The sequence below is a fragment of the Sapajus apella genome, unplaced genomic scaffold (assembly GCF_009761245.1).
Source record: "Sapajus apella isolate SASKATOON/1434 unplaced genomic scaffold, GSC_monkey_1.0 scaffold128, whole genome shotgun sequence".
In the NCBI taxonomy this organism is placed as follows: domain Eukaryota; kingdom Metazoa; phylum Chordata; class Mammalia; order Primates; family Cebidae; genus Sapajus; species Sapajus apella.
In genome coordinates this window covers 1895077-1959431 of record NW_022437068.1, presented here as the reverse complement: position 1 = coordinate 1959431, position 64355 = coordinate 1895077, and the positions used below count along the sequence as shown (strand labels likewise).

The window sequence follows — 64355 nt, the reverse complement described above, 5'->3', positions numbered from 1 at the left end:
GTTTGGGTGGTTGAGAGTCTTCATGATACTCATCTGTCTCTCTGGAGAGCAAGGCCAATCTTCCTAGAGATGATTTGGAGGACAAGCTGGGTCCCAGTTAACCTGTGCTGGGCCAGTTCCCTGGCAAATGGCGTCTGTGATCTGATAATTATGTATTTTCTTGTGAAGTGAGGTGGAAGCTGATCCCTGCTTTATGGTACCTCCTCACTACGCTGCCACAAAGGGGGATGAAGAAGCCAAAACTGCCCAGCCTGCACCCACGGCCGCACAGCTTTTGAGGCCTGGCCTGGGTTGATGCTGGAGGACGCGCTCTCTGTTCATGGGTTTTGTTCTGCTGCCTGAAGCCCTTTTCCTATGGTCTCTTAACCCTGCCCCGCTGGCTGAGCCTGGAGCCCCGGCTTCTAGAGTGGAGATATCAAGCTCTAGCGCAGATCACAGGCCGGAAACAGTTCTGGCCTTGTCTGGTGCCAGTGGATGCCAGGCCTGAGGAAGGTACCTCCTCTCAGAAGGCTGGCACTTCTAGAGGGGATGGATAGAAGCAAGGTGGGGAGGACAGACTCTCAGGGCTCCTTTGGGAGCTCAAGTGGTACCCTCTCTCTGGGGTTGCAAACTGGCATTGGGTAGATGGAGATTCAGTATTGACACCTGGTGGACCCTCACGCTCAATGTATATTTTAAGGACAGCAGCACCCTGGGTAGACAAGGGGGTCCACAACACTTTGACCCTCTCCCCAGCTGGCTCCTTGCTTCCTGGTTCTTCTCTGTTCAGGTAAAGGGGAGTCTTATCTGACTTTCTCTGACTCTGGCCCTGCTTGGGCAGCTGAAAATGACAAGCAGGAAATCCTGGCTTGTTTTGAGCCTTCTTTGGTTTTGCTGGGAAGATGGAAACTTTGGCAGATGGGGAGGGATAGGTGGGAACCCCAGGAGGAAGGGACGCTGCTCTGATGGTGGAGCACTTCCTATTTGTCTTGAGTTTGAGTGGTCCAGGAGTGGCTCTTCCTACGTTGGTAGTGGCATCTTCTGGACACTTTTCACTTAGGGATTTTCTATCACTTGCTCTAGTGAAGGACACTTTCTGGGCTCAGTGTTAGTCACTTTGTAATAAGCCTTTTCGCTCATAGGGGAAACAAAATTGTGGTGAATGGTATTCTGCACTGATGAGTTTTTCTTGTGGTCTGCAGGGTTCCCTCAGTAGAAAAGCAGGGACCCGACCGTCATGGAATAGAGAATAGTGCCGAGGCGCTACACGTCCACGGCCAGTCAATGGTACCGTGGGCCCAGGAAGAGTTCTGTGGCCATGTATGGGTACAGGCCACAAAAGGTTTTCAGCATCTACGTCTCCCTGAATATTGTCCTAAAGGCAAGGTCCATGATTTTTATATTGCCTTCCTCATTGACTAGGATGTTTTTTGGCTTTAGGTCTGGATGTGTGATGTTTCTTTAAGTGGCAGTACTGCAGGGCTGACAGAGTCTGCCTGAAGTTGGTCGGGGCCTTCCCCCTTCCTCCATGTGGCCGTGGTGGCATATCTGGTAGTATAGCTGGGTTGATGATGTTCTTGGGTCTCAGCATCATATAAGTTGTTTCTGCCTTGTCAATTACCTGGTAAAGCTGAATAATATTTGGGTGGTTGAGAGTCTTCGTGAAACTCATCTGTCTCTCTGGAGAGCAAGGCCAGTCTTTTTAGAAATGATATGGAGGACAATCTGGGTCCCAGTCAACCTATGCTGGGCCAGTTCCCTGGTGAATGGTGTCTATGACCTGATCATTTGGTACTTTTTTGTGAAGTGGCATGAGGCTGATCCCTGATTTATGGTACCTCCTAACTACGCTGCCACCAAGGGAGATGAACAAACCAAAGTTGCCTGTCCTGCACCTAGAGCCGCACAGCTCCTGAGGCCTGGCGGGGGGTGACACTAGAGGGGGCTTTCCTTGTTCATGGATTTTGTTTTGGTGCCTGAAGCCCCTTTTTTATGGTCTTTTGACCCAGCCCAGCTGGCTGCGCCTGAAGCCCTGGCTTCTAGAGAAGAGATGTCAGGCTCTACCACAAGTCACGGTCCAGAAGCAATCCTGGCCTTTACTGGTGCTAGTGAACGCCAGGCCCGGGAAAGCACCTCTTTTCAGAGGACTGGCACTTCTAGAGAGGGTGGATCACAGCAAGGTGGGGAAGACAGACTTTGAAGGGCAATTCGGGAGCTCAGGCAGGCCCACGGGGACCCTTACTTTGGGGTTGCAAACTGGCATTGGGTGGAGGGTGACTCACTATTGAAACCTGGTAGACCCTCATCCCCAAAGTGGATTTTAAGGACATCAGCAACCTGGGTAGACAAGGGGGTCCACAACACTTTGACCCTTTCCCGAGTCTGCTTCTTGCTTCCTGGTCATTCTCTTTTGGGGGGAAGGGAATCTTATCTGACTTTCTCTGTCTTTTGGGTCTGCTTTGCGCCTCTGATATTGACAAGTAGGAAATAGTGGCTTGCTGTGAGCCCCCGTTGGTTTTGCTGGGAAGGGAGAGATTTCTGCAGATGGGGAAGGACAGGTGGGAACCCCAGGAGGAAGGGACAGTGCTTGGATGATGGAGCGCTTCCTCTTCTCTTATTTCTTGTGTTCTCAAATGAGATATTTGCCATGAGATAGCTGGTTTTTTCCAATGTTGACACTGAGATGTTCTGGCCTAGAATCCCATGGCACCATGAGCTGGGTTGTTAGGGGTTTGGGTGGTCCAGGAGGGGCTCTTCATAGGTTGTTAGTCGCATCTTTTAGACACATTTCACTTATGGATTTTCCATCAGTGTTTCCAGTCACGGACACTCTGTGGGGTGTAGTGTTCGTCACTTTTCAGTAAGTCTTTCCGTTCGTAGGGAAAAACACTGTGGTGAATGTTATACTGCAGGAATAATTTCTCCTTGAGGTCTGCAGGGTTCCTTGAGGAGAAAGGCAGAAACCCGGCATTGTGTAATAGAGAATAGCGCTGAGGCGCCATAGGTCCATGGCAAGACAATGGTTCCCCGGGCCCAGGAAGAGTTTTGTGGCCACAAGGGGTATATGCCACAAAAGGTTTTCAGCATCTGTTCCTCCCTGAATAGTGTGGGAAAGCCAGTCATGATTTTTATATTGCCTTCCTCATTGAGTAGGATGTTTCGCGGCTTTCGATCTGGATGTGTGATGTTTCTTTAAGTGGCAGGACTGCAGGGCTGACAGGACTGACCTGAACGTGATCCAGGCCTCCTCCCCTCCTCGATGTGGTCGGGGGTTGGATCAGCTTGTGCAGCTCTCCTCCTCCAGCGTGCTTCCTCACCACGTAGATGGTTTCTGCCTTGTCAATCACCTGGTAGAGCTGAATGATATTTGGTTGATGGAGAATCTTTATGATACTCATCTACCTGTCTGGAGAGCAAGGCCAGCCTTTTTAGAGATGATTTGGAAGACAACCTGGGTCTCAATTAGCCTATGCTGGGCCAGATCCCTAGTGGATGGTGTCTGTGATCTTATAGCTCTGTATTTCTTTGTCAAGTGAGGTGGGGGCTGATCCATGCTCCATGGTACCTCCTAACTTGCTACTTACAAGTCCTAGATCTGCAAACTATGCATGATGCACAGCACCACTGTTGCTAACTAGGCTAAGGTCACTAACTGTTGCTGACAATACCTTGGTTGCCAAACTTCGTGGGCCTGGAGGCCCTTCCCTTTCTGGTTATAACAGAGGCATCCCTGACCTACTGCCTACTCCACAGGGAAGAAGCAGAAAAGTGAACATATGGGCAGGCTCATGGTGTCTCCTGGTGGGACGAGCTGGGGCTCCGTGGCTATAGGCACAGACAGGGCAGACCCTGGGGCAGGGCCAGGTGCCAGGGGTGGGTCTGAAACAGGACTCCCATGGGCAAAGGCCCTGCCCAGCTTGGTCTCCCTAGGCTCAGCCTGACCCCTGTGGGCTCCTGTGGCCACCTCCCTCCAGGCAATGCTGCCCCCACACTGTTGGGTGCCCTCAGCAGGTTCTGCGGCACCCAGTGGCATTCAGCACCTCGAAATAACTCAGGGGGTCCTCTCCGCTGTGTCCCCAGTGGCCTCAAAGCACTGGGCCCAGCATAGGGTCACTCCCCTGAGCCCCCCAACCTTCCCATGGGTGTTTTGGAGCCCTGGGTTTTGGAGCTTGTCCTTCCTAAGTGCTGCCTACCCAGACACAGCCGCCCCAAGACCACAGCTTCCCGAGTGTGGCCATGTCCCCTGCGGGCCACCAATCAAGGGCACATGCAACAGGTGCCCCAAGGCACAATGGCCTGGCCTTCCCGGGGCTGACCCTCAGGGTGGGGAGGGGGCACTAACTGGGCAAGAGAGACTAGTCTATCAGTGCAGAAAACTCCCAGTAGGGATGGGAACTAGGAAGGAAACCAGGAAAAGTGACGGTAGAAATGGGAGTGACCCTATTGCAGATGGGGTGCTCAGACAGGGCATTTTGACATGCTCCCTAACAGACAGAAATCATCTTTTTTTGGGGGGGGGGGACGGAGTTTCATTCTTGTTACCCAGGTTGGAGTGCAATGGCGCGATCTCGGCTCACCGCAACCTCCGCCTCCTGGGTTCAGGCAATTCTCCTGCCTCAGCCTCCTGAGTAGCTGGGATTACAGGCACGCACCACCATGCCCAGCTAATGTTTTGTATTTTTAGTAGAGACGGGGTTTCACCATGTTGACCAGGATGGTCTCGATCTCTTGACCTCGTGATCCACCCACCTCGGCCTCCCAAAGTGCTGGGATTACAGGCTTGAGTCACCGCGCCCGGCCGCAGAAATCATCTTTTAAAAATCCTGCACATAGCTTAGGCTCACCAGACAAACTAACTCCGAGTACTTGGAAATGAATTAAAATCTTGCAGTGGGTTGGAAAAGAAGACGGTTTTGGCTGGGCATAGGCGCTCACATCTGTAAATCCTGCACTTTGGGAAGCCAAGGCAGGAGGATTGCTTGAGCCCAGGGGTTCCAGACCGTCTGGTCAATATAACAAAACCCTATCGCTATAAAATATAAACTTCCAGAAAGAATTTACCAGACATGAAATTCCGTCCTTATCTGTTCTAGGCCCCAGGATATCACTATGACCAATGAAAACGATCTGTGGCACTCAGCAGGTGCATGTCACCATGGGCAGGTTCTGTCCCCCTGTCAGCAGGACAGGAACATCTCCCCTATCCAAAGGCACCTCCTGAAGATCCACGGTTCTCTGGAATCATGCTGAGCACCCACAGGTGTGCAGCTAAGGCCGCAGACAGTCAACATGGAGCACACTCGAAAGCATTTGACTTTTTTTCAGGAGACACTCTTAGGAGTTTAACCCACTTCCCAGCTCATAGCACATGAGGAGAGGCAGACATTTTGACCTCAGTGAGACGTGACAAATGACAGTAGTAGGACCCCACAGCAACCAGTTACTTTTGTAGAGAGGAAAAGTATGGTCCTTGCCTTCGGGGGAAGACCCCTAGATCCAGGCGAGTTGATTTACAAGTGAGAATCAGCAGCACGGTGCATCAGCCAATAGCTCTGAATAAGCCCTTTACCATGTAGGTAGGTAAACCCCAGAACATACAGATGCTCCTTACAGAATGCAAGTGGGAAGAGCACATGGCCGAAAGAGCATGAGCTTAGGAAACAGACTAGGCTTGAATTCCACCGAGCTTTTGGCTGTGGACTCATGGAAACGTGGCATAGCCTCGCTGAGCCTTAGTTTCCTCCTGCATGGAATAGGGAGAGCAATGTACCTGCCTCATTAAGTTGGCGTGAGGATCTAGAACAGTGCCCACATGGATCGTCCCAGTCGAAATGGGCTGACCTGCACCTAGAGGAAGTGGCAGCTCTGGAGTCCTTTGAACTGAAAATGCGGAGCACCCCTGGCCACTTGCAGCTCTGCTCGGCTGTATGGCATCCTCCCTCCTAAAAAGACCTGGGGAGACGAGTGAGACCCTGGCCTCTGGCTGCCTCGAAGATGACTACAATGTGACTTCATCCTTTCATCCTGCAGGGCCAGGCTTCCGGTTAGAGGCTGCTCTGCAGGCGTCGGTAACTTAGCTGTTGCACAGCTCGACGAAGCCGTGAGGATCGAGTGGGAAGGTGCCTGTCAAGCCTGACTCAGGAGCAGCATCTCATAGATTCTGGCTGTCACTCTTATTAGCTGTTATCTATGGGAAGCACCTGGCTAGTAGCCTGGCACATCAGAGGCACTCCGTAAATGGCGGCTTTTCTTATCGGTGTAATCACTGGCCATGTATTACACAATGCTGCTTTCCTTAGCATCCGCCAGCTAAGGTGGGAGAGATGGTCAGGGTCTCCGATTCTGACAGCAATGTGGACACTTCCCACGTACCTTCATGGCGGGATTCATGGACTTGATTCGTTGTATCCTTTCCTGGCCTAGTCTATGAAAACTAGAGAGATGGCTGAAAACATCTGACCCCTTTCTGCACATGAGGAAAAGCCCAGGTATGTTCCCGAGCTGTGTTTCCATCTAGAACCTGAGATGGAGTCTCAGGCCAGAATCTTCAAAAAGATATGGTGAACACGGGCCTCTCTACCTCGGCCTCTCCCTCCTCCCCCTCCACACAGCCCAATCCTCAGCTCCTAGAGTCAGTGGTACCACTCCCAGTCCCAAGCGCTCCAGGAGTGCAGGAGTGTGAGGGGCTCCTCAGCCAAGCTGCAGGCTGTGGGTGGTTTTGCTCCCAAAGGCCCCCCTCCTCTGCATGTATAGTTCTTGCTGTGGTTCAGTGGGTCTCCTTTTTTTCTTTTTTCCATTTTTTTTTTTTTTTTTTTGAGACAGAGTTTCACTCTTGTTACCCAGGCTGGAGTGCAATGGCGCGATCTCGGCTCACCGCAACCTCCGCCTCCTGGGTTCAGGCAATTCTCCTGCCTCAGCCTCCCGAGCAGCTGGGACTACAGGCACGTGCCACCATGCCCAGCTAATTTTTTGTATTTTTAGTAGAGACGGGGTTTCACCATGTTGACCAGGATGGTCTCGATCTCTTGACCTCGTGATCCACCCGCCTCGGCCTCCCAAAGTGCTGGGATTACAGGCTTGAGCCACCGCGCCCGGCCCTTTCCATTTTTTTTTTTTTAAAGCATTTTGCAAAGCTGAATTTATTCAGTTGAAAGCTTGTCCTTTTTTTCTGCAACTATGCCTATATTATTGCTCTTTATAACAACTTTTTGAGATGTAGTTCACATCCTGTACAATTCACCCATTTAAAATGTACAGTTGCTGGGCGCAGTGGCCCACGGAGGTGGGCGGACCACTTGAGGTCAGGAGTTCGAGACCAGCCTGGGCAACATGGTGAAATCTCATCTCTACTAAAAATACAAAAATTAGCCGGGTATGGTGATGGGCACCTGTAATCCCAGCTACTCGGGAGACTGAGGCAGGAGTATCGCTTGAACCCAGGAGGCGGAGTTTGCAGTGAGCCGAGATCACAACATTGCAATGCAGCCTGGGTGACAAAAGTGAAATTCCATCTCAAAAAAAAAAAAAAATGTGTACATTTAAGTGGCTTTCAACATATAGTCATTGAGTTGTGCAATCAACATTACCATCTAATTCTAGAACATTTCCATCACCCCAAAGTAAACCCCATTAGTAGTCTATCGCAATTCCTCCCTCTCTTCAGCCCTGGCAACAACTAACATACTTTCTGACTCTCTGGATTTGCCTATTCTGGACAATTGATGTAAATGGAGTCATACGATATGTGCCCTCTTGTGTCTGGTTCCTCCGTGCTGTGGCATGTACTGGTACTTCATTGTTTTTCATTGAATAATACTTCATTGAATGATAGCTGACATTTTATTTATCTGTTCATCAGTTGATGGACATTTGGGTTGCCTCTACTTTTTGGCTATGATGAGTAAAGCTGCTGTGATTATTCGCGCACAAGTTTTTGTGTGGACATATGTTTTCATTTCTCTTGAGCATATACCTGAAAGTGGAATTGCTGGGTCATATAGTATCCCTATGTTTAACATTGTGAGGAGCTGCCACTCTTTTCCAAAGTGACTGCACCATTTCACATTTGCACTAGTGCTGTACGGGGAGTCCCATTTCTCCGTCCTGCTTAGTGTAAAGTGGTATCTCACTGCAGTTCCAGTTTGCATTTTCCTGATGGCTTAATGATGTGGATCATCATTTCATGTGCTTATTGGTCATAGAGAAATGTGTTTGGCTTCTTTACCCATTTTTCAATGGGGTTGCTTTTATAGGTTTGTTGTTGTTGCTGTTGTTGTGGCAGAGTCTTGTTCGGTCACCCAGGCTGCAGTGCAGAGGCATCATGATGGCTCACTGCAGTCTTGAACTCCTGGGCTTACGTGATCGTTCCAGCTCAGCCTCTCGAGTAACTGGGGCTACAGGCATGCACCACCAGGCCCAGCTAATAATTTTAGTTTTTGTAGAGACAGGGTCTTACTATGTTGCCTAGGCTGGTCTTGAACTCCTGGGCTCAAGCAAATCTTTCCGCCTCAGACTCTCAAAGTGTTGGAATTATAGGTGTGAACCATAGTGCTCAGCCAATTTTCACAATAGTCTTAAATACAAAAGCTAAGTAAAACAAATCAAGACCAGCTTTAAAAACTAGGCAGTCTGGGAGGTAGGGGCTGCAGTGAGCTGTGAGATGGCGCCTTTGCATTCCAGCCTAGGTGACAGAGGGAGACTGTGTCTCAAAAAAACACAAAAACAGAAAAACTAGGCAGTAGCGACTGGGCCCAGGAGCTCATGTCTGTATTCCCAGCTACTCAGGAGGCTGAGGCAGGAGGATCGTTTGAGCCCAGGAGTTTGAGACCAGCCTGAGCAACACAGTAAGACCCCATCTCTGAAAAATGAACAAACAAAAACTAGGCAGTTTAGCCTAATGGTTAGAAGCATAGAGTTTGGGGTCAACTCTCCAAAATTCACCTTCCACATATGCAAAATTGAGACAATAATAGGGGTACATTATAGAATTGTGGTAGGCTTAGTGAACCCCATGGCATGTTAGCTGTTACAGTCTCATTACTATTTACTGTCTAAATTCGGTGAGGAAATTATTAGGAAGCCGCTGTCTTGTTCTCTCTTGACCACTAAGAGGCGCACTTCGGAACAGAAGAAACGCGGCCGGAAATAGCCCCAAGGCGGAGAGGCTTCAACTTCTGGCGGAAGTAATTCCTCCCTCCACCAGGTCTTAGCTCAGAAATAATTCCAAAATTCTACGTAGTCCCAAGGACAAGTAGGATACGTTTTTCAGTTATATTCGTAGATATTAATGTCTATTAAAACAGTTATACTCAGAATTTTTTGCGGCATTTTTGACGTGTCTTTTTCTTTGAAAGAGCCGGATCCGGAAGTGCTCGCCTTTTCCCTGCCAGGACCTAGGGGGTTACTTCCCATCAGCCTTTGCGCCAACGTCCCTTCTCTCTTCCTCGGCGCTGCCTACGGAGGTAGCAGCGATCTGCTCCTCGGTGAGTCTTAAAATCCGTGGCCATCCGCATTCCTGCTGCGTTCATCTGGCCCTCTCGCCCAGTGGTGCGGAGGTCTCCCCTTCGGCGCGATAGTGTCTGTGGGTATTGTTTTTGTCGGCTTACTGGGGCATGTACAGGCACAGAGTGAAGGAGCTCGGGGTGATGGGGCTTTGCGTCCCCAGGACCTCCTGCCCTCAGCCCGTAGTCACAGCTGCGGGCTACCTGTTTGTTCCTTGGCGGTGGAGGGTGCTAGTTGAGGTCAGACTGCGGAGTCTCCTGGGGGCCGCGGGACGAACGGGGTGGCTCAGCTTAACAGTCTTCAGCTGAGTTCCGCGGATCCCAGCGCTCACGTGTATTCGTTGCCATGGTCCGCTTTTTCCCCGGCAGTCTTGCCTTAGGGCTGCTGCGGCGGGACCGCCAAGGAAAAACCAGGTGTAGGTCGGCTGGTTCCATTGCTGGCCCAGATTCTCCCAGTAGTGTCTCTGGGAAGATGAAGCTGCAGCTGCCCCCAGTTTGTCTTCGAGAATATCATGGGCCAGAAGGCAAAGTCGTTTTGCATACGTGGTTCATCGAGTACCCACCCTGTGCCAGTTGATGGCTGCGAAGAGAACAGAAACGGTGGTGTTGTAGGAAATAATGACTCGGAAGACCACACTGAGGAAGGTGTGAGTTGTTACTGGAAGATCTCCATATTCGAGGCGGCTTAGAGGGACATGATGGTTTTGTGTGTGTTGTGGGTGTGGTAGTGCAGCAGCTCCCTAGGCAATCAGAAGGTTCTCTTCATTGAACGTTTACTGTGTGACAGGCACTGCAGGCATTCAGCGAGCAGTGTCATCTCCATTTTACAGGTGAGGAAGCTGACACTCCGGTTCAAGCAGATAATCAAGGCTAGTGCTACCGGAAGGACCATCTGGGGGTTCGGACACTGGTGGGGTGGGATTTGCCGCCCCTTGCAAATTGAGTGTGTCTTGGGGTCAGTTGTGGTTTGCTCAGCTGTTGGCATTATTTGGGCTCAGAGGGTGGGGTGACTCCTGACCTCCTGGGATCGCGTCTGGAGAGTGCCTAGTATTCTGCCAGCTTCGGAAAGGGAGGGAAAGCAAGCCTGGCAGAGGCACCCATTCCATTCCCAGCTTGCTCCGTAGCTGGCGATTGGAAGATACTCTGCAACAGGGTTCAGTCCCAGGGCGGGAAAGCCTCCTTCCAGGATTCTTCTTCACCTGAGGCTGCTTCTTTTCCAAAAGGCATCATGGCCGCCCTTAGACCCCTTGTGAAACCCAAGATCGTCAAAAAGAGAACCAAGAAGTTCATCCGGCACCAGTCAGACCGATATGTCAAAATTAAGGTATGTGGTCCTGAGATGGAAATGGGTGTGGGTGAAGAAAGTTAATGACAGGCTGTCAGTTTCTGACAGCACCTAGTCAGGCTTACCTTTGGCCCACGAACTGGTTTGTGGAAGAGCTTTCTTCCAGAAAATAAGTCTCCCCCAATGTGCCATAGTGCTGGTACTTGAGTCTCTTGATGTGTTAAGTGAAATGTAAACGAAAAGGGACACTCGGCAGTTTTGATGTGTTTAGAGGGCTCTGCATTTGTGTCATGTATTTTGGGTTACCTTATGACAGCAGGATCCCTATTTCATGTAGACAAGAACACTCAGGTGCTGAGAGTAGTGTCCACCTGTGCTCATCATCTCGGTATCCACACAGCCCCTTGACATCCCATTGGTGACTCCATTGCTTGGGAGTGGGAATGGTGGGGGTGCCTGCATTCCTAGTTGCTAAAGCCACCCACCAAAAAAGTATATAAGGAAATAATGAAGTCCTGTTACCAAAGGCAGTTACTGTGTGGCATACTTCCTTTTCATTTGGTCCTTTTTTTCCCCTCCCTGAAAGGAAGAATTAGCACTCTGCACAGACACTAACCCACCTGTGTGTTATTTCCTTTAGCGTAACTGGCGGAAACCCAGAGGTATTGACAACAGGGTTCGTAGAAGGTTCAAGGGCCAGATCTTGATGCCTAACATTGGTTATGGGAGCAACAAGAAAACAAAGCACATGCTGCCCAGTGGCTTCCGGAAGTTTCTGGTCCACAACGTCAAGGAGCTGGAAGTGCTGCTGATGTGCAACAAGTGAGTTGGGTCCCACCTCTTGTTTTCAGGGATCAGAAGTTTGCATCTGTGTGAGCATTTCTGGCAGGAACTTTAGAAAACTCTTGGGGTGCATTCTGGGGAGTTGTACGTTCTCTGAGGGAATCTGAAGTTGTTCCTTGCAGGATTTTTAGAGGATGCTTGTTGGGGAGTTCAGAATGTTTCCTTTGCTGGAGAGGGAGGAGACTTGGTCTGCTAAGTGTATAGACCCAAGCCCAGTAAGAGACTGCTCTATGAACACTGCAGTAAACACTGCAGTAACAACCACTTTCCACTACTACACTATCCTTTGGCTGTTTCCAGAACATTGCCTTCTTTATGAGGGTGTCCACCAAGAGTTGAGCTCTGAAATGTTTGAAGAGAGAATTCTGAGCCAAATATGAGTTGGCCATGGCCCGTGACACAGCCCTCAGGCGCCCCTAAGAATGTGTGCCCAAGGTGGATTGGGAACTGCTTGCTTTTACATGTTATAAGGAGACATGAGAGATCAAATAAATTTAAGGCATCTGTTGGTTTGGTCCAGAAAGGCGGCACTTCCAGGTTTTAGATAGATTTTATGTTTCTGATTGGGAATTAGTTAATCACTAGAAAGGAATATCTTGTCTATGATAAGAGGTTATGGAAACCAAGAGTGTCCTGTTCAAGGAGGGAGTGTATTCAGATGGTTGCTGGGGGCTTTGAATTTTATTTTTGGTTTACAAGGAAGGTAGGGAGAAGATCAAACATGGACCTCAGACATTAAGGGGCCCTTAAGTGTTTGCCGTATGGTAAGGGATCTCTTTAGGGGTGGGAGGGCTGTAGAACCAAGTTTGGATTAGGTGGAGAACAGGAAGAAAAATGGCAGGCAGAGAGTGCTTACACAAAGGTGTAGAGGTGAAAGAGCTCATGGAGGGTTTACAGGGCATTGGTTCTGGTGGGTTTATTGGTTTTGCTGCTTTTTAAGATGGAGTCTAGCTCTCTTGCCTGGGCTGGAGTACAGTGTCTTGATTTCAGCTCACTGCAACCTCCACCACCCAGTTTCAAGTGATTCTCCTGCCTCAGCCTCCCAAGTAGCTGGGATCACAGTCACGTACCACCACCACACCTGGCTCATTTTTGTGGTTTTAGTAGAGATGGGGTTTCACCATGTTGGCCAGGCTGGTTTTGCACTCCTGATCTCAAGTGATCTGCCCACCTCGGCCTCCCAGAGTGTTGGGATTACAGGCATGAGCTACTGCACCTGGCCTGGTTTGATTTTAGGGATGGACAGGCTCTATGTTGCCCTGACTGCAGTGTAGTTGCTATTCACAGCTGTGATCATAGCACACTGCAGCTCCAAACTCAAGGTGGGCTCAAGTCGTCTTCCCATCTCAGCCTTCCTGGTAGCCAGGATCACTGGCACGCTGTACCACACCCAGCTAGTTCTAGGTGTTTTAAGTAAGTTAGACACTTGGTGAGCTCTATGTATAAGAGATTCAGTGATCTGCTTAGACCAAAAACAACTAGGGCAGTGGAATGAAAAATTCTCATGGGAAGTGACAGTTTGTGTTCACTTATTGGTAAATGGAAGCCAAAAAGCTGAATTTTCCTAAGCTAGAAAGAACGTGGAGTATGTGTGAACAACTAGGATGTTTGTGTTTGTTTGCAAAGATGTTTTATCGACAGTGGTTGTAGATACAGGTAATAAAAATGAACAAGAGCAGTATTCTGACGTGATTACCTTCCAAGGTTGGAAATGTAACCAGGTGTTGAAATGCTGAAAATTTCTGTTCGAAAAGATGGATGTAGGAATTAACAGTGGACACGGAAACCACAGTTGGCTGTATGAGTTGAGCTATAACAGGCAATACCTGTTGTCTGGCCAACGTGATTACTCAGTTGCAGCGCACATGGTAGCTGCTTGCCATTCTCTGTAAGCACAGCTTGGCAGTCTAACAGCCGTAGAAGTACTCTCTGACCTTTAATCTCTTACGTTCCATTTCTGGGCATTTGTACTTAAGGAATGGAAAAGCAGGGAAACTAAAGCTAGTCACTGTAGCAACAGTCCACTGGAAACAACTGAAAATGTAATTAGTGACTTGTAAAGTGCTGGATGGAATGTTGTGTGTCCGTTCAAGATGACTGCAGTGTTACAGTGTGGAAAGTGCCGAAGCCAGGGGGACACATTTCAAGTGGCAGGTGCACTCTGATTGTGATGATCAAGTATGTGGGGGGACAAGGACAGGAGCGGTTTTTGAACAGTAAAGACAGGTGAGAACTGTAATATAACCTAAGTCTTGAAAACTTAGAAACATTTTAAAATATAGTTGCTTTGAATTTGAGTGGACTCCTATATAAAACAAGGAATTGTCTGGATTTGCTGTCTTGCTGTTCAGGTGGGCTTCTTGAAAAGAGCCATGTGTCCATTGCCTCATTTAATCATTCTTAAGTCCTGCTGCTTTCTTTGCTGAAAATGCTTCAGGGGTGGAATGGCTCTTAAATCTACTATAGGTGGCTTCCTTACTGAAATGTGCTCTTTAGGCTAATTGGTTATTAAATAGGGTACAGTGTAGCTGCCTTTTAAAAAGTTGTAAGGAGGCCGGGTGTGGTGGCTCATGCCTGTAACCCCAGCATTTTGGGAGGCCGAGGCAGGTGGATCACGACGTCAGGATCAGCCTGGCCAAGATAGTGAAACCCTGTCTACTAAAAATTCAAAAATTAGCCAGGTGTGGTGGTGGGCACCTGTAATCCCAGCTGCTCGGGAGGCTGGGGTTGCAGTGAGCTGAGATGGCACCACTGCACTCCAGCCTGGGCAACAGAGTGAGACTGTCTCAAAAAAAAAAAAAAAAAAAGTTTTCAGGAATGAGTTAGAACCAGATCTGGCACACCAAGTCCTCAGGTATTAGGTATGACTATGACAGGGTGACTTTAAGCATTGCTGTTTCTCAGCTTGCTTTGTATCCTCAACAGTCAAACCGGGTGCTCTTGGCTCCAGACTCTGGGTTCTGGTCTTGACCACTTTGCAGAGAGTTCTGAAACTTAATGGGCAAGGTCAAACACCCTACAACTGAGGAGAACCTTTGAACCTGGAGCAGGGCCTGGGTTCACCCCAGATCCTTGTCCATTCTTTGCTGTGGGCCTTGGTTTCCTTACCTGTAAAATGGAGGTAATGCCTGGATTCCAAGGCTGTTATGACGATTAGATGAGGGGATAATAAATGAAAGCATTCTTGTCACCACCAGGGAACTGTAGAATCAGGGGAGTCAGGATTTGAGGGCATGTAGGTGTCATTCCACAGCCACTTACCAAGCAGCCTTCCCTTGGCTTGGTGCTAGGACTCATTGCCTCCGCAATGGAGTTTTCCAATTGTGTTCAGGGCTGTCTTGCTTCTTACCCACTTGATTCTCTTACAGATCTTACTGTGCTGAGATCGCTCACAATGTTTCCTCCAAGAACCGCAAAGCCATTGTGGAAAGAGCTGCCCAGCTGGCCATCAGAGTCACCAACCCCAATGCCAGGCTGCGCAGTGAAGAAAATGAGTAGACAGCTTATGTGCACATTTTGTGTTTAAATAAAACTGGCATCTTCCTTAATTTTAAGTCTTCAGCTTCTTGACTAAGCTTGTCACATCGTTCTTTTACTTGTTAAGCCCTTTGGAATCTCCCATTTGGAGGGGATTTGTAAAGGACACTCGGTCCTTGAACAGGGGAACATGGTCTCAGGTGCACAGACTAGCCTTACTCATCTCCAGTTGAGGCTGGGGATGAGGGGCATGGACTTGGCTCTCACACTAGGTAGGTTCTGACACACTTGAAGAAACTTACAGCTCCCAAGCCACAAGCAGTCATTCCTAGCCTCACTTTGTAAAGTTAGGTGACAGTTAACTCCATGTGATTTGTGAGAATTGAGAAAATCTGCATGGAAAAATCCAGATGAATTTCTTACACATATTGTTATGGGATACCTAAATTGCATCCTATAACTAACTTCTCTCCAAAAATAGGATGATGTACAAATTGCTCTTCCAGGTAAATCCACCAGCGTTACTGGAAAAGCACTTTCAGTCTCTCATGACCTCCCTACCAGCTGCTGCTTCAGGTATAATGTTACACCAGTTTCCCAAAGCAGGAAGCTAACTGGTGACAGTCGGGCCTCTTGTGATGCATGGCCCTGATTTTTTTTTTTTTTTTTTTTTTTTTTTTTTTTTTTTTTTGGTTAAAGAGATGGGGTTTTGTTCTTGCCCAGGCTGGGAATGCAATGGCGCACTCACTGCAGCCTTGACCTCCTTGGGCTCAGGTTATCCTTCCACCTCAGCCTCCCAAGTGGCTGGGACTATAGATGTACACCTCCCCACCTGGCTAGTTTTTAAAATTTTCATAGAGAGTCTAGCCATATTGCCTAGGCCGTCTCAAACTCCTAAGCTGAAGCAAACCTGCTTTGGCCCCCCAAAGTACTGGGATTACAGGCATCTTAACATGGTAGTATATAGGTCATGAGGGATATGGAATGTGGTACTTACTAGGTAAGAGACAGAAATGCTTACCAGATGCTTTTCTGTAACCATCTTGGTCAACTTAGCAGAAATGCTGTGCTGGTTATAATAAAGCTTTTCTAGGTCTAGCCTCATTCTAGTAAACAGGCATCTTAGATTGTCTCCCATACAAAACCTAGTCATAACGCTGGGCGCGGTTATGAGCTCACACCTATAATCCTAGCACTTTGGGAGGCTGAGGCGGACAGATCACCTGAGGTCGGGAGTTGGAGACCAGGCAGGCTAACATGGTGAAACCGTCTCTACCACAAATATGTATGTAAAATTAGCCACAAGTGGCGTGTACCTGTAATCCCAGCTACTTGGGAGGCTGAGGCAGATCAATCGGATGAACCCGGGAGGTGGAGGTTGCAGTGAGCCAAGATTACACCATTGTATTCCAGCCTGGGCGACAGCAAGACTCAAAAAAAAAAGTCAAATAGTTACGATGTAAATTGGTCATTTTGGGGATTTATTTTTTGAGACTGTCATGCTGTCACCCAGGCTAGAGTGCAGTGGCGGTGTCTTGGCTCACTGCAAATTCCGCCTCCTGAGTTCAGGCGTTTTGATCACCCCCTCCCCCCCGCCACCCTTAGCCTCCTTAATAGCTAGGACTACAGGTGTGCCACCATACCCAGCTAATTTTTATGTTTTTAGTAGGGTCAGGGGTTTGCCATGTTGGCCAGGCTGGTCTCAAACTCCTGACTTCAGGCGATCTTGCCTGCCTCAGCCTCCCAAAGTGCTGGGATTACAGGCATGAGCCATTTCACCCAGCCTAATTTTGGGGATTTATTACAAATTGACAAGTACATTCAAGATACTGGTCTAACAATTGGAGACAAGTTGCGTAGAGAAAAGAAGTTAACTTAGGATCTAATCTTTATTAACCTGGGATATCACGGAAAATACTTTGGCCTGCCACTTGTATTTCTTTGTCCTCAATACTAACACTAGACACATTTGAAACCTTCCTCAGAAACAAACCAACTGGTTTGCCTGGGTGGTGCTGGCATGTGAAATTAGAAATGAAACATGAGGTCCAGACCTGTCCAGTTCCCCACCCAACCCATTCATCCTTCCTGGGAAAAAGAAACCCGTACCATCCAAATTTCAGATTCATCACTGCCACTTAGAAATGAACCATTTTGAATTTTAAAATGTAACTCAAGTTTTCCAAGACGCCCAGCCTGAGCACTAACTTAGAGGCATTGCTGAGTGCAGTGAAGAAACTGGAGTGGTGTCTGTTGCCTCCTTACCATTCACAGCTGACAAGCACAGCCTGTTTCTAAATACTACTAGTTTGTGAGGTAGACACACCCTCTGAAGGAACCAGACAGACTATGGAGGGGTAGAGTGTGAAGTCACTGGAAAACTTACCCTATTTCTTTGGATGACTGTCCTGAGTTAAGGATGGGGCCCAATTGTTGGCAGCCTTGCAGCTCGGGCTCAGGGCCTTGGAGCTGGGTCCCTGGAGAAGGCACTGTAAGCCCTGACAGCGGCAGGGCCTCCAGTGAGGTGGTGGAAGGGCAAAAGTAGAGGCCTGTGGTAGTGGATTGGGGAGGCCTGATGGTTGGGTGGGCTCCTTTCTCTTGAGGGAGGGCCCACCTGGGTGCTGGGGAGACTAGCTGAGCTCCATTGAGTCTGTGCTGGGGGCTGAAGCGGAATCCTTCTGGATGCTTTCAAAGAGGGCATCAAGTTCAGGGTTGGATCTGATTTGGGAAGAGAAGTCAGCCATGATGGGGCTTTTCCCCACCTCAGGGATGGTCAGCAGGGCGGCCACTGCCCTCATTGCAGAGCGCTTCAGTTCATCTTGCTTTTCAAACTCCTGTTTCACAGAACCAGCTTTGACCTAAAGTAGGAAACAGCAGAAGCAGCCATCCTTTATTGCGCCTGGCTGGCACCACTGCCTCCTCCTCCTCTCTGCCCCATAATCCCTAAGGTAAATTCCTGCTGCAAGGTCTCCTAAGGCTATTTCCTAACTCCACCTCTGGGCTTTTACACACTGACTCGTTTCCCACAGAGGTTGTCTGTCATTCAAATCAGCTTGAGTACAGCCTGAGGGGTCTCTGAGCAGCCAATCCAACATGCCCACTTTTTGTTAATTGACAGTGGCAAGTACTATGTTCCCATACTTAACCTCCTCCCACAGATTGCAGGGATCCAGCCTATACTTAAAGTGCTTAAAGCCAGCTCTTAGCACCTTATTAGACTGAATGAATGAATCACTGCGGTGGTCTTGTAGCAGCCTCTTCCCCCACTCAAGCCCCTGCCTGGAAATCGTTCTATAGATGCAGCTGGAGAGTAAGCACCTCAGACTACCTCCTGCAGTTTCTGTTGACTTCCCCACCATCTCCCATTTAGGCAAAGGAGCTCAGTAATTCCTCCACTGCTATGGACTAAAGTTCAAATTCCTTCTTATGCTGGGCTCTACCGAAAGAATCCAACGTAGTGAGTAACACCTTGACATTGCAGTTGCACAGTCCTGCTTTCAAATGGCTCTGCCCCCAAGAGCTGTCAGTCCAGGTAGCTACATCTTTGAGCCTCATTTCCCCATCTAGAAATAAAAGCTGCCTGTAATCTCAGCACTTTGGGAGGCCAAGATGGGCATATCACGAAGTCAAGAGATCAAGACCATCCTGGCCAACATGGTGAAACCCCATCTCTAGTAACATTAGCTGGGTGTGGTGGCATGCACCTGTAGTCTCAGCTACTCTCAGGAGGCTTGAATCTCCTTGATGTAGGAGAATCACTTGAACCTGGGAGGCAGAGATTGCAGTGAGCTGAGATCGCGCCACTGCACTACGGCCCGGCGACAGCAAGACTCTGTCTCAAAAAAAAAAAAAAAGTTGCCCAGATAATTAAATGACACAAGTCTACACTCCCTTCTTTGAGACCCCTAGAGCCAGATGTGCTTTGGAATCCAGGACATCTGGGGTTTTAGAAAGGTAATACTATGCAGATAACATTCTCAGCGGGATCTGGTACAATTCCCTGTAATCAAATACATAAATACTCCACTACATGTATGAAAAATGTATGAGTATTGTGAGGTACAGGTATCCCTCAGTATCCATGGAAGATTGGTTCCAAGATCCCAGGGGATGCCAAAATCCTCAGATGCTCAAGTCTCATATAAAAGTGGTACATTGGCATAGAACCTAGATGCATCTTCCTGTATACTCTAAATCATCTCTAGATTCCTTTTGATACCTAATGCAATATAAATGCTGTGTAAGCAGCTGTTATACTTTTTTTTTTTTTTTTTTTTGAGATGGGGTTTCACTATGTTGGCCAGGCTGGTCTCAACCTCAAGTGATCTACCTGCCTCAGCCTCCCAAAGTGCTGGGATTACAGTTGTAAGCCACCGTGCCCAGCCCTTTTTTTTTTTTTTTTTTCTTTTTTGAGATGGAGTCTCACTCTCGCTCGGGCTGGAGTGCAGTGGCGTAATCTTGGCTTACTGCAACCTCCGCCTCCCAGCTTCAAGCAGTTCTCCTGCCTCAGCCTCTGTAAGTGGATCGCAGGTATGCACCACCACACCCAGCTAATTTTTGTATTTTTAATTAAGAGACAGGGTTTCACCATGTTGGCCAGGTTCGTCTTGAACTCCTGACCTCAGAATATCTTCCCACCTTGGCCTCCCAAAGTGCTGGAATTACAAGTGTGAGCCACCGAGCACGGCTCCTACATTTTTTAAATTTTTATTATTACTTTTGAGACAGAGTTTTGCTCTTTTGCCCAGGCTGGAGTGTAGTGGTGCAATCTCGGCTCACTGCAACCTCCACCCCTCCAGGTTCAAGCAATTCTTTTGCCTCAGCCTCCCAAGTAGCTGGGATTACAGGCATATGCCACCACACCCAGCTAATTTTGGTATTTCTAGTAGAGACACGTTGGCCAGGCTGGTCCTGAACTCTTGACTTCAGGTGATCCACCTGTCTCGGCCTCCCAAAGTGTTACGATTACAGGCGTGAGCCTCCGCGCCTGGCCTATATTTGTATTTTTGTTTTCTGATTTTTTTTTTTTTTTTTTTTTTAATTTTTAGATGGGAGTCTTGCTCTGTCACCAGACTAGAGTGCAGTGGTATGATCTCAGCTCACTGCAACCTCTGTCTCCTGGGTTCAAGCGATTCCCCTGCCTCAGCCTCCCAAGTAGCTGGGACTACATGCGTGCGCCACCACACCCAGCTAGTTTTTTGTATTTTAAGTAGAGACCAGGTTTCACCACATTGGCCAGGACAGTCTCGATCTCCTGGACCTTTTGATCCATCCGCCTCAGCCTTCCAAAGTACTGGAATTACAGGCATGAGCCACTGCGCCCGGCCTGTTTTCTGACTCTAATCTGTGTGGAACCTGCGGATACAGAGAGCTGACTGTTTAACAAAAGAAAATTAAAGATCATAGCCTCATACCACTTCAAGTCCTGTTGACAGGTTCCTAAAGAGCTTTTGGTTGTCAGAGCTTGGCAGATTTTAGAGTCATGGGTAAGGATTGTGGGTGTGGATGTGTCCACGCTCATCCCAGTGCCCAACAGACAGCATCTTCTGCATGGCCAGATGAGTGGCTCTTGTGGGAACTCACAGCAGAGCTTCTCTTGCCACCTTGGCCTACTGCAAGAATGTTCTGGCACAGCAGTACCATGTATACCTCCCCTTTTAAGAACTGGGACTTTTCTTGGTGCAACAGAGCTCAGAGAAAACTAGATATGATTTGGCCAGAGATTGTCAAAACTGCCCTGGTCTTGCAGAAGCTTTTTTTGGATTGACTCAATAGTGAGCATATGTTAAAAATGTAAACTTACAAGGCAGGTTTCTATGAATAAACTACTAATTTTAATGTTTTATCCACAGAAGATTTCATTTTTGAAAATCACCACTCTATGGGTATGTCTCCTTTTTAAGCGCCAATCTAAAACACTGCTCTCCTTTTGATAATGATTCCCATCCTCAGAAAACCCAGATGTACTCTTTCATTCAACAGGTACTTACTAGGTACCACCTAGGTGCACGAGGCTCTGCTTCCAACACCAGCTTTCCATGGGAGCTTCCACCCCAGATCCCGCCTCCAGACCCTTCAGGCACTCTAGTCTAGCGGAAACTTTGCTCTAGATCAATCATCTAACCCAGCTTCCCAACAAAGAGGTGAGAGATTGACAATAGGGAATCTATCAGACTCAATGTTACATCTTTAGTATCTCCCGTGAGGCTCAGCACCCAGGAAGTATTTAATGAATGGAAGAAGGGACAGGTGGATCTGAATCCATCCCTGCAATTTACTAGCAGTGTAGCCTTGGCCAATAACAATCTCTCAAAGCTTCTGTTCCCCTGTGTATACAGTGATGATAAGAAGTACTTTGTAGGGCAATGATAATGATTGAAGCACTTTCACAGCATCACCTGCACTACACACGTGCTTAGTAAGTGGTAAATGAACAACTGGCTGAAGACTCAATAGGTGCTCCAGGGCCTGGGCTAGGGCTAGGTCAGAGACTTACCTTGGCAGTGCAGGTGGCCCTAAGTGGCTCAATTAGTCGGTCCACCCTCTGTAGGACAGGTGCAGGACACAGGGTGGCCAGCCGGGCAAGCATAATGAAGGTCAGCATCTGCCCAGAAGGAAGGAAACAGAATTCTTGGTGAGATGGTGCGGCAGCCAGCCCTGGGAAAGAGCAGAGGCCCACACCCGAAACCTGAAGCCCAAGTCCAGACCACCATGAAGTCCTGCCAGAGTCTCTCCCTCTCTGGGTCTGTTTCCTCGAATGGTGACACTTTCTTTGCCAATTACTCCTCAGGTTGACCTGAGGAGGATCAGATAAGAAGCACCAGGGAGGGAATGGTTCTCAAGCTCAGATGCCTACGGGTCAGGCAGATGCTGGGGATGAGTGAAGGGGGCCGCTGGGGCCTGGGACAGAGCAGGGAGCCCTTGCTGCAGCCACAGTGGCTGCTCGGCTCTAGCCGACTATGGCCAGGTGGGAAAGCAGACATGTGGCTTGGGGCCACTGGATTGTTTTCAAAAGAAATCCCAATTTTCAAGTAAAAAAAAAAAAAATCTCAATTTTTGAATGTTGGCACCTAATTTCAAAACCAAACAAAAACTTTGACACTAACTAAACACGGCTGCAGGCCTGGACTCGGCCTGTAGGAAAAAAATTGTCATCTCTTTTGAAAATGGTCAAGTCTTCACAAAGAAGCCTTGCACAGTATAAAGAATGGCTATCTGAAATCCCCACCCTACCCATCCCCACACCCTGACCCTCCTACACCCCACAGTGGAGGAGGAGGCCCAGCCCACAGCAGCGAGAAGCAGCGGTGCTGGACTCCATGAGCTATGAGTCTTGACTCCTCCACCACCCTGTGTCCTCGAACCAGACAAGACTCCCTGTCTTCCTGTGAACGGGGCGGCGTTCACTCCCTCTCCAAAGGCTCACTTGAAGATAACACAAAGCTATGGGCTCTAGAGCTGTCACACCCACCCTCTTCACCCCAGGGGGTGGCAGCAGAGTGGGCTCCAAGGCTGCACTGGTGCCTAGACCCTGTCCTGCTCTCCTGGAGGGCAGGCACGAGGATATGGCCAGAGTGGACGGAAGAGACTTGCTGGAGCCTGGGAAAAATCCCCACAAGCTGGAGTGTTGGACCAGCCAAGAACTCCTTAATCTGTGTTCTGGGGTCACTAGCGCCCCAAGATGCCTAATACCAGGCATACCTAAATGAGAGAAGCTGAGTACACCCCTCCCACCTGGAGCCTCCTGGGAGCCCTGTGGTGGAAAGTCCTGTTCAGCTCTGTGTGCCCCATCATTTCCTACTAGTTCTCACGGCCTACACTGGAAAACCCAACCCCCTTTCTCAACAAAGACCTTGGGGCTGGAACCCCAGAGAAGTTATGTAGAACTTATGTCATTTCTTTTCTCTTTCTTGGGAGGTGGCAGGAAGCAAGGGTTTAAAGCAGTAATAAAGCCAAGGAAGAGACAGGCAGACTGGAAGTGCAGGAAGAAGTTTGCAGTGGTCGGAGGCACGCCCGCTGCAGGAGGCGCAGCCTGACCACGGGCATCAGATACCTTAACAGGAACATGCACTCCACCCTAGCATGGGTCACAGTGATGCCCCAAGGTGTTCACAGCAGTATTGTCTGTAATAGTGAAAATGTGCAAATAAGCTACATGTGAGTGCAACAGAAATGGGAACTCCTGCAGCTGTGAAATGATGGTGAGGTCTGATATGTATTGAAAAGCAAAGCAAACAACTACATACAGTAAATGTAAGTTAAAAGACTGGGGAAAAAACAGCATGTGTGATGTGATCCCATTTCTAGAAAACAGACCTTGTACACTCGTCTCCGCAGCTTTGAGAGCAGGAACCCCACCTCTCGCACCGACCACGGTGTGTTGGCACCACTCAGCATCAGTTGACTAATGAACGAGGGTCTATGTGCATCATCCCAGGAAACACACTGAGTCTTACAACAGGCCTCTCTGGGTAGGGGAAGCTTTTGGGTGGTTTTGTTTGTTTTTTTAAGACGGAGTCTTGCTCTGTTGCCCAGGCTGAAGTGCAGTAGCACAATCTTGGCTCACTGCAACCTCTGCCTCCCAGGTTCAAGGAATTCCCTGCCTCAGTCTCCTCAGTATCTGGGATTACAGGCACCCGCCACCACACCCAGATAATTTTTGTATTTTTAGTGCAGATGGGGTTTCACCATCTTGGCCAAGCTGGTCTTGAACTCCTGACCTTGTGATCCACCTGCCTCAGCCTCCCAAAGTGCTGGGATGACAGGCATGAGCCACTGTGCCTGGCACTTTTGGAAACAAGTATGAATTGCTTTTGATTACTTTGTATTAGTTTTTGTTATAAAAAGTGACTCAGGCTTACAGTATATATATTTTTTAAGTTGTGGTATGGGGTCAGGCGCAGTGGCTCACGCCTGTTAATCTCAACACTTTGGGAGGCCGAGGTGGGTGGATCACCTGAGGTCAGGAGTTCAAGACCAGCCTGGCCAACATGGTGAAACCCCATCTCTACAAAAATACAAAAATTAGCCAGGCATGGTGGTGCACATCTGTAATCCCAGCTACTCAACATGCTGAGGCAGGAGAATCACTTGAACCCAGGAGGCGGAGGTTGCAGTGAACTGAGATTGCACCAATGTACTCCAGCCAGCCTAGACAATAAAGTGAGACTCCATCTCAAAATTAAAAAAATTCTAAAATAAAGTTGTAGCCTGACAGTTCCTTAAGACATTAAACACAGAATTACCAGATGATCCAAAATTTCACTTCTGGGTAAAGTGAAAAGAACTGAAGGCAAGATTCCAAAGGATACTGGAACACCTATGTTCACAGCGGCGTTACTCGTAATAGCCAGACTGGGAACACCCAAATGTCCAGCGATGGATGAATGGGTAAACAAACTGTGGTCTGTACATACAACAGAAGGAAATTCTGACACATGCTGCAACATGGATGAACCCTGAGGACATCACACTAAGTGAAACAAGTGTGTCACAAAGGCACAAATACCATATGGTTCTACTTACAAGGGCAGAATCCTAGAGTAGTCAAATTCATGGAGAATAGTGTTTAATGGGTGCAGTTTGAATCTGGGAAGGAGAAAGTTCTAAGATGGACAGTGGTGACAGCTGCACAGCAGTGTGAATGTGCTTAATGCCACTGCGCTGTGCACTTAAACATAGTGAGGATGGAGGACGGGTGCGGCGGCTAACACCTATAATCCCAGCACTTTGGAAGGCTGAGGTGGATGGATCACAAAGTCAGGAGATCGAGACCATCCTGGCTAACACAGTGAAATGCCGTCTCTACTAAAAACACAAAAAAATTAGCCAGGCATCGTGGCATGTGCCTGTAGTCCTAGCTACTCAGAAGGCTGAGGCAGAAGCAGGAGAATCGCTTGACCCCAGGAGGCGGAGGTTGCAGTGAGCCAAGATCACACCACTGCACTCCAGGCTGGGTGCCAAAGCAAGACTCTGTCTCCCAAAAAAAAAAAAAAAAAGTGAAGACGGGGTCTGTTGCAGTGGCTCATGCCTGTAATCCCAGCACTGTGGGAGGCCGAGGCAGGCAAATTACTTGAGGTCAGGAGTTCGAGACGCGCCTGGCCAACATGGTGAAACCCCATCTCTACTAAAAATACAAAAATAATTAGCCAGGCATGGTGGTGAGTGCCTTTAGTCCCATCTACTAGGGAGGCTAAGGCACGAGGATCACTTGAACCTGGGAGGCAGAGGTTGCAGTGAGCCAAGATTATGCCACTGTACTCCAGCCTGCATGATAGAGCAAGACCCTGTTTCAAAAAAAAAAAAAAGAAAAAGAAAAAATAGTGAAGATGGTAACTTGTGTTATTATTTTGCCACAATTAAAAAGTAATGATTTCTATTGTATATGTGAATAAACTTTAAAATTTCAAAAAAGATATAGAAAGATGTAAAATGAAGAAACCAAAGTATCCCAACTGCCCTGCTGACCCCAGACTCACTCCCTCAGGTAAGAAAATGGCCCTAACTTCTGGAACTAGCTCTTGCCACTCAATAGTGGGGCTTGGAGCTCTTTCAGATCACAACATGAAGAGATGCAGCTTGCTCCTCAATGTCGCTAGCATTCCACAGCTGGAGGTGCCCAGCTGATGGAGCCAGTTATCTACAGATGGACAATTAGGCAGCTGCCAGCTTTCCCAACTCCCAGAGGCTGTGAAGAACAATTTTGTACATAAAACTCAGAACCTGTGTAGGAGTCAGCTCAGAGGCTCTGTGTACGGGTCAAATGGGATGAGATGGAGTTGCTGGGTCAAAAGTTTTGTCCGGGAATTCCCCCCTGCCTTTTTTTTTTTTTTTTTTTTTTTTTTTTTGACAGTCTCACTCTGTTGCCCAGGTTGGAGTATAGTGGTGCAATCTCAGCTCACTGCAGCCTCAACCTCCTGGGCTCAAGCCATCCTCCTGCCTTGGCATCCCAAAGTGCTGGGATTATAGGTATGAGCCACTACACCTGGACATTTTTTTTTTCCAGTTGCTGCCAAACCATCCTCCAAAGAGCTTGCCCAGTGTAGACTCCCACCAAAGGTGTTTGAGGCACTGGTTCCTTTTCTTATCAGAAAACAACAATGCAGCCTTTTTCATTGGGTGCCTGGAGTAGGGAGCAAGGACAAACAAGCATGGGCCCAGTGGTGCCTGACTATCCCTTGGTACAGGGGCACATAGATCTGGCAGGGGGCTTGGTCCTACCCGAATGTCATAGTGATCCTTCAGCCCGTCTTCCACATGGTTCAGGAACTCACAGATATCCAGCTGGCCCAGGCAGCTCTCAAGCAGTGAGTACATGCACTCAAAGGCCGCCTTCCGCACATCCAGCCCATCGTCCACTGTATGTTTAAAGGGCCCCATCTCCACCTGCAGGAGGGAAGGACAACTGAAGGTTGTAGATATGGCCCCACGGTGCAACACCTCTTGCAGTTTCTGCTGCAAACCCCACATCTCTATTCCACACTGCTTGCTGGCCCAAATCATGCCTCAGACTCTCAAGTCTCCATGCCTTTACATAGCCTGCAGTATCCTTTCCCCCAGGTGATCACAGTGGCACTAAGAGTCATTATTGTTATAATTTACTGAGCAGGCACTGTGCCAAGTGCTTGACAGATGACACTTCATTCAAGCATCACAAATGCCATCAGAAGTAAATGTTACTGGCCAGGCATGGTGGCTCATGCCTAAAATCTCAGCACTTTGGGAGGCCAGGGCAGGTGGATCACAAGGTCAGAAGATCAAGATCATCCTGGCTAACACAGTGAAACCCTGTCACTAAAAATACAAAAAATTAGCCAGGCATGGTGGCGTATGCCTGTAGTCCCAGCTACTCGGGAGGCTGACGTAGAAGAATCACTTGAAGCCGGGAGGCAGAGCTTACAGTGAGCTGACATCTCGCCACTGCACTCCAGCCTGGGTGACAGAGCAAGACTCTCACAAAAAAAAAAAAAAAAAAAAAAAGTAAATGTTATTGATCTCGTTTAACAGATGAGGAAACTGAGTTGGGCAGGTTAATAACTGAGTTGAGCAGGTTAATAACTGAGTTGGACAGGTTAACTAAGGATACACTGCTTGTAAGTGGCTGAACTGGAATTTAAAACCCAGGTAGGTTGGACATGGAAACTGTACTCCCAGTAATTTGGGAGGCCGAGGCAGGAGGATCGCTTGTGCCCAGGAATTTGAGACCAGCCTGGGCAACATGGTGAAACCCCACCTCTACAAAAAAAAAAATACAAAAAATTAGCTGGGCATGTAGCCTGTAGTCCCAGCTACTAAAGAGGCTGAGGTGGGAGGTTTGCTGAGCCCAGGAGGTCGAGGCTACAGTGAGCTGTGATTGTGCCACTGCACTCCAGCCTGGGTGACATAGCAAGACCTGTCTCAAAAAACAAAACACCGCCTAGGTCTTTCTGAAGCTTTCAGCCATGAAGCCCTGTTTTAATGGCAAATGCCTTTTTACCCTTCAAAGCCCAGCTTAAAGGGCCCTTCTGGGCTGGGCGCGCAGTGGCTTACGCCTGTAGTCCCAGCACTCTAGGAAACTGAGGCAGGTGGATCACCTGAGGTCAGGAGTTCAAGACCAGCCTGGCCAACATGGTGAAACTTCATGTCTACTAATAATACAAAAATGAGCCAGGCGTGGTGGGAGATGCCTGTAATCCCAGCTACTTGGGAGGCTGAGGCATGAGAATTGCTTGAACCCGGGAGGCAGAGGCTGCAGTGAGCCGAGACTGTGTGCCACTACACTCCAGCCTGGGGATACAGCGAGAGTCTTGTCAAAAAAAAAAAAAGAAAGAAAAATGGTGGGGGTCCTCTGTAGGGAAACCTTTGCAGTCCCTGTAAACAGAGTTGCTTCAGTGTTGCCAACTCAGTGCTGCCAGATGGTTCAGACCTTTCTAGTATACTGTATGATGACTCAGCTTATTAAATCACCTTTAACCTCTGCCCCTTGAATGCTTACTTTACCAGGTAGGCTCCAAGTTAAATGCAGCTGCTCCTTGGTGTATGATGGGAATGTCACATTGTAAGTTGAAGATATGGTAAGTCAGTTTCCAGAGGCAACCCCATCGTAAGGTGAAGAGCCTGCTGAACGCTACTGCTTTTGCACCATCGTAAAGTTGAACCATTATAAGGCAGGGGCTGTCTGTAATCAGCAGAGTGGGCATCTCTCTCCTTTAGGGGCCATGATGACCTCCTTGGTGGTGGAAACCAAATCCGGTCCAACTCTGAGTCCTGGCACTTGGGCTTAGCGCAGATGCTCAATGAGCACCTGCCGAATGTCAACATTTACTGAGCACCGGCTGTGTGCCTGTGGTGGTTCTAAACACTTACAGGACCTCACTCACTGAATCGTTGCAGCAACTCTACGAAGCAGACACAATTAGCACCCTCACGTGCTCACGAGGAGAAACTGAGGCTCCGAGAGGATCAGGTTGCCCTGGCTGGGGTCACACAGCTGGGACTGGGGACAAGACTTGACCCAGGCCATGTGGCCCCAGCACCTGCCCTGATTGATGAAATAATACTGCCCTATCAGTGAGGCATGAGAAGCGGCGTCACCCCCAGCTTCCCCAGGGTCCCCGGTTCTGCTCCGCACCTCTCGGATGAGGTCCCGGCGGATCTTTGTCTCCTGGTAGAGGAGGGGCAGGATGTCATCCAGCAGGTCCCGGACTAGCGAGGGCTTGTTGTGCACGGCCGAGTTGAAGAAAGCCAGAGTTGCACGGCGCACGTTCAGGTCTGGGTCCTGCAGGCTCTCCATGAACTCTCCTGGCAGGAGGACATGAGGGGTGTGGGGACATACAGCCAAAGCACAAAGTCACCTCCCCCACCACCCCAGCCACCTGGTTACTATGCATGTGCAGAACTGGCTGAATGGGGGTAAGCTGGGTGTGGTGAGCATCTACTTTATACCAGGCACAAACAACCCTTCAAAGGCCAGATGAAAATGTGGGTTTGAGGCTGACCTGGCTTCCATGCCAGCTCTACCAACTAACTGTGGAACCTTGAACACCCCAATGTCCTCATCTGTAAAATGGTAGTCATAAGAGAACCTATGCTATAGGACTGCTTTTAGAATTAAAAATGTGGTGCCTCAGCATTATCTTGGAAAAAAAAATTTAACATGGTAACGTACTAAAAGTACACAGCAGAGTGCCTGGCACACAGAGCATGGACTCTGTGAATGTTAACTTGGTATTACCGGTGAGGGTCCTGAATATCAGAGAGGTCGAGAAATTTACACGGCGTCGCCAGCACTTCTCAGGATGCTCCTTTTTGTACAGTGCTATGATTCGTTTTTGAGACGGAGTCTCACTCTGTTGCCCAGGCTGTAGTGCAGTGGCACAACCTCGGCTCACTGCAACCTCCACCTCTCAGGTTCAAGCGATTCTCCTGCCTCAGCCTCCCAAGTACCTGGGATTACAGGTGTGCGCCACCATGCCCGGGTAATTTTTGTATTTTTAATAAAGACAGGGTTTCACCACGTTGGCCAGGCTGGTCTCAAACTCCTGACTTTAAGTGATCTATCCACCTTGGCCACCCAAAATGCTGGGATTACAGGCATGAGCCACTGTGCCCAGACTTGTACAGTGCTATGATTTGAATGTCCCCACCAAAACTCATGCTGAAACTCAGTTGCCATGGTAATTAGTATTGAGAGGTGACTAGGTCATGAGGGTGAAGCCCCAAGGCATGGATTAATGCCTGCACTACAGGAGTGGGTCAGGGATCATGGGAGGAAGCTCCTGTTAAGGAGAAGCTCAGCCCCCATCTCGTCTCTCTGTCTCCCATGTTCACTCTGCCCTTCCACAATGGGGTGGCCCTCACCAGATGCTGGTGCCATGTTCTCGGATCTCCCAGACTCCAAAACTGTGAGGAATGAATTTCTCCTCTTTATTAATTACCCAATCTGTAGTATTCTGTTATAGTAGCAGAAAAGGGACTATGATATAGAGTTTAAACTTAAAATAATTTTTTTTTTTTTTAACAGATGGAGTCTCACTATGTTGCCCAGGCTGGTCTCAAATTCCTGGACTCAAGTGATCCTCCTGCCTCAGCCTCACAAAATGCTGGGATTATAGGCATGAGCCACTATGCCTGGCCATCATAGTTTAAACATTTTAGAATTGTTAATGTTTTACATACTTAATAAAGAAATATAATCAAGGATAGGGAATCCCTGAAAATAAAACCAAAAGGCAAAAAACTGTACTTATTTGTTATTTTTTGTTCTGAGACAAAGTCTCGATTTGTTGCCTAGGCTGGAGTGCAGTGGCACAATCTTGGCTCACTGCAACCTCCGCCTCCCGGGTTTAAGCGATGCAGCCTCCCAGGTAGCTGGGATTACATGTGTGTGCCACCACGCCCAGCTAATTTTTGTATTTTTTGGTAGAGATGGGGTTTTGCCAGGCTAGTCTCGAACTCCTGACCTCAAGTGATCCTCCCACCTCAGCCTCCCAAAGTGCTGTGATTGCAGACATGAACCACCATGCCTGTCCTCAAAAACAAAACAAAAACTGTATTTAAAATGATCCACATAACCACCCAGGTTATGAAGGAGAAAACAACCCAAGCCACTTCCAGGGTATTTTGACTGGATGCCCTCTAGCGAATGACAAAAAACTAGACATGAACGTTAATTTTCACAGAGAAAAGAGTCCGCAATTCTCAGACCACTTTCTGTGTATTTCAGGATTAAGAAAATAAATGTCTTGTAGATAACGGGAGCTGAGTTTCTCGCTGTGAGAGAAAGGAGTTACAGGTATGGAAAGGGGGCTCGAGTGCAACAGGAAGCAGCTATGAACTCAAGGTTTTCAAGATAGGTGGGTAGGTAGGGAGAAGAGGGAAAGGAAGAGGCAGGGAGGGAAGGAGAGAGGGAAAACGATGTACATGAATGTGCATCTGGAAGCACATGTGTACACATGGCATTTGTGTCTCTGCGTATAGACATATATTTCCTAGTTCTGTCTGCTGAGAGGGCCTAGAAGCAATGATGCCCCAATAGCAACAGGCACATCTAGTGTGTCCAGATCTTGGATTCTAAATACCATTCTCCACTAAAAGGAATCAGGACTCCTTGGAGAAATGGCTGATTCCAGGACTTGGGCAGGGTAGGTTTGGGATGAATCTGGAGCATCTCATTATGCCAAAAGCAAGGATACACAGAGAATAATGGAGGCTGGGTGCGGGGGCGCACGCCTGGAATCCCAACACTTTGGGAGGCCAAGGTGGGTGGATCAGTTAAGCCCAGGAGTTCAAGACCAGCCCGGGCAACAGCAAAACCTTGTTTCTGTAAACAATTTTAAAAATCAGCCAGGTGAGGTGGCGCACACCTGTAGTCCCAGCTACTTGGGAGGCTCAAGTGGGAGGACTGCTTGAGCCTGGGAGGCAAGGGTTGCAGTTAGGTATGATTGTGCCACTGCCTTTCAGCCTGGGTGACAGAGTGAGACTCTGTCTCTCAAAAAAAATGACGGAAACATGTCACTAGAAAATAGAAACCAGCTTCAAGGGCTCCCAATGGCTAAATCTGAGATAATCTTGAGCATCAAAATTAAATAAAAGAGTAATAGGTTATAACCCATGGAATGAAGGGGAAGAAGCCATGAGTCTCTAATGACAAATAAATTGATGAATAAATAAATGGGAGAGAAGAAAAAGTTCTTCCTCACAGTAGAATGCAAGCTTATAACTATGGAAAGAACAATGGAACTAGAAAGTCACCATTTGGCAAATATCACAGTCATCATTGATTCAGGCAAGAAACAGCCATGATGTTAAACCTAATGGGCAAAAAAACTGATGAGAACAAGCACGTTTATATAAAACACTTATTTCATGTACTCAAAACTTCATATTCGTTCCAAAGGAAAGAAGTGACTTTAGAGTAGAGAGAAACCCTGGCAGTATCCACCTGAACTGTGTGATGAAAGTCACCATCGCCAGCCAGGGAACAAGCCGCCTTCACGTGCCCCTGGTGCGACGCACTGGGAAGGGCAGGAAGGCTCCTAGCAGAGCAGGATGCAAGCTCAGAGCCGGCGCTGCTTCTAGGCCCCTTTCAATGGTGCTGCACTGGCTCCGAGGTTCCATGTTCTCTGTGAGAACACAGCTGTGGGGAACTGGCAAGACCCAAGTTCACATCCCTACTCTGAGAGTTAGTTTCCTCATCTGTAAAATGGGCCAGTGCTACACACCATTCAGGGGGCTGTGAGGATCCACTGTGAGGAGGTATATTAAAGGGCCAAGTGTGGTGCCTGATACACAGCGAGAACTCAAAAACCAGTTCAAACGCTCTAAAGTAAACCAGAACCCCTAGGTGAAGGTCACTGGTGGTGTCAGCCAAGGGCAGCTCCATCATGGTGGAGGAAATGAGGCCGGGGGAGGGGGGTGGGCACTGCCCACTGCATTAGGGCAAGGGATGAAGTTGCTGCTGATGAAGTTGCTGCTGCTACAGCTTCTGCACATGTTCTCCAGTGCAGAATGTGGTCTGACCCCTTGGTCCCAAATAACAGGCCCCTGGCAGATGGGATTTTTCAGCAGCCCCATTTTTTTTTTTTGAGACGGAGTTTCACTCTTGTCGCCCAGAGTAGAGTGCAATCATGCAATCACAGCTGACTGCAACCTCTGCCTCTGGGGTTCAAGCGATTCTCGTGCCTAAGCCTCTCAAGTAGCTGGGATTTCAGGCACCTGCCACCACGCCCAGCTAATTTTTATATTTTTAGTAAAGATGGGTTTTCACCATGGTGGCCAGGCTGGTCCTGAACTCCTGACCTAAGGCGATCCACCTGCCTTGGCCTCCCAAAGTGCTGGATTACCAGTGTGAGCCACCCCACCTGATCCAGTACCCCCATTTTATAGCTGAGGATGAGAAGACCTGTTCACACTCACAGCCAGGGAATGGCAGGGCCAGGATTCGAACCTGAGGCTGGTGAGCTCTACTGGGCTGCCTGCCTAGATGTGGACCTAGACCCCAGTGCAGCCCAGGCTGCAGACTTCAAGCTCTGAAGGCGTGAGGGCTCTGCCTTCCTAGGAAAAACCCGGTAGTCCTGCTGAGCCCCAGAGGGAGGTCTCAGTTCCTCTCCTGCCAGTGAAGGCTCCTCAGGCCAGAAGTCCCCTCGGACAGAAGGCCATCTGGGGGGGGGGCTGCTCTTCCCTGCGCCACTTTGGGGCCCACAAAAGCTAAGGCATGTGAGAGGCTGGTGGTTTTCCATTCCCAAGAATCTGTGTGTTTATGAAGCATCTTCTTCCTCAGTAGCCCACGGGCCTCCAGGACAACTCTAGAAGATGCGGATAATAAACGTTTCTCACGCCCATTTGGCAGATGAGGAAAGCGAGGATTAGAGGTGCGATGGGGCATGCCAGGCCCACCTGTGATTCAGTGGCAGTAGAAAGGCAGGGATATGAACCCAGGCCTTTTAACTGGAGGCCAGGCCCCACTGCCCATCTTGGGCACGTCTCCCACTGCCCTTGGCTTTTGGGTAGGAAACATTAGCCCAGGCTCAAGGACTGGGTGTGGGCACTCAATAAGGCGGAGGGGCAGGAGGGAGGTGCTCACCAATGAAGCTCTTCAGCAGGGAGTCAATGGGATGGGGCTGGTCCGAGATAAGGAACTTGACCGCTGTGATGACAGTGCTCCGGGTGTGGGGCCGACCTGCAGGACAAGAAGAGGTGACTCGGTGAGGGGCAGGGGCCAATCCTGGATGCTCACATGTCAGAAGGCGCTGAGGTTCCTCCCCCTGTCTCCCTGGAAGACAGAAGTGTACCCTCTCCCCATCTCTGGGAAAGCAGATTCTACCATTTCCCTTGGCAGCCTTGAATCTCCCCTCAATTCTTCCTGAGGCAGCTCCAACAGTAAGGCTGCCCGTGCTCAGGTAACCACACCACAGGCTACAAACGGAACCAGTAACCAAGACAGGAACTGCTCCAACAGAAACCTTCCCTCAGGCCTTGGGACTGCCTGAGATTTTTCAGACATGTTATCTCAATTAGTCCTAATAATGATCCTATTAATTAATAAATATAGTGAGAAAATGCCGTTAAAATCACCAATAAAAATCATCCCTTTGTCACGTGAGGAAAGAGACTCAGAGAGGGTAAGTTCATTTCTAAGGCCACACAGCAGATCCAGAATTCCTGGCTGGGCCCCTCTTCCTGGGCCTGTGTTTTAGCTGGCAGCCAGGGGGACCTAACAGAACTAAGATCATCTCCAAGCTCGGTCATGGAGAGCTCGCTTATTAGTTCCTTTCTGAGTAGAGGGGCAGAATAAAGAGGGGGGGTACATTCCCTTAATGAAGGAAATAAATGGGCCGACACTCCACCTGCCTCTGAATCTCTCCTCAGTGACTCACCCCTCGTGCCCCACACACAACCCCCAGCACACTGCCATGAGCGGGCTAAGGTGTTTCCACCACACAGGCCTTACGTTCAGCCTCGAGGGAAAGTTTACAGTCTGGTGCTAAGGCATGAATGAATGGGAGGGTTGCTGAATTGAGAATTTTAGTTTTTTCCTCTTTCACTTGCCAGCCTGACTGGTTCCCAGGAAGATGTGGGGGGTGCTGATGAAAACGCAATAGAAAAAGATTAAGTGAACTGGAAACAAGAACAAGGCCAAGGACAACTGAAGGCAGGGAGGTGAGAAGGAGACCAGGAAGAGGACCTACAGAGCATCACCGAGGAAGTCCCAGGAACCTGCTAGAAGCAGGCCACACATCTGGCTCTAAGATTCCAAGCAACTGGTGGTAAAAAGGAAACGTGACCGGGTAGCTGATTCAACAGAGTGTGTGGGACAGAAACAAACAGGTGTTTAGGCAAAGCAGGGCTCCTCCATATCTTAAGACTCGTCTCTCAAGGCTCTTTGTGTGATGCAATAGTGTCCTCAACAGTGTTCTTCCATCCACCGTCATGGACCAGACAACTGCTTCTTATGAACTCAGCATCCAGAAGGCCTTAACTGAAATCACTAATATAACTAGTAACAACAGCAGCTCTCTATTTACTCAACATTAGTTACCGTAGGTACCACACAGCGTACCAAGCACTGTACCTGTGTTCTGTCTACCAGAACATTCACTGGTCCTATAAGGGGCCATCTGCCCAGCTCGAAGCCCATTGGCCTTTCATTCTGGGGGCTCTCACTTTCCCAGGAGTCCCATGACCCCACCTGCCTGCTTTCCACCTCCTGGAGCTAAGATACCTGGTGTGCCAAAACATGACATGACATGCCAAAACATGACAAGCCAAAACGCCTGCCTCTCCTGGTTCTTGCTCAGCCGTCTCCAAGCCCCAGGGGCATGTCAGCCTGTCCCAGTCTACACTGACATCTGCTCTTGACTCAAGCTAGCCCCAAAGAGCTGACCCTCTGCACACTGCAGTCTATGGCTACTCAGAAAACTGCTTTTGTTGACCTCTGTGTGGAGCACTAAGCTACTGTCCACATCAATGACTACGAAGTTGTGATCATGAGACTTTTTTTTTTAGTAGAGGTAGGATCTCACCGTATTGCCAAGGCTGGTCTCAAACTCCTGGGCTCTAGTGATCCACCCACTTCAGCCTCCCTAAGTGCTGGGATTACAGACATAAGCCACCATGCCCAGCCAATATCATGAAATTTTTAAGTGTATTTGTTGTAGGAACTTATCAAGAACTCTGTCCCTTCTATCCCACAGGTTCCCAAAGGAGAAAGCTATTAAGTCTCAGGTATCACTGTGTGTTCCTCTGTGGCTTCCTTGCCTCTGTCACATAGATACTGTGACTATTGTACCCAATGACTTGAAATAGCTCACTCTTCCCCAGCTGCTTAGATGCTCAGTGGCAAACTGCCCACCTCCGAGCTGGGCTGCCTTGCCCACGCCTGTGTGCCTACCTGCAGCAAGCTGCTTCCGGAAGCGGGGCAGAAAGAACGGAGGGTTCACAAGGACCAGCTTCCCAATGCACTCGGCCACCACCCCCCGGGTGCCTTCCTCAGCACTCTCGCAGCGCTGGAACAGCAGGGCCCAGATGTCCTCGGCGTAGGGCTTCAGGCTGTCAGGCTGGGCGGACCCCAGGGCCTCCCTGAGTGAGTGCAGCAGCAGGTACTGTCGTCGGGGCTCAGCCTCAATCTGCTCCAGCAGGAAGGGCAGGAAGTCAGGCAGGCTGCCAGCACCCACGCGGCCCAGTGCATAGGAGGCTGCAGCCCTCACGTCCTCACTGGGTGACCCCAAGGCTTCCAGGAGCACTGCCTTCAGCTCCCGCTGGGGGCCTGGCCCAGCCACCTGACCCACCTCGGCCAGCGACAGGAAAGCCAGGACCTTAACCCCCGTGCTGGAGTGGGGTGACCTGGCATCACAAACTAGGCGGTTGGCTGTGCTTGCCGCCTCTTGGGGACAGGCAGCTGAGAGGGCTGCCACACACCGGGCCAGTGAGTGGAATACCTGCTTGTGCAGGCCTGGCCCACCATCCACAGCCTGGTCATAAACAGGCGCAGTGAGCAGGCTGATGAGTTTGGCATAGTCCACACACGGGGGACGGGTCCCCACCAGGGCCTGCAGGAAACCTTCAGTGGCTGCCAGTACCCCAGCTGGTAATAGGGGCGAACACAGCAGCCGCAGCAGCTCTGAGAGCACAGGGCCGCTGACCTCCACCAAAGAGGCCGGCTGGGCCTGGGTCACCGTGGCAAGAAAGTCCACAGCCAGCTGGGCCACATGCATGTCACTCTCATTGACCAGGGCAGGCAGCTCAGCCAGCACGGCCTGCACAGCAGATGGTGGGAGGCTGAGGCCCTGGTTCTGGGCCAGGGCATCCAGGGCTGCCAGCGTGGCCAGCCGCAAAGCCCGCTGGTTCTTACGCAGGAATGAGGCCAGAATGGGCAGTGCCTCAGCCAGGATGGGCTTCAGGTCAAGCCGCAGTGGGGATACGGCCACCAGCGTCAGCGCCTTGACGGCGGGCAGCCGGGTGATCTCATTCCGCAGGCGGTCCAGGAGGAGCAGTAATGTGGGCTCCAGGTCATCCCCAAGCCAGTCACCCAGGTGGCCTACAAGATGGCCCATGCAGAAGATGGCCCGCTCCTTCACCTCCTGGTCCAGGTCAGTGGCACGGAGTCGTGCCAGGGTGGCCGCAGACATCTCTCCAATATATGGCTCAGGATCCAGCGTCCGAGGCCTGTCCAGCGGCCACAGGGCCCGCACCAGCTCCTGTAGCACCAGCAGGGCCTCAGCTGCAATCTTGTAGAAAGGGTCGGCCACGCAGGCTATCACAGGTGGCAGGAGGGTGGGCAGGTGTGGGTGGAAGGCCTCAGCTGGCTCAGTGCCCAGCAGCCCCTGCAGGAAGGCCAGGGCATCCATCCGGATGGTGGAGGAGCTGGAGCGGTCAGCGAGTGAGAAGACGATGCCTGCAGTGTGAGTGCAAGGGTTACGAGGCCACCAACTCTGATGCAACACGTCCCTCCCTGGAAGCAAGGCTGGGGTACCTACAGGTGCCTGAGCCGAACTGAAGCACCTAAACCTTCTGCAGAAGTTTCCAAGAAGTCAGCACTGACCAGTGGCCAGGGCTGAGGAAAACATGGCCAGGGAACTCACTGGAACCAGGCTTGTTCTCACTGCTGGTAGTGGGAGGCCAACGGAGACTCTTGATCAGGGACTGAGCCTGGGACTGGGTCCCAGACTCTCTCAGGAATTGGGGGCTCAACTCAGGGGTGGGGTCTGGGTTCTGGAAGTGGCCCAGAACAGGAGATACCTGGTTGCAGTCGGTCCAGCCTACCTGATACCAGCACTGGCATGTGTTCGGCCAGACTGCCGGGGAGGACGCTCGCCAGCTCAGTGAGGAGGCTAAAGCAGCCCTGGCGTGCTCTGATGCTCCGATCTTTAAGCTGCCGCTGCAGAGCCTTGACCACAAGGGGCACCTGTGGGCAGGAGGGGCGGTCAAGGTCAGGGACCACCCAGGAAACCTCCCCACTTGCCCACTACCAGGAGGCTTTGCCACATCCCCGGGGAGGATGTTGGCATTGAGACTGCATCTCCCAAGCACTCGTCCCTCACTCTGTGACAGGCGTTTGTGACCACACAGACCCTTGAGGGGTAGGCAAATTTCCTACATCCATTTACAGGTACACAGAGACCAAGCAACTTGCTCAAGGTCACCCAGGCAGACTGGCTGTCACTATGCTCCAGAAGCTTGGCTGGTTCCCACCCCCCCACCCCGGGGACCCCTTCCCTTCCACGGCTGGATATTCTCCCCAGGTGAGTTTCCAAGTCCAGAGACACTAACTGAGCGGCTGGGTGGACGAATCGGGGGTAGGGGTAGGGGTGGAGGTAAAGGCGCACCCACCTGTCCACGTAGCATGTGGAGGTTGCTACTAGTCTGGGTGGGTTCCTCCATGGCCTCCAGCCATCCCTTTGGGGGCCGTGTTTGCCGCAGCAGCACGATATAAGCAGTGAAGATGTCAGCCTTGACGTTCTCCTCGCGTTCTTTGAAGCGGCGGATGAGCACAGGCGCCAGGGTGCAGTGGAAATCGGGCAGCAGGTCAGGCCTCGAGCCGATCAAGGCCGTGATGCACTTGGCCGCTGCCCGGCGCACCTTCCAGCTCATATCATCATCATCGCTGTACTCGTCCTCACTTTCTGAAGCAGGAACAAGACACGTGTAGAGCCCTCATCTCCCAGGACAGGTCTGTGGCTCGGGGAGAAGGGATGGGGAGGACAGGGAGCTGGGCACTGTGCTTTACCCTTTGATGATCAGCATTTATATATACCCTATGGGGAACATTCCCTACCTTTTAATGGACATCTACTGTGTGCTAGGGATGGGGCTAAGCACGTCAAACCCATAATTTCATTTTAGCTTCTTGACCCCCTTTTGAGACAGGGATTATTTCCCCATTATAGAGATGAGGAAATGGGTTTAGAGACAGGAAGTGGCTTGCCCCAAGTTAAGGAAATACTTGGACTAGGGTCCTCCTCTGTCTCCAGACTCTTAATTGTCTAGACCGTACCAGGGAAAAAACGGACTTCCAAGTCTTCAGTGTAGACTTGAAGAATCCATTTGGGGCACAAAACTCATCTTTTGGCATCAGTAAACTAAATATGTGATATTTAGTTTACTGGGATTGCAGAAGGGAGAAGGGACAGAGCCTCCCTTTGGCCTCTTCTCTCCCCTGATCCCTGCCTCCCAAAGGTCCTGATTCCAAAGGCTTCCAGGCAGGACTAATAAAGAGGAAATGCTGGGTTTGTGTGACTTTCTACCCCAAAATCTCCCCGAAAGTCAAGAGCTCGTGCAGTCTTTACCATCACCTCGGAAGTGAAGGTACTGCCAAGCCCTGTTTTACAGACGGCAAGACTAAGGCTCAGAGGGGATGACTCTCAGGCCACACAACCAGGAACAGCAGAGCTGAGATTCAGGCCCACGAGGCCCAGCCCTATCACCTGTGGAGACACACAGGAGGCTCAGAGGGGCACAGTCCTGCCTGGCAGTGCCCCGAGACACAAGCTCAGAGCCCAGCACAGCCCTGCCCATACTGCTCTGTGGACCACTTCGGTGTCTGGACATCCACAGTGGGCCATGGCCACTGGGCAGCTCAGCAGCCATCCCCTCTGATGGACCACTGTCACCCCCACAGGAGGCCACCCACAAACACATATCCTTAGCTCCCTATTACTGACAAGTGTCCCACCTCCCTGGCTTGGCATTCAAGGCCCCCACAAGCCTGTCCAATCTCATCTACCATCCCATCTTAATCCAAGTATCCCATCAGGCTCTAAATCCATTGTCTCCATTTATGCCCTGCCTTCAGGCCTAGGGGCATCTCTGCCCTGGAAATCTGTCTGAGTGACAGACAGGACCACAGGCACAGGAAGAAGGAAGCTGTCGAGTCCACCCCCATTGAGACATCTTGCTCCTCTGCGAGTACCTGCCATTCCACCATCAGAGCTTTCCTCTGCTGGGTTAAAGACCCAGAAAGCTACCTCCCGAAAGCTATTCATAAAAGGGTACACAGTGGCAGTGCAGAGGTGGGAGAGTCTGACAGACCTGGCTCCAAGGCCCAGCTATGCCACTTCTCTTCTCAGTCTGTGTCCTTGTCTAAAACACGGGGGTAATAATACCTGGTTTTTTAGGGTTACTGTGAGGAACACGACCAGTAAATGCTCAATAAATGACAGCAATGACTACTATCATCACTGTGGTCTGCGCAGTCACAGCGGGTGGGACTGGAGCTTGAGGAAGGGCTGGCATCAGGACGGGGACACCAGATGTCACGGCTGTTTTTAGCTGGGGGATCCCAGGAAGGCTGTGCTCACCTCCACCTTACAACCCCAATGATGGGCTGTCCACCAACCTTGCTCACTGAATTCACTATCCTCCGTCTCCATCTGCTCCTCATCCTCATCACTGTCGTAGTTGTAGTTGGGGTCGTGTTTTATGTACTGGAGGCAGAGGCTGGTTACGTTGGGCACGTGAGGGCCCATTTCCTTGGGGCACCTGTAGGGCACAATGAGGAAGGTTTTGCTGGATCCAGGCAGGATGGGAGTGGGGGGTCAGAGCCCAATGGGAGCCCTGAAATTTTACTGCTTTGAGGCCAGCATCCCCACCAACTTCCCAAAGGAATCTCCAGGCATCCCCACCATACATACTTCCTCAAGAAGGCCTCAAAGGCCTGGAGGCAGGACTCCCGGAGCTCATCATCATCCAGGTTGCAGAAATCCTCTACCAGGGGCACCAGGCGGTCCAGGTGAGCCCCTGCAGGGCCAGGTAAGTCACTGAAGTCAAGCCAAACACTCTCCCAGAGTTCCCCCAGCTCACAGCACTCAGCCTGTCCCTGTACCTGCAGCTCTGACCCCTACAGATTCAACTCAGAGGCTTCAGTGTCAAGCAGATGTGGGTTCTAGCCCCAACTCTGCCACCCAACTGCTATGGGACCATGGGCAGGTCACAACACTTCTCGGACCTTAGTTGGCTGATCTTCACAATAAGAAGAACAATGCCTCCTGGGCAGAGATTTTGTGAAGATGAATTATATGATAAAGATAAGCAGCTTGGGCTGGGCGCGGTGGCTCACAACTGTAATCCCAGCATTTTGGAAGGCCGAGGCAGGTGGATCACCTGAGGTCAGGAGTTCAAGACCAACCTGGCCAGCACAGTGAAACCCCCTCTCTACTAAAAAAACAAAAATTTGTTGCGCATGGTGGTATGCCCCTTTAATCCCAGCTACCTGCGAGGCTGAGGCAGGAGAATCACTAGAGCCTGGGAGGTGGAGGTTGCAGTGAGCAGAGATCATGCCACTGCACTCTGGCCTAGCCGACAGAGGGAACACGAGACTCCATCTCAAAAAGAGGAAAAAAAGTCAAAAAAGCTTAGTCCAGGTTCTGCATGAGCAGGCACTCAATAAGTAGCAACTGTTGTCAAAACCTTTATTCATGTCCTGGCCTTATTTCCTTCACTTAGTTGTAAGCCCCTGGATGAAAGCAGCAGGAGGCAGGTACTGCCCTAATAGACCAGGAAAGCAGGGTTCCTGGCTGGTGTCCAGGCTTTAGAGCACCCCACTCATGTCCTTCTCCAGCCACACCCTTCCCCATGGTACAAGAAGGGACATGCTGACCTAGAGACCCCCAACACTCCTAGACTCCACTCTGTCTGGGTACCTGGGAACCCCATAGTTTTCCACCCAGTGGACCCCAAGTCCTTGTCCAAGCCTGCACAGGCCTCTTTCCCAGGTCTATGCAACCAAGGATGGCTGAGGGCTGGCTGCTATTGAGGAGGGATGGGACAGGGTGTGGCCATGTCAGCTGGGGTTGTTCCCACGTGTGCCTGCAAGGCCCCTTTGCAGTGAGAGAGCCAGGAGTTTGGAGGGGCTGACCATAGGCCATCCCTATCCAAACTGCTTTGGTATAGCCAGAACTCCAAGGTGTCTGAAGATACATTCAAACCTGATTGCAGCTTTCCATTTCTAAAAAACTAATATATAGTGACAGCAGATCGGTAGCTGCCGAGACAAGGCAGAGAGAGAAAGCTGGACTGCAGACACAAGGAAGCTTTTGGGGGTGATGGAAAAGTTTCACTGGTGTATACAAAGGTCAAAACATACTGAATTGTGCACTTTAAATAGTGCAGTTTATTGTACGCACATTATCCCCCAATTGTTTGTTAAAAATTCAAACCTGGCTCACAGGCTGTTATTAAGATATCACTGTCAAAGTGGGAGAACAGAATTAGTCTAACAGTTTAGCGGCATGTCTTAAAATTATAATTACAGGCCGGGTGCAATGGCTCACGCCTGTAATCCAAGCACTTTGGGAGGCCGAGGTGGCTGGATCACGAGATCAGGAGTTCAAGACCAGTTTGACCAACATGGTGAAACCCCATCTCTACTAAAAATACAAAAAAACTTAGCCGGGCGTGGTGGTGCGTGCCTGTAATGCCCGCTAATCGGGAGGCTGAGGCAGGATAATCACTTGAACCCAGGAGGTGGAGATTGCAGTGAGCCAAGATTGAGCCACTGTACTCTAGCCTGGGCGACAGAGCAAGACTCTGTCCCCCCACCAAAAAAATTATAATTACCAGCCAGCCTCCAGGTCTTAGAAGTGATTGATCCAATCCCTTTCTCTGTAGCATCTGCACTTGGCCAGGTTGGTTTGTCGAGCTAAGGACGCGCCCTGCGCCTCTCAAGCTCAGTCCAGCCCCAACGTCTGCGTTCCCGAGGCTTCAGCCCCACACTAGCTAACGGAGGAAGTGGCCCGCCCCAGGCCCCACCCACCATGTCAGCCCAGGCCCCGCCCCATCCCCCCTACCAAGGAAGCTGCCCACCCTTAGGCCCTGCCCACACGGCGGCCCAAGCCCCACTCTGTCAGTGAGCCATTGGCCCGCCCCTAAGCTCCGCCCACCATGCCAGCCCGGGCCCGCCCTGCTCCCTTACCGAGGCGGTGGCCGGCCTGGCGGCCGACGCTGCCCAAACATTGAATCACGGTGCGAATGGTAGCTGGGCTGGTGGGCGCCCGCGGGCCGGGCAGCTGTTCCAGTAGGTGGTCAGCGAGCTCGACGAAGAGGTCAGTGCTGCAGGCGGCCGCCAGGTGGCCAAGCGCCCCGACCGCCCGCTTGCGCACCGCCAGGCGCGGGCTGCTCAGCTGTGGCAGCAGGCAGTGCAGGAGGCTGGCGTGGAAGGCGCCCAGAGGGGCACCCAGCCTGGGGAGCACGAGGGGGCATCAGGCCGGTCACACCCCATGGGCAGCCTGGGCCAGGCTCCGCCCCTCTCCCCATTCTCTCCCGTCCTCCTTCCCAGGATTATGGCAACTCAATGGCCCTTGCAAAACAGAGGTGCCCTGCAACTGTGAGGAAGAATTATTTTAATGACTTTTTATTGTTACATGAGAGAAAGTGGAGAGAGAAAGGGACTTCTCATGGCCACTTCGCCAGGAGTGCAAAGCCTGGCTCCCAGCCTAGGAAGAAGGACCTGATGGGGGAAGTGTGGGGGATCTAAGTAAGGCTGTTCCTATTTCTTGGAAGTCTAGGACTTGCCTCAATACCATCACCCCTCTGCTCATCCTCCTCGCTGAGACCAGAGCAGCATAAAATCTACCTCACCTGGTCACTCCTCTGCTTAACTCTGTCCATGACTCCCTAGTGCCTTTGCAGATCAGGAGCTCTGGGCTCAAGACAAGAGGCAACACCAGAGAATGGTTTCTGCACACACAGCACAGCCCCTGCCTGCCTCAGCAGCTTCTAACCACACCTTCAAACCAGACCCGTGCATTTTGTGTCCCATAAACATCCTGAGACCTTTTCTCTTCTCACTTTATACAAACTCATTGACCTCACCTTCCCTTATTTCTGTGTCCAACCCAGCCCCCTTCTCCTGGGTTTGTTTGTTCACCAGGTAGGTGACAGGGACTGTGCTGGCAGCCAGGGTGAACAAGACAGACTGACCCCAGGACCTGCCCTCAGAGTGTGTGATTGAGTGGGTGCCTCCCAGGAGCCTCAAGTTCAACAGGCCCCAGCCTGAATCCATCACCTTCCTCCCCCACACCTGCTCCTGGCTCCTGCGGTACACCCCACCACAGCACCTCTGTTCCCCCAGTTACTAAAGCCAGAACCCTAGGGGTCAGCCTCCAGTCCCTGCCTCTCTTGCCCACTCCAAGTCCTGTGGAATCTACCTCATGAATACAACCCAAAATTGCTTTCCCTATAGCAGCTTCTTAACCAGTCCCCTGCCTGTTCAATCCCCTCCCATCTACTCTCCACTGCAGAAAGATCAGAGAAGAACACACAAATGCTCACCCCCACCCCATGGCTCCTGGCCAGGTCTCCACCTCACCTCTCCATATCCACCTCTCCACATTACAGCCCACCCCACAACCCCCTGGCAGACTCTGGGACCCCACGTCTTCCTGTGTCTCTGCCTTCTGGACTGGGGGCAGTCTCCCCTCCAGCATCCTGCTTATACCTGCCCAAACTCAGCTAAGTCCTGCCCCTCCTGGAAGGCGTGGCCCTAGCAGCACCCTCTTTTGGAAGGCTCCTCACTCCCAACTGGGCTGGGAGCTCCTCTGGGCTCCCATCAACCCTCCTCCTATCCTTTGTTGTGCTTGCTACAGTCGCAGCTTTATATGTATCTGTGAACTCCTCCCTAGGAACAATCAAGACTGACCTAACTCCATATTCCCAACACTAGGCCAGCACCTGATATTTTTCTATAGAGCAGCTGTTCAAGTATTGAGAGGTTTTACTGACCCTGTGACCTTGGGCAGGCCACATCACCCCTCAGAGCCTGTAAAATTGTGACAACTGAGTTCTCCTTTGTGAGGCTGCTGGGATGACTAAGGAGCCCCGTGCACAGGTGTGCAGTAAATGCTAGCTCCGTGGATATGAGCAACTCCCTGTATCCTTTTACCCACTTTTCCTCAATCCCCAGAGTGGCCTCCCACACCTGCTCAGCATGTCAGAGAGGATGTCCAGAGCTTCCAGCTGCACAGCCACATCCTCCTGCTGGGCAATGGCACTGGTGAGCTGGCCCGTGATCTTCCGGCACACGTTGGTGGCCAGCCCGGAGCCTGCACAGGGCACAAGGTGGGCACAGTGAGGCCTGGCCTGGGGAAATGGCAGCCTCCACCACTGGTCTGGCCTCTGCTCTGGCTGTGTTCCTGAGCCCACATCCCTGGGAATCTTGCTGATCCACAGGAGCCAGGTCTCCAGAGGTCCCAGGTTTGACCCACAGTCTGGCCAAAGTAAAGGAGACAGAAGCTGCAGAGCCAATGGCCAAGTTGCTAAGTGGCTCACACACACCCAAGCCCTTCTTCCTTTCCCTCTTCCACTAGGGAGGCTAATAAACACTTCCTTTCCTGACTCCCTTGCTGCTGGGAGTGGCTGGGTGGTCCAGCTCTTGCCGGTGAGATATAAGTAGAAGTCTTCTGCGGGCTTCTGGGAACACGTGTGCTTTCCCTATAAAGGGAGGGGACATGGGGCGAGACCTGAACCCTGTCAGTATTGAGCCACTAAATCCATTGCTACAAAAATGGAGCGGCTGATTCCTCCAGGATTGCCATGTGAGAAAAACCACCCCTGATTTCTTTAAACTGCCAATGGTTAGATTTCATCACTTGAGCTAAAAGCATTCCTAACTGACACAGAGCCATGAACTTAAGCTGAGATGGGTCTGAATTCTCTGCCTGGCTTACTAGCTGAATGACCTCGGGTAAGTCTCTTCAACTCTCTGAGCCTCAGTGTTTTTCTGTTTGTTTTTTTTTACCATAAACTAGGACAAATACTAACAGTACCTAGCCCTGGGGACCTGGGTACCTGTGGCTGCAGGGGGGAGCTCCGAGAGGACAGTCTTGAGGCCAATGCCAGCGATGTCTCGTAGCTGCTCCTTGTCCGACCGCATGTTGGCACACAGGGTGTCCACGATGGTCTCCACCTGGTACTCCTTCACTTTGCTCACCAGAGGACCCAGGCTGAGCAGAGAATGGCGAGGTGAGTCCAAGGGCCCAAGGTTCAGCCTGAGTCAGGCTGCCCCTTATGTCATGCTCCTGGGGCCACACATGCTGAGGCAAAGGCCTCAGATCAACAGGCGAGCCTGTTTGGCCAGAAAGAGTCACTGTCTGGCTGTGCCAACATTGTTCCTGGCACCTCCCAAACATACATTTCTTTTTGTGTTTTACATCTCAGGAAATAGCCAAATAGTGCCCCAGAACAAGGGTTGTCAAACTTGAGCGTGCATCTGAATCCCAGGGAGGGCTTGTTAAAACAGACTGCTGGGCCCCACACCCAGAGTTTGTGAGTCAGGAGGGCTATCTAGGTGGGGCCTGAGGGTGTGCATTTCTAGCAAGCTCCCAGTTGAGGCTGATACCTGGTGGTCCAAGGAGCACACTTGTAGAGCCTCCACCTTAGAGCCTTGCTTCTCAAAGTTTGGTGGTGGGCTAGCATCAGCAACGCCACTTGGGAGCTTGTTCAGTATGTGGCATCTCAAGCCCTACCCTACCCTACATCTACTGAGTCAGGATCTGCAGCTCCACGAGGTCCCCAGGTGATTCCAATGCACAGGGAAGTTTTAAAACAGCTGCACTAAACTACCCGGTTCTCAGCCTTAGCTGCCATCACCTGGGCCTCTGAAAACCCCTACCTGGGCACTGCCCTCAGAGAGTCTGAGTTAATTGTTTTCAGGTGTGGCCTGGAGGTGGGTAGGGTGGGAGTGGGGTGGGGGGGGGGGAATTTAAAAATTCCCCAGGTGATTCTCTTTTAAATTTTTTTTTAAAAGCAAGCTGAGGCCGGGAGCAGTGGCTCAAGCCTGTAATCCCAGCACTTTGGGAGGCCGAGGCGGGTGGATCACGAGGTCAAGAGATCGAGACCATCCTGGTCAACATGGTGAAACCCCGTCTCTACTAAAAATACAAAAAATTAGCTGGGCATGGTGGCGCGTGCCTGTAATCCCAGCTACTCAGGAGGCTGAGGCAGGAGAATTGCCTGAACCTAGGAGGCGGAGGTTGTGGTGAGCCGAGATCATGCCATTGCACTCCAGCCTGGGTAACATGAGCAAAACTCCGTCTCAAAAAAAAAATAAAATAATAAAATAAAATAAAAGCAAGCTGGAGTATCCCCAGGTGATTCTAACATGCAGTCAAGGCTAACAACCTCTGCCCTACGCAAGTGGTTCTCAGATGCTGGTGTGCATCAGAATGCAGATTCCAGGGTGCCATATTCTCATCCTCTGCCCCAGCCCCCTCCCTGCTCCATCACCTGGATTTGAATCCCTGGGCAGGGAATACATAGTTTCAACAAGGGCTTTAGGTGACTGCAGTGCACAATGGTTTTCTTTTTTCTTGATTTTTTTTTTGTTTTGTTTTTTTGAGATGAGATCTCGCTCTGTTGCCCAGGCTGGAATACAGTGGCATGATCATAGCCCACTGCAGCCTCCAACTCCTGGGCTCAAGCGATCCTCCTACAAAAATGGGATTACATATTCAAGCCACCATGCTTGGGTAATTTCTCTCTTTTAGTGTCTTGCTATGTTGCCTAGCCTGGTCTCAAACTGCTGGCTTGAAGGGTTCCCCTTGCCTCAGCCTCCAGAATAGCTAGGACTACAGGCATGCACACCATGGTTTTCAAACCTTGGCTCTCTCAACTTCCTTCTCCGCAGCTCCTCCATCCTACCTCCTATAGCACGAGTTCCCAGTAGGAGTAATACCACCTTGGCAATTTATGGGGGTCCTTGGTCATCATAACCTTTTTTGAGACAGAGTCTTGCTCTGTGGCCAGGCTAGAGTGCAGTGGTGCAATCTTGGCTCACTGCAACCTGTGCCTCCCAGGTTCAAGCAATTCTCCTGCCTCAGCATCCTGAGTGGCTGGGACTACGGGTGCGCACCACCACACCCAGCTAATTTTTGTGTTTTTAGTAGAGACGGGGTTTCACCATGTTGGCCAGGATGGTCTTGATCTCTTGACCTTGTGATCTGCCTACCTCAGCCTCCTAAAGTGCTGGGATTACAGGTGTGCACCACTGCACCTGGCCAGTCATCATAACTATTGAGTTAGTACTCTAGCCTTTGGCAGCAAGGTCAAGAACAGCAGAAAAATAATGCAGAACAAAGCACTGTCCATGCCCTACAAGAGTTTCTAACATCCCAATGAGCATTTGTATAGGCAAAAGGCCTTTCTATAATTATCTGAGTCTGAAATTCTATTTTAGACATAGACACAAAATAATTTCTGCATTGTTTTAATATGCCACATTCTGGATTTTCCAAGAATACAATTACCAGATAAATTGAAGGAAAATTATATTTTGTTTCCCGAGAAACTGTATTGGGAGACGGTCACTCACTTTAGAAAATCCTGGCAGGGTGAGGTGGCTCACACCTGTAATCCCAGCACTTTGGGAGGCCAAGGTGGGAAGATCACTTGAGGTCAGGAATTCGAGACCAGCCTGGCCAACATGGTGAAACCCCATCTCTACTAAAAATACAAAAATTAGCCGGCTGTGGTGGTGTATGCCTGTAGCCCCAGCTTCTCAGGAGGTTGAGACATGAGAATCACTTGAACCAGGGAGAGGGAGATCACAGTGAGCCGAGATTGAACCACAGTACTCCAGCCTGGGTGACAGAATGAGACTCTGTCTCAAAAAAAAAAAGAAAAGAAAAAGAAAAAGAAAATCTTGCCACTAACAGCAACGCCTCCACTTCTGATACCTGAGTCCCTAAAACCACCTGTTTGTATCTGTACTCACGATGCGTTCACATGTAGGTACAGGCTTCTTGTGACTTCATCATTTCTACCATCACAGTGCCCGAGCATGTATACACGGAAACACACACGACTTTACTATAAGCTACATTCCTTCTAACTTTCCTTTATGTTTAAGGTTTGGGCATTATGTGTAGAGGTAGGTTTTATAATGTATGAATTTCATTTCCTAATAGGAAAATGGTATTACAAACTATTTGTTATAAAAAGGTATTGGGGGGCCAGGCGCGGTGGCTCACGCCTGTAATCCCAGCACTTTGGGAGGCTGAGGCGGGCAGATTTTGAGGTCAGGAGATCGAGACTATCCTGGCCAACATAGTGAAATGCCATCTCTAAAATATACAAAAAAATAGCTGGGCGTGGTGGCACATGCCTGTAGTCCCAGCTACTTGGGAGGGTGAGGCAGGAGAACTGCTTGAACCCAGGAGGCGAAGATCACAGTGAGCCAAGATCACGCCACTGCACTACAGCCTGGGCGACAGTATGAGACTGTGTCTCAAAAAGAAAATGGTATTAATTCTGCTGGTGAGAAACCACAACTCCATCCTAAGTCTACTCCACGGCCAGAAAGACATAAACTTGACCATGTTACCTTCCCACATAAAACGCTTTTCTGAATTTCCTCTGCTCTTGGGATCACATCGCAATTCATTAACATGCCCCAGAAGAATGCCGGGACCCAGCTCACAGAGAGGCAGTGCACAGTTCTCTCACTCTTGATCCCTGGAATTCTATTTAAAATTACCCAGGTGATGCTAACCTGTAGTCAAGGTTGACAACCTCTGCCCTACATGAGTGGTTCTCAGATATGAGTGTGAGAATGACCCCACCACACCAGCATCTCCACGCACTCTGCACACACCCTTGTCTTATTTTTTCTACTCTGGAGGTAACTGGTCAAGAAGGTCTCAGGATCACAGCTTGACAGTGCCCTAAGACTGGGGCTTTTAGGACCTCCCCCAATCCCATGTACCCTAAGCCTTTTTTTTTTTTTTTAGATGGAGTTTTCACTCTTGTTGCCCAGGCTGGAATGCAATGGTACAATCTTGGCTCACTGCAATCTCTGCCTCCCAGGTTCAAGCGATTCTCCTGCCTCTCAGCCTCCCAAGTAGCTGGGATTACAGGCATGCACCACCACACCCAGCTAATTTTTGTGTGTGTATATAGTAGAGACAGAGTTTCACCATGTTGGTCAGGCTGGTCTCAAACTCCTGGCCTCAGGTTATCCACCCGCCTTGGCCTCCCAACGTGCTGGGATTATAGGTGTGAGCCAGTGTGCCTGGCCTTTGAGCCTTTACCACTTTGGTGTGTGTGAGACTGACCTTCCTAGTATTTACATATGTCTGAGGGATTTCTCTGGCTGGTGGTGGCAGGAAGTGAACAACCCTCTGTCCTACCCCTAAAAGCAGCCCTGAACCAATGACTACCAGGGAGCTGGTAGATTAATACCCCAGCTCCCTCACCCATTGGGTGGGAAAAGTCCAAGGGGCATATCCTGTACTGTGTCCCAGAGGTCCCCATGGAGTTAAGCTCATCAGGCCCACTGTGGTCACTTGCATCATACCATATCCTTGATTGGTCCTCTTCCTTTTCCTGCCTCACTTCCCCACTCCTCCACCATGTTTCCTGGGATCACTTCCCAAACAAACTTAAGATATGAATCCTTGTCTCAGCATCTCCTTCTGGGGGAACCCAGACCATCCAACAAGAGCTGGTAAGCAGGTCTCCTCTGCAAGGCTGTACCCCAAAGGGGCAGGGATCCCCAGGATGCTCCCACACCAGGCAGGGCCCCTTCTCCTGCTCCACAGAGGCTGACACTCACCACTTGACAGCCAGGTTCTGCACCTCACCGTTCTTGTCCTCTAGGAGCCGGAGCAGCATCTTCACCACCTTGCGCTCACTGTCCTCGTCCAGCTGAATGGAGTCCTTCTGCAACTCTGACATCAGGTCGCTGGTGGCCATGAACCTAGGCAGGGAGGGCAGAGGAGGATTGCTGAGCAGCTCCTGGGCCCTGGTAGATTTGGGCAGTACCTCGGGGTTCCCCTAGAAGTAGACCTTAATACAAAGATTCAAGGTCAAATGCAGTCGTGTGCCACATAATGATGTTTTGGTAAATGTCAGGCAACATATACAATGGTTATCCCATAAGATTATAATGGAGCTGCCCTATACAGGCATGCCATTTTAGTCTGTTCTTATTTTATTTATTTATTTATTTGGAAACAGAGTCTCACTCTGTTACCCAGGCTGGAGTGCAGTGATGCCATCTCTCACTGCAACCTCCGCCTTCCAGTTTCAAGCAATTCTCCTGCCTCAGCCTCCCGAGTAGCTGGGACTACAGGCACATGCCACCACGCCTGGCTAATTTTTTGTATTTTTAGTAGAGACGGAGTTTTACCGTGTTAGCCCGGATGGTCTCGATCTCGTGACCTCGTGATCTGCCCGCCTTGGCATCCCAAAGTGCTGGGGTTCCAGGCATGAGTCACCACACCCCTTTTCCACCTATTTTTACTGTACCTTTTTTATGTTTAGACACACAAATATCACTCTGCTACAACTGCCTACAGTACTCAGTACAGGTTTGTAGCCTAGGAGCAACAGGCCACACCATATAGCCTGGGCGTGTAGGAGGCCCTACCATCTAGGTTGTGTAAGCACACTCTATGAGGTTCACACAAGGATGAAATCACCTAAGGATGCACTTCTCAGAATGTCTCCCTGTCATTAAGTGCCACATGACCATGGATTATTTGGGCAGTGGGCTTGGTTGGGTTACAAGGAGACCCACATATATGTGACACCAACTGCCACAGGGTGGCAGACTAGGAACAGCCCACCATGCTGGCTAATGCGTAATGCTTCAGGGTCAGTGGCTCCCACCTCTGCCATTTATGCAGTTTGAACCTGGGCAAGTCATTTCACCTCTCCAAGCCTTAGTTTACCTGTCAGAAGCCAGGGATGAGACTAGTATCTGCCTTATGGGGTTAAGTGCACATGGTACGCACTCAGTAAACAGCACTGCCATTATTATAATAGCACATGACATCATCCACATCTCACAAGAGCTGAGAAAAGGATGCTAGAAGGTTGAACAGACACTGTGCGTCCGAGTCAGGATCAGCTAGAAGCCTGTCTACCAGACAGATGGAGGAAGGCGGGCCCTGTCCACTCCCATCTCAGAGAACCCACTTGTTTCCTGCCCTAGAACAGTGGATCTCCAGCTATAACCAGTATCTGAATCACCAGCAGGACTTGTTAAACAATACTAGGCCCCATTCCCAGAGTTTCTGAATCAGCAGGTCTGGGTTGGGGCCCAAGAATCCGCATTTCTAACAAATTCCTGGATGACAATGAGGGTCAGGGACCACACTTTGAAAACCACTGCCCTACGCCATGAGGATGTGCATGGGCATATTTTGGAGACCAGTGCCAATAGTGGACTGGCTCCCTGACCTGGAGTGGGCAACAGAGGCAAGGGCTACCCACCCAGAGGTGGGGGATCCATGGGTCCTGACACCAAAAGCCTGATACTCTCCCAGGCATTTCAAATTGCAGTGGGAGACTGAGCTGGAAGCCATGGAAAGTTGAGGCTGGGGCCATTACGGGGCACCATTCCTGCCAAAATTAAGAGGGTAGAGCAAAGGTCTGAAACTAGTAGCTCTCAGCTATGTCCAGCTTGCAAACGTGTTTTTAAAAATTTAAAGTACTTGTCAACATTTGAACATTGGGAGAGTTGACTTTGGCCCGGCATGGTGGCTTATGCCTGTTATCCCAACACTTTACAAGGCCAAGTCGGGTGGATCACCTGAGGTCAAAAGTTTGAGACTGGGCCGGGTGCAGTGGCTCATGACTGTAATCCCAGCACTTTGGGAGGCGGAGGCAGGTGGACCACATGAGGCTGGGAGTTTGAGACCAGCCTGACCAACATGGAGAAACCTTGTCTCTACTAAAAAAAAATAAAATTAGCTAGGCATGGTGGAACATGCCTGTAATCCCAGCTATGCAGGAAGATGAGGTAGGAGAATTGCTTGAACCCAGTAGGTGGAGTTTGTGGTGAGCTGAGATCATGCCATTGCACTCCAGCCTGGGCAACAAGAGCAAAAGTCCGTCTAAAAAAAAAAAAGTTCGAGACCAGCCTGGCCAACATGGCGAAACCCTGTCTCTACTAAAAATACAAAAATTAGCCAGGCATGGTGGTGGGCACCGGTAATCCTAGCTACTCGCAAGGCCGAGGTAAGAGAATTGCTTGAACCCAGGGATGGAGGTTGCAGTGAGCCAAGATTATGCCACTGCAATCCAGCCTGGGTGACAGAGCAAGACTCCATCTCAAAAAAAAAATACTGACTTCTAGACCAGGTGCAGTGGCTCACGCCTGTAATCCCAGCACTTTGGGAGGCCAAGGTGGGTGGATCACTTAAGGTCAGGAATTCGACACCGGCCCGGCCAACATGGTGAAACCCCATCTCTACTAAAAATATGAAAATTAGCCAGGTGTGGTGGCACACACCGTTGTCCCAGCTTTTCAGGAGGCTGAGGCAGGAGAATCGCTTGAACCCAGGAAGCAGAGGTTGCAGCGAGCCAAGATCGCACCACTGCACTCCAGGCTAGGTGACAGAGTGAGACCCAAAGAAAAAACTGACTTCCAGATTATCTTGAAAACAGAATATTTGAATACAACAGGACCTATAATTCCTGGTGACAATACCTGGCTAGAGTCAGGTAGCGGCTACCCTCTCCCCAGTTCACCTGGTCCCCACTAGGCCTACTTTACCCGCTGACTGGCTCCTGCAGGCACTTGAGAGCAGAGATTCAGGAGAAAACAGGACAGAGCAGCGAGGAAAGATGCCGCGAGGCTGCCTCTGAGAAAGCCTCCAGCTTTTGCTGAGCCTGCTGGACCACTCCCCTCCTCATACCGGCCCTGCTTTCCAGCATGGTTCAGCAAATCAACCAAGAGCCCTGCCCCCAGCCTCCTGTGGCAAAACCTGTCACAGCTGGGATTCTGGCCCTCATCTGTGCAGACTCAGACCTACTGCTGGCTGTCACCACAGCCCACAGTGCCCTGTTACCAGGGGTGGACTGGTCGATGTCCTATTTATTTTTAACAGGTAGATTAGCCACAAGCTGCTAGGAGAGGGAGGAGGCTGGGCTGGCAGCAGAGGCAGGATGACAGGACTGACTGTGCCCACCTCTGGGCAGAAGTAAAGGAAGAGGTTTGGATTTGAGCCAGGCCAAGGCTCATGCACCCCTACGTCTGCTCAGCTGAGGGGACATTCTGAGATGGCATGCAGGGTCTCCAGGTTGTATTTCTGCTGCAGTCCACAGGGGCCCAGCTCAGCCTGGCAACCCAGGCGATGTGCCTCTTTGACCAAGATAGACCTCCTACCCCACTCTTCTTCTCCACCTGTTGAGCTCCTATTCACCCATCAAGAGCCCAGCTCAAATGTCCCAGCTCAGGGATGACGGACCGCCCTGCCCTACCCTGACATCCACAGACCCTAAATACAATGGTCCCTGGACAGGATCCTTTCAGAGCACTCTGCACCCATCCATTACAGTGCAAGTCTGGCCACCAGAGCATCTTCTCCATTGGACTGTACACTCACTGAGGGCAGAGGCCCAACAGGTTTATCTCTGGGACCCCAGGCTCAACAAAAAACAGGTCTGCGGAGGGCCTTGTCAGGGAGGGTGAGGGCAGGAGGAGAGATAGGGAGAGAGCCAGCCCTTAAGAGAGCTTACCGCCAAACTGCCCAAACTCAGAAACCAGCTCCTCTGAAGTACGCCTCAGCGTTTCACACACCCCTGGTGTCGCGGATACCAGCTCTCAGAGAAAGCAAGCCAGGTTTTATACATGTATGTGTGCAGGGATGGGAGGGAGAAGGAAAAGTAAATAATTTGGTGGATAACAGCTTGAGTACCAGTTTGGCTTTGAGTATATCGGTGTTGCCATTTATCAACTAGGTGACATTGGGCAGCTACCTCCTTCTCTCTGGGCCTCAGATTTTCTATACATAAAATGGGAACTTTGCTTTGCCCCTACCTCATAGTATCCTTGCGAGGTTTTAACAGGACAACCAGCTCTTAGCATGAGGTAGTGAGAAAACTAGGCTCAGAGAGGCTGTACAAACTGCCTAAGGTAACAGCAAACTATTCCCAGGTCATTTCTTGAGAATACTACTGTGTTCTTAAGAAATGACGTGAGAATTCCTGCAAGACCCACAAGTGTACTCCTTTTGACTGTTGGAGCCTCAGTGGTAACGGAGCGCCTCTTGCCCATAGAGCCAGTGCCCAGGAAGAACAGGAACCAAAGGTCTCCTCCACCCCACCTGGGAACCCCATTTGCAGTCACTGCCCCCCTTTCAGGAACCAGAGGACACAGTCTCAGTTTCATTCCAGAGAAACCCTAGAGGCAACTCAGCTGAAACCCTTGGCCACATGGGCGCCTGGACAGCTGGTCTGCAGGACCGAGCACCCTGGTATTTGAACTTTAAAAATAGACACCATTCTCACATGCTTGGGGATGGTTTTAAGTGTTCTCCAGGCCGCTGGCAGAGACGGGCTAAAAGGGCTTCTTGGGCTCTAGCTGGCAGGGCCGACTCCCTCTCCCAGAGACTAGACCCAAGGCCTGAGAGACAGTAGCACAAATCCCCTAGGCCATTACCTAGCTATGTGACCTTGGGCAAGTCACTGCACTCCTCCAAGCCTCCAGAAAACAGGAAGAACAATCACTACCACCCATGGGTGGACTGAGATTACATGTGGAGTGCACAGTAGGGAGCCTGGGACCCAGCGAACATTGACTAAGCACCTACTGTGTACCAGCACAGGTGCTGGGGCATTAAGAAGTACATAGTTCCGGTGGCCCAGGAGCTCAGGGTCTCCCAGGGCTGAAAAGTGATCTAGCAGAAACGTGGAGGGGAGGCATAATGGGAGCTGAGGGGAGGTGCCTAACCCTGCCTGGGGTCAACAGGCACCCCAGAGTTATAGGAGCCGTCAGATGAAGGGAGTAGGTCAAGGGAGAGCAAAGAATCCCCCTAGTGAAGGTCTGGAGAAGGGACAGGGCGTGGCATGTTTCGGATGTGCACCGAATCATGTGTCCATGTATTAAACACCAACCTGGTGCCTGCCACAAATCTGAGCATTTCACATGTACTATCTTATTTCATCCTTACCCCAGTCCTCAGAGGTAGGTTCTGTTATCCCCATGTTATAGATGCAGAAGCAGAGGGAGACTCATGGGAGTTAAGTAACTTGTCCATGGTCACACAGCCAGTGAGCAATGGCAGCTGGGATCTGAAGCCAAGACCTTGGATCCCAGGCTCCACTAATGTGGGGGGCTCCTGAGGGGTTCTGAGGAATGGACTGCAGGAGAGAGTAGGAGTCAGACTACCAGTGCAGGTCTCAGTCTCCTCACCTGCCAGGGGGCTGGAATCAGAGGGCCTCCATATTAAACTGGCCTGGATTTGGACTGTCCCCCACTTCCGGGCTTTGTGACTGAACCTATGCCCTTCATGCCTCTGAGACTCGGTTTCCCTGAGTGAACAAATGTTCAACAAGTGAGTCTCCAAGGTCTTCTTTCAGCTGGAAGGGCCAGAACTGGCCATGAGACCGCAGGCCAATCCCGTTTCCTCCCTGGGCCTCAGTTTCCCCTGAGAATGCAGGTGGAAACTCATTGGACCAGATGTTTCCACTGTTCTTTTCAGCTCTATTCCTGTGGTACTGTGATGCTGTGATGGGGGGAAGAGGGAAAAGGGAGTGGGGAAGGGGAGTGGCACACAAAACCTAGAGGTCCGCAGCTCAACCATCACCTAACCTATGCCTGGAAAGCCAGACTCAGCCCAGCCCCCTCCTTTAGGCTGGGTCTGAACAATCCCAAGAGGGGAGGAAGAGTGGGAGGGAGGAGTACGGGTGATGCTGCGAAGTGGGCATCACTGAGGGTGCTAGTGAAAACGTTGGCAGGTGGTTGCCGTCCTGGAAGGGCCTGGGTTCAATGTGGGGTAGGAGAGGCAGGCACTGGGGTCCTCAGGGAGAGGTGGAGGGCTCCACTGTGGGCTCCCCGAAGAGGGGGGTCTGGGGCATCAGATGTGGGGGAAGAGGGGGCCAGACATCCACGAGGGAGACGCCAAGGCAGGGTGCAGAGGGGCGGAGCTGGGGCTCTGATGGGGGATGGCAGGCAGGGCTGAAGCCTGTACGGTGGGAGACGAAGCAGGGACTGGAGTCAAGGAGGGGCAGGACGGCCACCGGGGAGAACGGCCTGAGCTTCAGTGGGGACCACCAGGCAGGGGCAGCTCTGTCCCTGGCGCAGCTTAATGCAGGGAGAAGGGCAGGGGCTGCATGGTCATGGGGGATGGGCTGGCGCTCCGGGAGGGGAAGAAGACCCCTGGCTTCAGAGCCGGAAGGAGAGGCGGGGGCCAGCGGCGGGGCGCACCTGAAGTCCTTGTCGCTGGACGTCATCTTCTCCAGGAGGCTGGAGATGTGGAAGGCGGCGGTGCTCATGGTGGCTGCGCGCCGCGGTGCCGGCCGGCGGGAGGGAATATGGCGGCGCGGGCGCCCCCTCCCTCGCCAGCTGCACGAACTGCGCTCACCAGACAGAAATAGCAGCTCCTGCCCCGCCCCGCCCCGTGCTCACGCCTTGGACTTGGCTACCGCGGGAGGCGGGCGGGCCTGGGCCTGGCTCGGTGGTCTTGGCCCTGGTCCCAGACCCTGCCCTGCTGACAGCCCAGTGCCAGCTTGCACACCCCCCAGAGACGGGGAGCTCACTACCCGGCTACCATCTCTTTGTGATTCCTGCAGATGCCGGTTCTGTCTTGCAACAGGGACATGATACCACAGAGTCTCGGGTTCGAATCCCAGTTCTGCCTCCTCTGCTGTGTAGCCTTGGCCAAGTTACTTTACCTCTCTGAGCCTCGGCTTTCTCATCTACGGGCATTCAAGAAACAGGAGCTATCAACTAAAGCTGGTCAACCCAACCAAAGGACCCCTCACCCCCCATGCTTGCCCGCCCCTGAGCCAGACAGGATCTGTGGAATGAACTCAGTCAACCAGGCCCCTTGCCTGCCATCCCCAACCCTCAGGACAGCAGGGTCAGTTTCTTCATTTTTTTAGCAGTGCAGCTAAGGCTGAGAAGCAAAAGGATTTTCTGAGGGTCACACAGCCAGTGAATCTGGGATGGGTCAGGATTGACCACAGATCCCTTAATATCCTGGGCAACAATCCTTCCATAAACAGCCAGGAGGCTGCTGGATGGGAAAGGGAGTAGCCAGTGCTTCAGAGCCAGACAACCCTGGCTTCAAATCTCTGCTAGGCTGCTTCCTGGCTGTGTGACCTTGGGATAATGAAACAACTTCTCTGAGCTATGCTTTTCTCACTCATAAGATGAGGATAAAAGAAATCTTTATTAAATTGACAACCCCCCCTCCTTGAACACCAGTTATTCTTGAACACCGGTTATTCTAGACCAGCACTAACAGAACACTATGCAATTTTGAAAATTTTCTACATCTGCAGTATCTAATATGATAGCCTATCTCTTTTCTAATATAAATACAGCTACATCTACTTTCTCTTGCTTAGAATATAACTGGCCTTTTTTTTTTTTTTTGGATGGGGTCTCACTATGTTACCCAGGATGGACTCAAACTCCTGGGTTCAAGGAATCCTCCCACCTCAGCCTCCTGGGTAGCTGGGATTACAGGTGCAAACTATCACAACAGGATCTACCTGACTTCCCCCCCCCCCCCGATATTTTTAAGTCTTTCTGAATGCTAATGTTTTTGGCATATTGCCTGTAAACTGCATACACTGATTTTTTTTTATTTTTCTAAGACAGAGTCTTGCTCTGTCGCCCAGGCTGGAGTACAGTGGTGTGATCTCTGCTCACTGCAACCTCCACTCCCAGGTTCAAGCAATTCTCATGCCTCAGCCTCCTGAGTAGCTGGGATCACAGGTGTGTGCCACCACACCTAGTTAATTTTTGTATTTTTAGTAGAGACGGGGTTTTGCCGTGTTGACCAGCCTGGTCTGGAACTCCTGGCCTCAAGTAATCCATCCACCTTGGCCTCCCAAAATGCTGGGATTACAGGTGTGAGCCACCACACCCAGCCTATACCTTGATTTTTAGAAAACATTTTATTTTGAAATAATTTTAGACTTACTGAAAAGTTGCAAAGCAGTTTAGAGTTTCCTCATACCCTTCACCCATCTGCTGCTTCTAATGTTAACACCTTATGTTACTGCGTTACACTGATCAAAACCAGACACTAATATTGGTATGACTCTATTAACCAAACCATGGACCTTACTCAGATTTCAATTTTTCCATCAATGTCCTTTTTCTGTTGAAGGATCCAATTCAGGGTTACTCATTACATATAGTTTCCAGGTCTTTTCCAATCTGTGACTGTTCCTCCATCTTCCCTTGTTTTTAATGACCTTGACACTTTTAAAAACCTATTTTACAGAATGTCCCTCAGTTTGGGTTTGTCTAAGGTTTTCCTGGTGATTTAAGTTACAGTTTTTGGCAAGAACACGGCATAAACAGTGTTATGCTTTCTTCAGTGCATAAAGCAAGGGCTTTGTGATGTCACTTAGTCTTCTTACTGCTGGTATTAATCTTGATCACTTAGCTAAACTGTGTCTTGGTTGAGTTTCTCTACTATAAAGTTACTATGTTTCTCTTTGTAATTAATTATTTTATGCTTTTTGTAAATTTGCATTTACATTTTATAAACTTGAGAAATTGTGTCAAATAAATATCTTGGAGATCTTTTGAGATGACCAAAATATTCTATTTCTCCTCAAAATTCCACCTACTAATTTCAGCATCCATTGGTATATCTTTCTTTTATGATTATTACTGCTTAATGGTACTTTTCTATTTCCCTGTTTCTTTCTCTTTCCCTTTTTTTTTTTTTTCCTGAGACAGGGTCTTGCTCTTGCCAGGCTAGAGTGCAGTAATGAGATCTCAGCTTACTGTAGCCTCAACCTCCTGGGCTTAAAGTGATCCTCCCACCTCAGACTTCAAAGTAGCTGGGACTGCAGGCTTGTGCCACCATACTCAGCTAATGTTTGTATTTTTTGTAGAGACAGGGTTTTGCTGTGTTGCCCAAGCTGGTCTCAAAGTCCTAAGCTTAAGCCATCCTCCCATCTCAGCCTCCCAAATTGCTGGGATTACAGGAGTACACCATTGCGCCCAGCTTCCTTCTACATTTATTAATTGAAATTCTTCTGAAAAGAAGATATGGTTATTTCTCCCCCATTTATTTATTTTTCAATTATTTATTTAAATCTGTGGTCTCTGGCCAGGCGCAGTGGCTGATACCTGCAGTCCTAGCCCTTTGGGAGGTCGAGGTGAGAGGATCACTTGAGCTCAAGAGTTCGAGACCAGCCTAGGCAACATGGTAAAACCCCATCTCTATTAAAAAATAATAATAAATAGGCCAGGTGCAGCTGCTCACACCTGTAATCCCAGCACTCTGGGAGGCCAAGGTAGGCAGATTGCCTAAGCTCAGGAGTTCGCAACCAGCCTAGGCAACACGGTGAAACCCCATCTCTACTAAAAAAATACAAAAACTTAGCAGGCATTGTGGCATGTGCCTCTAGTCCCAGCTACTTGGGAGGCTGAGGCAAGAGAACTGCTTGGACCCAGGAGGAGGTTACAGTGAGCCAAGATTGCTCCACTGCACTCCAGCCTGGGCAACAGAGCAAGACTCCATCTCGAAATAATAATAAATATAAAATCAATAAGTAAACATGTGGTCTCATGTATATTCATTCTGTGTTTTGGGTTATAACCCAATAATATTACGATTTATTTTGTTGCTCAAATTGCTCTTGGTTTGGCCATTGAGAGCTCCTTCAGTTTGGCTCCTGTGTTCCTTTGATAAGCCCCCATTCTTTTTGGAGTTTTTTTTTTTTTTTTTTTTTTTTTTTTTATTACCCCATTTTTTTTTTGGTTTTTTTTTTTTTTTTTTTTTTTTTTTTTTAATAACCAAAGATGTTCTAGGCTTATCTTATAAGCCCTTTTCCAACCCTGTAATCACCATCCACTTTTCTAAGGAGCACTGGTTTCTTTTATTGGAAAGTGGTACTTAGAAACCAAGATCTGGGCTCTGGCTATACTGACTACTACTGAGGTCATTTCTTCTAGGCCCTCTCAGAAGACAAAGCTATGAAACATGTATGTGTATACTAACTCTCACACACATACATCTCTATTATAAAAACCACAAGTTTATATTGATATCTCTGATTTCAATGGACCTAACATCAAAGAGTCCATTCTATCCTTTCCTTATTTGTAACTGATTTGACAGGGATAAATCTTGTCCTCATTAGCTACAATATATTGACTGATTTGTTCATTCCTAGTATAAATATACACGACTTGCAGAATTGCTAACCCATACCCCAATGAGAAACAAATTTACTAACTAGAGTACAGTATTGATACGTAGTTCTTTTTGCCTGTAGCCTTACAGAATCCAGTTCAAATTCCATATTCCAGTTACTTAAGTTAGGTCTTTTCTTTTCTGTCCCTTTGGCGTGGTCTGTTATTCATTTGGAATACAGTTAGGTTTATTTGCTAGTGTTTGTATTCCAGCTTGGGTTTCCCTAGTGTTCTGGTTTGTTTATTTATCTGGGGAGTATGTGAAACATTACTATTGTTCCTGGAGTCAGGGCTAACCAAAACGGTATACTCAGTAAAATATCGCTTCCATGTCTTCCTTCTTGTCACCCCATTCCTACATACCCCCTGTAGGTAGTCAATCTCTTTAATTTCTGATTTACCTTTCCTAGATTTCTTTTGCACAAATGAACAGAAATGTGTATTTTCCTATAACCTCTTCTGTCTTACATGACCAGTAGCATGCCATGGATACTTTTTGGCACTTCGCCTTTTTCCCTTTAACTGTACATATGGAAATCACCCCATATCAGCTCATAGAGATCTCATCCATTTTTACTGCTATATGGTACTCCATTGTTGGAGATACCACAGTTTATTCAACCACTCTCCTATCTATGGACACTTAAGTTTTCGCCAATATCTTGCAATTATAAGTAATGCTGCAATGAATAACCTTATAAATATGTATTTTCTTGTGAGACAGGGTCTCATTTTGTCACCCAGGCTGGAGTGCAGTGGCATGATCATAGCTCACTGCACACTTGACCTCTCAAGCAATCCTCCCACCTCAGCCTCCCAAAGTGCTGGGATTACAGGTGTGAGCCACCACACCTGGACTCATTTTTTTAATTTATCTTCAGGTAGATTTCAAGGGGAGGGATTGCCAAGCCAAAAGGTAAATGCATTTATAGCTCTCTCAGCTACTGCCAAATTCTCCTCCAGAAGGGCTGTACCAGTTTGCAATCTCGCCAGCAATGTAGGAAAATGTCTGTTTCCCCACAGCCTGTGTGTTATGCAAATGCGTGTGTTGTCATGCATTTTAGTCTTTGCCATTCTTTTTTTTTTTTTTTGAGACGGAGTTTCACTCTTATTACCCAGGCTGGAGTGCAATGGCATGATCTCGGCTTGCCACAACCTCCGCCTCCTGGGTTCAGGCAATTCTCCTGCCTCAGCCTCCTGAGTAGCTGGGATTACAGGCATGCGTCACTATGCCCAATTAATTTTTTGTATTTTTAGTGGAGACGGGGTTTCACCATGTTGACCAGGATGGTCTCGATCTCTTGACCTCGTGAGCCACCCGCCTCGGCCTCCCAAAGTGCTGGGATTACAGGCGTGAGCCACCGCGCCCGGCCGTCTTTGCCAATCTTATGGGTGAGAAACGGTATGTCAGTGTTGTTTTAATTTGTATTTCTTTAATTATGAGTTTGATTTTTTTCAAATATATGAGGGCCCTTTTTATCTTTTTGTGAATAATCTATTCATCTTTTTCCCATTTTTCTATCCAGTTTTTAGTTCTTTGTTCCTCACATTTCTTAAAATAATCTTTTAATTTTAGAACAGTTTTAGAATTATGGAAAAATTGTGAACACAGTAGAAAATTCCTAAATCTCCACATCCAGTTCCCCATATTCACAATTTTACATTGACATGGTATATTTGGCATAATTAATGAACCATTGTTGATACATTATTATTAACTAAAGACTAAATTTTTCTTAGGCTGCCTTGGTTTTTACCTAATATCTTTTTTTCTGTTTGTTTGTTCTTGAGACAGAGTCTCACTGTGTCACCCAAGCTGAACTGCAGTGTCACGATCTTGGCTCACTCTAACTTCTGCCTCCTAGGTTCAAGCGATTCTCCTGCCTCAGTCTCCCAAGTAGCTGGGATTACAGATGATGTGTGCCACCATGCCTGGCTAATTTCTGTATTTTTCAGTAGAGATGGGGTTTTGCCATGTTGGCCAGGCCGTTCTCAAACTCCCGACCTCAAGTGATCCGTCCTTCTCAGCATCCCCAAATGCTGGGATTACAGACATAAACCACCGTGCCTGGCTACTTAATATCCTTTTCTGGTCCCAGGGTACCACATTTGCTTGTCATGTCTCCTTACACTCATTTTGGTTATGACAGTTTGTATTAGACTGTTCTCACACTGCTACTAAGAAACACCCGAGACTGGGTAATTTATATAGGAAGCAGGTTTAGTTGACTCACAGTTCTGCATTGTTGGGAAGGCCTCAGGAAAGTTACAAGCATGGTGGAAGGCAAAAGAGAAACAGACACCCTCTTCACAAGGCGGCAGGCTAAAGTGAGTGCGAGCGGGGAAAATGCCGGACGCTTATAAAACCATCAGATCTCGTGAGAACTCACTCACTATCACGAGAACAGCATCAGGGAAACCTCGCCCATGATTCAGTTACCCCCACCTGGTCCTGCCCTTGACAGGTGGGGATTATGGGGATTACGATCGAGATGAGATTTAGGTGGGCACAAAACCAAACCCTATCACTGTTTCTCAGACCCTTCTTGTTCTTGATGATGCTAATAGTTTTGAGGAGTACTGTTCAGGTATTTTATAGAATAACCTTCAGCTGGGATTTATCTGATGTTTTTATTATAGTTAGACCGGGGTAATGAGCTCCTGCAAGGAAGACCACAGAGGTAAAGCGTCATTCTTACCACGTGCCTGGGGTGCATACTATCAGCATGAATTATCACTGTTGTGTTAATCTTCCCCACCTAGCTGGAGGTAGTGCTTGTCAGGTTTCTTCACTATAAAGTTATTCCTTTTCCCTCCCTCGCTTTCCATAGTCTACTTTTCAAAAGAAAGTCACTATGTGCAGTCCACATTTAAGGAGTGGGATGTTATGCTCCACTTCCTTAAGAGTGGATTTTCTATATAAATTATTTGAAATTGTTCTGCACTAGATATTCATCTATTCTCCCCCATTTATTTATTTCATCATATATTTATATAAGTATGGACTTATGGATACTTTATACTTTGAGTTCTAATCCAATACTACTTTACTTTTTTTTTTTCTCTCAAATTGTTCCAGCTTTGGCCATTAGGAACCATTTCAGTTGGTTCCTGTGTTCCTTTGCCACACCCTGATCGTGTGTGTGTGTGTGTGTGTGTGTGTGTGTGTGTGTGTGTGTGTGTGTGT

The 64355-nt window shown here is 49.6% G+C and overlaps 2 protein-coding genes and 1 non-coding gene across 6 annotated transcripts; 2 read left to right on the top strand and 1 right to left on the bottom strand.

Moving 5' to 3' along the window:
• The first annotated feature begins 9190 nt into the window (after window positions 1-9190).
• RPL32 (ribosomal protein L32) lies at window positions 9191-15161 on the top strand. 3 transcript variants are annotated; one of them, XM_032262294.1, is made up of 4 exons: window positions 9191-9461; window positions 10703-10803; window positions 11405-11586; window positions 14976-15161. In XM_032262294.1, the coding sequence occupies exons 1-4, from the start codon at window positions 9266-9268 to the stop codon at window positions 15103-15105; spliced, it is 609 nt and encodes a 202-aa protein (XP_032118185.1). In that variant the 5' UTR covers window positions 9191-9265; the 3' UTR covers window positions 15106-15161. The 3 variants fall into 3 exon arrangements, with proteins under 3 accessions (XP_032118185.1, XP_032118187.1, XP_032118186.1); XM_032262296.1 differs by lacking the exon at window positions 9191-9461 and adding an exon at window positions 9507-9525; XM_032262295.1 differs by lacking the exon at window positions 9191-9461 and adding an exon at window positions 10330-10348.
• LOC116539444 lies at window positions 10495-10633 on the top strand. Its single transcript, XR_004264050.1, has one exon. It is a non-coding gene; the product is annotated as a small nucleolar RNA SNORA7 (small nucleolar RNA).
• Window positions 15162-16954: 1793 nt separating the features above from the next.
• Window positions 16955-57356, bottom strand: CAND2 (cullin associated and neddylation dissociated 2 (putative)). Of its 2 annotated transcripts, XM_032262292.1 has the most exons (15): window positions 57209-57355; window positions 50606-50749; window positions 45844-45998; window positions 44975-45098; window positions 42971-43236; window positions 40692-40797; window positions 40397-40539; window positions 38392-38684; window positions 37825-37966; window positions 35954-37456; window positions 33647-33742; window positions 28694-28863; window positions 26305-26469; window positions 21581-21688; window positions 16955-17942 (listed from the first exon to the last, which is right to left on the bottom strand). In XM_032262292.1, exons 1-15 carry the CDS (start codon window positions 57274-57276, stop codon window positions 17715-17717), a joined length of 3711 nt encoding a protein of 1236 aa, XP_032118183.1. In that variant the 5' UTR covers window positions 57277-57355; the 3' UTR covers window positions 16955-17714. The 2 variants fall into 2 exon arrangements, with proteins under 2 accessions (XP_032118183.1, XP_032118184.1); XM_032262293.1 differs by lacking the exons at window positions 16955-17942; window positions 21581-21688 and adding an exon at window positions 21695-23056 and having other exon boundaries at window positions 57209-57356.
• Between the last annotated feature and the right edge of the window lie 6999 nt (window positions 57357-64355).

Bases quoted from the DNA above. Each gene is read 5' to 3' on its own strand.
- CAND2 (XM_032262292.1), bottom strand. From the start codon at position 57,276: ATGAGCACCGCCGCCTTCCACATCTCCAGCCTCCTGGAGAAGATGACG. The intron at 37,457-37,824 runs GTAGGCTGGACC...CTCACACTGCAG, and splicing joins CATGCCAGTGCTGGTATCAG to GCATCGTCTTCTCACTCGCT. The intron at 21,689-26,304 runs GTAGGACCAAGC...CCTTCTGGGCAG, and splicing joins AGGATCACTATGACATTCGG to ATGCTGACCTTCATTATGCT.
- RPL32 (XM_032262294.1), top strand. From the start codon at position 9,266: ATGTCTATTAAAACAGTTATACTCAGAATTTTTTGCGGCATTTTTGAC. The intron at 9,462-10,702 runs GTGAGTCTTAAA...CTTTTCCAAAAG, and splicing joins TAGCAGCGATCTGCTCCTCG to GCATCATGGCCGCCCTTAGA. The intron at 11,587-14,975 runs GTGAGTTGGGTC...ATTCTCTTACAG, and splicing joins GTGCTGCTGATGTGCAACAA to ATCTTACTGTGCTGAGATCG.